At 43.9% G+C, this 72,089-nt stretch overlaps 2 protein-coding genes across 3 annotated transcripts; both read right to left on the bottom strand.

The window, feature by feature from the left end:
* Window positions 1–9,858: 9,858 nt before the first annotated feature.
* On the bottom strand, window positions 9,859–14,174 carry LOC145875892 (deoxynucleoside triphosphate triphosphohydrolase SAMHD1-like). 2 transcript variants are annotated; one of them, XM_082971708.1, is made up of 5 exons: window positions 11,587–14,174; window positions 11,173–11,312; window positions 10,951–11,046; window positions 10,445–10,784; window positions 9,859–10,249 (listed from the first exon to the last, which is right to left on the bottom strand). In XM_082971708.1, the coding sequence occupies exons 1-4, from the start codon at window positions 11,639–11,641 to the stop codon at window positions 10,608–10,610; spliced, it is 468 nt and encodes a 155-aa protein (XP_082827834.1). In that variant the 5' UTR covers window positions 11,642–14,174; the 3' UTR covers window positions 9,859–10,249; window positions 10,445–10,607. The 2 variants fall into 2 exon arrangements, with proteins under 2 accessions (XP_082827834.1, XP_082827833.1); XM_082971707.1 differs by having other exon boundaries at window positions 9,860–10,249; window positions 11,173–14,173.
* An 8,425-nt stretch (window positions 14,175–22,599) lies between these two features.
* LOC145875891 (deoxynucleoside triphosphate triphosphohydrolase SAMHD1) lies at window positions 22,600–43,910 on the bottom strand. Its single transcript, XM_082971706.1, has 16 exons — window positions 43,586–43,910; window positions 36,229–36,295; window positions 35,982–36,051; window positions 34,117–34,277; window positions 33,370–33,485; window positions 33,160–33,230; window positions 32,844–33,023; window positions 32,289–32,389; window positions 29,466–29,574; window positions 29,232–29,323; window positions 24,843–24,958; window positions 24,429–24,568; window positions 24,213–24,308; window positions 23,946–24,050; window positions 23,711–23,848; window positions 22,600–23,515 (listed from the first exon to the last, which is right to left on the bottom strand). The coding sequence occupies exons 1-16, from the start codon at window positions 43,767–43,769 to the stop codon at window positions 23,483–23,485; spliced, it is 1,779 nt and encodes a 592-aa protein (XP_082827832.1). The 5' UTR covers window positions 43,770–43,910; the 3' UTR covers window positions 22,600–23,482.
* Window positions 43,911–72,089: the final 28,179 nt, after the last annotated feature.

The raw sequence follows: 72,089 nt of genomic DNA, 5'->3' as shown, positions 1-72,089 counted from the left end.
ACAAAGCAAAACATAACCTCAGGACACACTCATGGAGAGGCAAACCCAAAGAAAACAACAAAATCATACCAATCATCATTACCTACAACTCACCAAGCTGTCAGGTGGCGACTAAACTTAAGAAGAGGCTACTCTCAAAGCAACTACTCCCTCTCCACACACCCATTCTGGCATTCAAAAGAAATACCAACCTGAGGGATATCTTGGTACGCAGCCGTCTCTAAAGCTCCCGCAAAGAACCAAAGAATCTCACCGGGACCTACAGCCTTAGGATGGATCTCGAACCTCCCTTTGGATATTAATACCACTACCACAAGCTGGATCATCACCCAAACTTTAACAACAAGGCACTCCCGGACATATACTACACATACACAACCCAAACCCCACATCCCACAAAAAAAGGGGGTCATTAGGACCATAAAAATAGATCTTTAATAACATTTCAGAGTTACCGTGACCACGGACCCACCAAAAATATCCTCTCACCAACCTACCATCTTCCTTTTGTGTATATATATATATTTTTTTTTATATATATACCCACCTACACCCCCAATGGACGAGAAATATTTTTTCTCCAACTACTCTGGGGACCCTGACCCAGGGGACTCCCCCGCAGCGATTGCTTCCTAAGCAACATAGGCCCTTCCACGCCCTGAATGAGACTGCCGGTTAAGGTGGAAAGACCGGTCTCCTTCGGGACCTCTCCAGGTCCTGTTGTGCAGACCAATAGGCCAACATCTCCGCCCCGTCCAATGAAGACTCACGTACCGCGCTGGACGACTACCTACCCCAATTTAGAATTGGATTGGTAGTATGTCCAGTAGCGCGTGTTTTCTCTGAGTGTGGTGGGAGTTTTTTTTAAATAAAGTAAAAAGGTGCTTTGGGAGGTGGGCGGTGCCGCTGGAATTATCCCCGGGCCGGGAGATCCCTGGGGTGCTCAGATGATGTCTGGCGGAGCATTGGATCCCACAAAGCAACTTTTCACTGGGGGACCCCTCCTTCTGCCGTACTCAGCCTGGACAGCCAAACCACTTTTTGACCTTTTGACTATGAAATAAATTCACTGTCTAGGGATGACATACAACTGGAACGCTACGATCCTGGAAGGGAGTAGCCCCATGGGTCACTGCCACCCGAACCACTGGATTGACCAAGGACTACACTTGGGGCGGATGCATGACAGCCGTATAGGCGGTTTCCTCCTTGGGGTTTTTGTCTGCCAAAACTCGCAAGCGTGACAGACTGACATGGCTGGTATGGACACATGGCAACCAACCGAGAAACCGGACCCTCATACGGTACGCAACTCGAGGAGTTTGCCTGATCCTGAACCCACCATGTATCTACAAGGATGCGGGACGGAACTCCAAGGGCGGATGCATGACAACCGTAGAGAGGGTTGTGAGTTCGATTCCCACGGGGGGCCAGTACAACAACAAAAAAATGCATGAAATGAAATGTATGCGTTCACTACTGTAAATCGCTCTGGATAAAGGCGTCTGCTAAATGACTAAAATGTAAAAATGTAATAAAATGATCCTACGTCGAGTTTACCCAAAACAGACCAGCTGGATTTGACTAGACATGGGATAATTCCTGGATCCTGGACGGGAATAACTCTCAAATTTTACTTATGAATGAAAACATCCAGGACTAGAGACAGATGGACATGGAGTAAATACATAGACAACGTGGAGATAAAAAGAAGGATCCGATGGGGAGTAACTCCTAGATTGAACTATGCTTTCCACTTCCGTTGACAAACAGACCCTTGAAAAGACTCACCTAAACCTAACTCTAACCCCAACCTTAACCCTAACCTTAACCTCTCTAACCCTAACCCTAACCTATGCTTTCCACTTCCGTTGACAAACAGACCTTGAAAGACCTACCTAAACCTAACTCTAACCCTAACCCCAACCTTAACCCTAACCTTAACCACTCCAACCCTAACCTTAACCATCTCTAACCCTAACCCTAACCTTAACCATTCTAACCCTAACCCCAACCCTAACCTTAACCATCCCTTAACCATACGGACGGACGGTTTTAAGCCCAACCAACAAACCCTAGGGCATTTCTACAAGTGGGCAACAATGGGGTCTACAACTTTGGCCGGGTGCTCCCGGACCCCCCCTGGCCCGCGCGTCAATGCTATGTTGTGCACCCATTCCCCTTCCCCCTTCGGCTTCCATGTGTCAGAGATGGAAGTGGATCAACCGACTCAAAACTAGAAACCTAACCCTACCCTAACCCTGACCCTAACCCTAACCCTCTAACCCTACCCTTGACCCTAACCCCTGACCCTAACCCCTGACCCTAACCCCTAACCCTAACCCCTAACTGGACTTAAAATGGATGAAAGCCCAAGGATGAAGACACCTAAAACCAACGCACCCCAAAACCAACTCTACTAAAGTCGGAAACTATAGGGTTCTACAACCTGGGCGGATCTGTGCCCGGACCCCTCGACTCCTCGGCAAGCAGAGTGCAACCCTCCCCCTGGTCTCTGCTTGAAGGAATCAGATCGACCTTGTGGATTCCTTACAAACACAACCCTAACCCCTAACCCTAACCCCAACCCCTAACCCCTAACCCCAACCCTCCCCCTGGTCTCGAAATTAGCTTGAAGGAATCAGATCGACCTTGTGGATTCCTTAACAAACCTAACCCTAAAACCCTAACCCCCTAACCCTAAACACTAACCCTACCACCTAACCCCTAAACCCTAAACCTAACCCTAAACCCTAGTAGGATTAACCCTAACCCTACCCTAACCCTGACCCTAACCCTACCACCTAACCCCTAAACCCTAAACCTAACCCTAAACCCTAGTAGGATTGAGGTTAAGGTTAGGAGAGGTGGATGATTGTATGTGGTCTGTGAGTGTTGGGTGAATGGGAGGGAGGGCAACCAATGTGTTTTTAACCTGTTAGGGCTAGGGGGCAGTATTTGCACGGCTGGATAAAAAAAATGTACCCGATTTAATCTGGTTACTAATCCTACCCAGTAACTAGAATATGCATATACTTATTACATATGGATAGAAAACACTCTAAATTTTCTAAAACTGTTTGAATGGTGTCTGTGAGTATAACAGAACTCATTTGGCAGGCAAAACCCTGAGACATTTGACAGGAAGTGGATACCTGATGTGTTGTATTACCTTTAAACCTATCCCATTGAAAAACACAGGGGCTGAGGAATATTTTGGCACTTCCTATTGCTTCCACTAGATGTCACCAGCCTTTACAAAGTGTTTTGAGTCTTCTGGAGGGAGATCTGACCGAACAAGAGCCATGGAACGATGATGGCCCATTAGACACCTGGCGCGCGAGTTCATGTTGGGTACCCTCGTTCCAATACGTTATAAAAGAGTATGCATTCGTCCACCTTGAATATTATTCATGTTCTGGTTAAAAAAGGCCCTAATGATTTATGCTACACAACGTTTGACATGTTTGAACGAACGTAAATATATTTTTTCCCCTCGTTCATGACGAGAAGTCCGGCTGGCTTAGATCATGTGCTAACAAGACGGAGATTTTTGGACATAAATGATGAGCTTTTTTGAACAAAACTACATTCGTTATGGACCTGTGATACCTGGAAGTGACATCTGATGAAGAGAATCAAAGGTAATGGATTATTTACATAGTATTTTCGATTTTAGATCTCCCCAACATGACGTCTAGTCTGTATCGCAACGCGTATTTTTCTGGGCGCAGTGCTCAGATTATTGCAAAGTGTGATTTCCCAGTAAGGTTATTTTTAAATCTGGCAAGTTGATTGCGTTCAAGAGATGTAAATATATAATTCTTTAAATGACAATATAATATTTTACCAATGTTTTCTAATTTTAATTATTTAATTTGTGGTGTTGACTTGACTGCCGGTTATTGGAGGGAAACGATTTCCTCAACATCAATGCCATAGTAAAACGCTGTTTTTGGTTAACCTCTTGGGGCTAGGTGGGACGCTAGCGTGCCACCTGTGGTGCACTCCATCAACAGCAGGTGCATTTCAAGAGCGGCAAATTTGAATCCAAATAAATGTCAAAATTCAAATTTTTCAAAAATACAACTATGTTACACCATTTGAAAGATAAACATCTCCTTAATCTAACCACGTTTTACGATTTCAAAAAGGTTTTACGGCGAAAGCATAAATTTAGAGTATGTTAGGACAGTACATTTACAAGAGTTGTGTGTAATGTTTTGTCAAGTCAAAGACAGGGTCACCAAAACCATAAAACCAGCTAAAATGATACACTAACCTTTTACAATCTCCATCAGATGACACTCCTAGGACATTATGTTAGACAATGCATGCATTTTTAGTTCTATCAAGTTCATATTTATATACAAAAACAGCGTTTTACTATGGCATTGATGTTGAGGAAATCGTTTCCCTCCAATAACCGGCAGTCAAGTCAGCGTCACAAATTAAATAATTAAAATTAGAAAACATTGGTAAAATATTATATTGTCATTTAAAGAATTATAGATTTACATCTTTTGAACGCAATCAACTTGCCAGATTTAAAAATAACCTTACTGGGAAATCACACTTTGCAATAATCTGAGCACTGTGCCCAGAAAAATACGCGTTGCGATACAGACTAGACGTCATGTTGGGGAGATCTAAAATCGAAAATACTATGTAAATAATCCATTACCTTTGATTCTCTTCATCAGATGTCACTTCCAGGTATCACAGGTCCATAACGAATGTAGTTTTGTTCAAAAAAGCTCATCATTTATGTCCAAAAATCTCCGTCTCGTTAGCACATGATGTAAGCCAGCCGGACTTCTCGTCATGAACGAGGGGAAAAAATATATTTCCGTTCGTTCAAACATGTCAAACGTTGTATAGCATAAATCATTAGGGCCTTTTTTAACCAGAACATGAATAATATTCAAGGTGGACGAATGCATAGCCTTTTATAACGTATTGGAACGAGGGTAACCAACATGAAGTAGCGCGCCAGGTGTCTAATGGGACATCACCGTTCCATGGCTCTTGTTCGGTCAGATCTCCCTCCAGAAGACTCAAAACACTTTGTAAAGGCTGGTGACATCTAGTGGAAGCAATAGGAAGTGCCAAAATATTCCTAAACCCCTGTGTTTTTCAATGGGATAGGTTTAAAATCAATACAACACATCAGGTATCCACTTCCTGTCAGAAAATGTCTCAGGGTTTTGCCTGCCAAATGAGTTCTGTTATACTCACAGACACCATTCAAACAGTTTTGGAAACTTTAGAGTGTTTTCTATCCATATATAATAAGTATATGCATATTCTAGTTACTGGGTAGGATTAGTAACCAGATTAAATCGGGTACATTTTTTTTATCCAGACGTGCAAATGCTGCCCCCTAGACCCAACAGGTTAAGAGAAGTGGTTCTTTGCTGCCCTTCTTGACACCAGGCCATCCTCCAAAAGTCTTCACCTCACTGTGCATGCAGATGCACTCACACCTGCCTGCTGCCATTCCTGAGCAAGCTCTGTATTGGTGGTGCCCTGATCCCGCAGCTGAATCAACTTTAGGTGATGGTCCTGGCACTTGCTGGACTTTCTTGGGCACCTTGAAGCCTTCTTCACAACAATTGAACCGCTCTCCTTGAAAGTCTTGATGATCCAATAAATGGTTGATTTAGGTGCAATCTTACTGGCAGCAATATCCTTGCCTGTGAAGCCCTTTTTGTGCAAAGCAATGATGACGGCACATGTTTCCTTGCAGTTAACCATAGTTGACAGAGGAAGAACAATGATTCCAAGCACCACCCTCCTTTTGAAGCTTCCAGTCTGTTATTCGAACTCAATCAGCATGAGAGAGTGATCTCCAGCCTTGTCATCGTCAACACTCACACCTGTGTTAACGAGAGAATCACTGACATGATGTCAGCTGGTCCTTTTGTGGCAGGGCTGAAATGCAGTGGAATTTTGGGGGGGGAATTCAGTTCATTTGCATGGCAAAGAGGGACTTTGCAATTAATTGCAATTCATCTGATCACTCTTCATAACATTCTGGAGTATATGCAAATTGCCATCATACAAACTGAGGCAGCAGACTTTATGAAAATTAATATTTGTGTCATTCTCAAAAGTTTTGGCCACAACTTTATATAGACCAACGAGTGGCCATTGCTGTGGTGAGAGAACTAGGAGATTCAGTTTCTATAATCTCCCTCACTCTCTGTGTTCTGACACAAACGAGCCTGCAACTCTTCTCTCCAGCAGTTGCACTTAATCATTTATTTCCTTATAGAATCATAGCCCCGCAGGAAGGGTTAGGGTTAGGGGTTAGGGGTTATGGTTAGGGGCTAGGGTTAGGGGTTAGGGGTTATGGTTAGGGGTTATGGTTAGGGGTTGGGGTTAGGGTTATGGTCTAACCCTAATCATTTATTTCCTTATAGAATCATAGCCCCGCAGGAAGGGTTAGGGTTATGGTTAGGGTTATGGTTAGGGTTATGGTCTAACCCTAACCCTAATCATTTATTTCCTTATAGAATCATCGGCCCGCAGGAAGGGTGCTTGAGTTGGTGCAGCACCCGATACATTAAAATACATTTGCCAAAGTGATAGAATTACTTCTGTCTGTTCAGAAAGAAATGAAATCATTCAGATTACTACACCAGGAGTAGGCCTGTAATTTAGCCACAGAGGAGCAATAGCTTATATTTTTAAAATAGCTGTGGATTGTGTGTAGCCCAATCACAAGGCATGCCTACAAGTTGGGAACATGCGGCAAATCTGTCAGTGATGCAGCTACAACAGGGCTTTCGCAATATTTCAAATACAATCGCAGGTTGTTAAGCAAATGGATCCTGCTGAAAAGAGAAGATTATTCTGTCTGTAGGCTACCAAGTTATGAACTTCCAAATAGGCCTATTGAGCGAGCAGCATTGTTAAGGTAAGGGTTAAGGTTTAGGGTAGGAATGTGACTTCCGGGTTTGGAGCGAGTAGTCGTGCTGCACTTCGCTCCGCAGGTAATATTACATTTCATTACATTACATTGATCTGAGCAATTGTTTTTTAGCTAGCTACATAGGCGTCTTTGTATCAAAGATAATTGTGTAGTTTAGAGTAATTATCGAGGTTAGCTAGCCAGCTATTTTCGTAAGGTAAGGGTTAAGGTTAGGGGTTAAGGTTAGGGGTTAAGGTTAGGGGTTAAGGTTTAGGGTAGGGATGTCCCAAGGAACCCAGACAGCACTGACCCTCTCACAACGGGATGGAATGCATAGTATAACCTAAGATGAACGACTCAAGCAATTTACCATAGACCATGGGTTAACCGAGATTTGTTTTGTTTTCACCCCTATAATTAAATTGAGGATTCAGGATGCTAGAGCTGTCTTCTACACAAAGTTCTAAGGAAACAGAACTCAGATAGCTAGGCAGAGAAGAGGGTCGTATTTCGCAGATGATGTGGCCGGTTACATTCTGTATTACAAAACCCTTCAAATGGTGAGACTCTCCACCCCATTAGTCTTTCATTCAAAATTATATTATTTATTTAAAACAAAGTGCATAACTTAAATCAACAAACATATCTGATCAACAGCTGTGGGCTCATCGAGGCAGACTTTAGGGTAAACATTGTGTTCATGTTGTTTAAATGAAGATAACGAGACTCCCAAATGATACCAAACACTAGACAGATAGCTGCTTGCCTCAGTAGGGTACATGGATGAAGATAATATGATAACTTAACATTGTTTGTCAGTTAAAGTGGTGGCTTTTCTGAAGATAATTAAGCTACATTGTACCCTGATCTTTGATCTGTATGTGCTTAGCCAACTCCTACTTTAGCCTACATACTGTAGATATGCATGACCAGGCTAACTATGGTAGCTGGGTATATAACAACTAAAACAGCGTAGAAACCATGCATAAAAGAAAGACAATGCCCTGAAACACAAACAACGGTTACCTGTTTGTTTGCATGTTGATCAAATATAACACTAAGGATAAGTTCACATTCAGCTTTGGGAGTATTACGAGGTAAAGCATGATTGTCCAAAGAGTAACTTCCACCAGGATGGATAAATATGTAAAAGTCGTTGCTTGGCTATCTGAAAGAGCCATGTGTGAGAGTGGCACGTCAACATGCATAGCCTGGGAGTACAGGTATGTATACTCACATACTCCTACACTTATCTTATCATGAAATAGCATAACGTTAAGATAACCAAACCTAAAATGTACGCTTGAAATAAAACATCAAAAGTAAATAAAAGAAAGACTACATGATCTAATCCCTGGAAAACTGAATCAGAGTGAACAGAACCCTGAGTAAAGTGACTTCTTTCGAAAGCCTGACTCACATTTTCTTGAGGTGGTGGTCACCAACCCCTGGTCCTAGGGAGCAACAGGGTGTGCAGGCTTTTGTTCCAACCCATCGTGAACACACCTGATTCAGCTAGTCAGTTCATCTTAACCTCTTGGGGCTAGGTGGGACGCTAGCGTGCCACCTGTGGTGCACTCCATCAACAGCAGGTGCATTTCAAGAGCGGCAAATTTGAATCCAAATAAATGTCAAAATTCAAATTTTTCAAAAATACAACTATGTTACACCATTTGAAAGATAAACATCTCCTTAATCTAACCACGTTTTACGATTTCAAAAAGGTTTTACGGCGAAAGCATAAATTTAGAGTATGTTAGGACAGTACATTTACAAGAGTTGTGTGTAATGTTTTGTCAAGTCAACGACAGGGTCACCAAAACCATAAAACCAGCTAAAATGATACACTAACCTTTTACAATCTCCATCAGATGACACTCCTAGGACATTATGTTAGACAATGCATGCATTTTTAGTTCTATCAAGTTCATATTTATATACAAAAACAGCGTTTTACTATGGCATTGATGTTGAGGAAATCGTTTCCCTCCAATAACCGGCAGTCAAGTCAGCGTCACAAATTAAATAATTAAAATTAGAAAACATTGGTAAAATATTATATTGTCATTTAAAGAATTATAGATTTACATCTTTTGAACGCAATCAACTTGCCAGATTTAAAAATAACCTTACTGGGAAATCACACTTTGCAATAATCTGAGCACTGTGCCCAGAAAAATACGCGTTGCGATACAGACTAGACGTCATGTTGGGGAGATCTAAAATCGAAAATACTATGTAAATAATCCATTACCTTTGATTCTCTTCATCAGATGTCACTTCCAGGTATCACAGGTCCATAACGAATGTAGTTTTGTTCAAAAAAGCTCATCATTTATGTCCAAAAATCTCCGTCTCGTTAGCACATGATGTAAGCCAGCCGGACTTCTCGTCATGAACGAGGGGAAAAAATATATTTCCGTTCGTTCAAACATGTCAAACGTTGTATAGCATAAATCATTAGGGCCTTTTTTAACCAGAACATGAATAATATTCAAGGTGGACGAATGCATAGCCTTTTATAACGTATTGGAACGAGGGTACCCAACATGAAGTAGCGCGCCAGGTGTCTAATGGGACATCACCGTTCCATGGCTCTTGTTCGGTCAGATCTCCCTCCAGAAGACTCAAAACACTTTGTAAAGGCTGGTGACATCTAGTGGAAGCAATAGGAAGTGCCAAAATATTCCTAAACCCCTGTGTTTTTCAATGGGATAGGTTTAAAATCAATACAACACATCAGGTATCCACTTCCTGTCAGAAAATGTCTCAGGGTTTTGCCTGCCAAATGAGTTCTGTTATACTCACAGACACCATTCAAACAGTTTTGGAAACTTTAGAGTGTTTTCTATCCATATATAATAAGTATATGCATATTCTAGTTACTGGGTAGGATTAGTAACCAGATTAAATCGGGTACATTTTTTTTATCCAGACGTGCAAATGCTGCCCCCTAGACCCAACAGGTTAATGACCTAGATTAGCTGAACCAAGTGTGTTAGTGCTGGGTTGGAACAAAACCTTGCATACCCTGTGGCCCTCAAAGACCATGATTGGTAACCACTGCCGTAAACAGAAGGATTCTCTGTTGTTTCTCATCTTCCTCTTAAAAGAGTCTGGTCATCATTGATTGCAGCCCAGCCTCTTCCTCCCCTCATTATCCTCAGTGGCCCAGCCTCTTCCTCCCCTCATTATCCTCAGTGGCCCAGCCTCTTCCTCCCCTCATTATCCTCAGTGGCCCAGCCTCTTCCTCCCCTCATTATCCTCAGTGTCATTGTTGTGTGCCCAGCTTGCCTTAAGAGGGGTGAGCTCTGGTGCAATCACATCTCCATCCTAAACAAATGTGAACACAAACACACAGGGATACCAGTGTAAATTTTAAACATTGGGAAAATACTCTGTGTGGTGCAGGTAAGATGGTGATAGCTAGCTGGCTTGGCCTTGCACTGTCATCTTCCCCACACAATGTAAAAACGCTAAAAGCTTGAGGTAAAATGATATATAAAGGAAAGAGCGAGGCCTCCTGACCTGAGGTTTGGAGAAGTTCATATCCATACACCACTGGACAAAGTTCTTCTTAGCTGCCTCCATGGTCCTCTCATCAGTCTTCTTACAGTAGACCCTGATAAGCTGCTCAGCAAACCTTTCTGGCAGCAGCTTGGACACCTACAGGAACAACAATTGCCTTATATCATGTTTCCAAGCTCCAAAAATGATTGGATAATTCTAAAATAGGTATACGTAAGTGCATTGAAGTAGTGACCTGGTCCTTGCTGATCTGGTAAGCTTTGGTTGGGTCGTTCTTACAGTAGAAACGCATGTTGTTGATGGGGTTCTTCTCCTTCATACCCCAGTCCATGTTGATGATCTGATGGAGAGAAAGATAGGGAGGAGAGATGGACATGCAAAGAGATACCCATTTTCAACAGAGCAACTGGTAACAAAGGGTTACCTATAGAGAAGGCGGGGGGGGATGGTATGGTAAAATGTATTCAATCAGTTCCCTGATTGAGGTGAAAAGACTGGACACTCACATGGACAACAAAGTCCTCTGGCTGCAGAGTAACATGTTTAAGGTCATTCCGAGGCCTGGACCTCGCCACACAGCCTGCCCACTCCAGGAGCTTTTTCTGGGGGAAGAGAAGACGAGGATGAGAGGCACATAATATGAATCTCGTAGAAAGCTCTGCTAGTAAGCCCTGGAAGGATATCCTCTCTCCAAACACACGCACACACACGCACACGCACACACACACCTGTGAAACCTCCACGCGCACCTCAGTCTGGGTCTGTCCCACACACTTGTAGAGGCGTCTGCAGGTGATGTTTTGAAGGATCTCTCTGGCCTCAGCCAGCTTAGAGGACGACGAGTACAGAATCTGCTCAAACATATTGTCTACAGGGGAAGGGAGGAGAAAGGGAGAGAGACAGGTGAGAGGGAGAGACAAGGTGATAAGGAGCGTGGGAAGATGAGAGGTAATCATGCAAACCAAACCCAGCAGTAATTGTATGGACAGGAATGTACCACACAAAAAAAACAGGTATGGCAAACCCAGCCTGTTTGGACAGCCTTGACACCTGGCATAAAACTCTCAAAGCTCTGGTTGTCTGGGTAAGTAGAACAGACCAGAGCCATTGTACACTTTATATTTCTATGGGGTTGAACGGACCAGTGAGTTTAGTGTAGGCCTCCATGTCGTCTATTGCTGCGGAGATGGTGAACATCTTTCCCCCTGAACCTTGAATCTGGATGTGGGGGTTCGCCTTGATAAAGGCCTCTGTGATCCTGAAAAAAGACAATATAACATCTCATTTTCAACATATAACATACAGCAGAAAAAAAACTCAATTTCTGAGAACCTGTATGAATGAATAAAAGATAGGAAATAAAACAGATACACAGTACCAGTCAAAAGTTTGGACAAACCTACTCATTCCAGGGTTTTTCCCTTTGTTTTCTACTTTGTAGAATGATAATGAAGACATCAAAATTAAGAAATGTTAAACAAATCAAAATATATTTTATATTTGAGATTCTTCAAAGTAGCCGCCCTTTGCCTTGATGACAGCTTTGCACACTCTTGGATCCTGGGGTAAACGTTGAACATTGTTATACTCAGAGTATAGGAACATTAGTTACAAAGGAGACATGAGGGATGCCATAATGAAGCTTGGGAGGGACTGAGTGCAGGGAAACCAACCGTGACAGTACTGACAAGGGTAGAAACCGCTGAAGGTTCATATGACTTAGTTCCCTGCTTAGCGAGAATGACGCAATGTTTAGAGATGAGGAGGAGACTCCACCCAAAGTGGGGTCTGAATACCACCACGGGGGAAGCCATGTCTGTGTCTGAATTACAGCTGTAACGACCCTTTGGGGAGAATTCAACTTGGTTAAGCTTCTCTAGTGTCCGTGAGTTACTTACTCTGAAAAATTAGAACCTAACAGTAGTCACCTAGACTGCATTTCAAATAAAAAAGGTGTGCCTTGTTAAAAGTTCATTTGTGGAATTTCTTTCCTTAATGCGTTTGAGCCAATCAGTTGTGTTGTGACAAGGTAGGGGTGGTATACAGAAGATAGCCCTTTTTGGTAAAATACCAAGTCCATATTATGGCAAGAACAGCTCAAATAAGCAAAGAGAAACGACAGTCCATCATTACTTTAAGACATGAAGGTCAGTCCATCATTACTTTAAGACATGAAGGTCAGTCCATCATTACTTTAAGACATGAAGGTCAGTCCATCATTACTTTAAGACATGAAGGTCAGTTCATCATTACTTTAAGACATGAAAGTCAGTCAATATGGAAAATGTCAACAACTTCAAAAGTTTAACCGTCAAGCGCTATGATGAAACTGGCTCTCATGAGGACCGCCACAGGAAAGGAAGACCCAGAGTTACCTCTTCTGCAGAGGATAAGTTCATTAGAGTTAACTGCACCTCAGATTGCAGCCCAAATAAATGCTTCACAGAGTTCAACATCAACAGTTCAGAGGAGACAGCGTGAATCAGGTCTTCATGGTCTAAGCGCTGCAAAGAAACCCCTACTAAAGGACACCAATAAGAAGAAGAGACTTGCTTGGGCCAAGAAACACGAGCAATGGACATTAGACCGGTGGAAATCTGTCCTTTGGTCTGATGAGTCCAAATTTAAGATTTTTGGTTCCAACTGCCATGTCTTTGTGAGACGCAGAGTAGGTGAATGGATGATCTCCTCATGTGTATTTCCCACCATGAAGCATGGAGGAGGAGGTGTGATGGTGCTTTGCTGGTGACACTGTCTGTGATTTATTTAGAATTCAAGGCACACTTAACCAGCATGGCTACCACAGCGATATGCCATCCCATCTGGTTTACGCTTAGTGGGATTATCATTTGATCTTCAGCAGGACAATGATCCAACACACCTCCAGGCTGTGTATGGGCTATTTGACCAAGAAGGAGAGTGATGGAGTGCTGTATCAGATGACCTGGCCTCCACAATCACCCGACCTCAACCCAATTGAGATGGTTTGGGATGAGTTGGACCACAGAGTGATGGAAAAGCAGCTAACAAGTGCTCAGCATATGTGGGAACTTCTTCAAGATAGTTGGAAATGCATTCCAGGTGAAGCTGGTTGAGAGAATGCCAAACGTGTGCAACGCTATTATCAAGGCAAATGGTGACTACTTTGAAGAATCTAAAATATATTTTGATTTGTTTTACCATTGTTTGGTTACTACATGATTCCATATGTGTTATTTCATAGTTTTGATGTCTTCACTATTATTCTACAATGTAGAAATAGTAAAAAACCCTTGAATGAGTTGGTGTGTCCAAACTTTTGACTGGTACTGTAGGGCTCCCGAGTGGCGCAGCAGTCTAATGCACTACATCTCAGTGCTAGAGGCGTCACTACAGACCCTGGTTCGATTCCAGGCTGTATCACAACCGGACGTGATTGGGAGTCCCATAGGGCGTCGGGCAATTGGCCCAGAGTCGTCTGGGTTTGGCCGGGGGTAGGCAGTCATTGTAAATAAGAATTTGTTCTTAACTTAAAAAAACGTACAAAGTTATGGAAACTCGAGTAAAGTGTATTTAACCTCTTAGGGCTAGGGGGCAGTATTTACACCGCCGGATAAAAAACGTACCCGATTTAATCTGGTTACTACTCCTACCCAGTAACTAGAATATGCATATACTTATTAGATATGGATAGAAAACACCCTAAAGTTTCTAAAACTGTTTGAATGGTGTCTGTGAGTATAACAGAACTCATATGGCAGGCAAAAACCTGAGAGATTCCTTTACAGGAAGTGGCCTGTCTGACCATTTATTGGCTTTCTTTGACATCTCTTTCCAAAACAAAGGATCTCTGCGGTAACGTGACACTTCCCACGGCTCCCATAGGCTCTCAGAGCCCGGGAAAAAGCTGAATGTCGTCATTCCAGCCCCAGGCTGAAACACATTATCGCCTTTGTCAAGTGGCCGATCAGGGGACAGTGGGCTTAGGGGCGTGCACTGGTCGCCCCCATCTTTCTTTTTTTTCCTCTGTTTACCGAAACGCAGATTCCCGGTCGGAATATTATCGCTTTTTTACGAGATAAATTGCATAAAAATTGATTTTAAACAGCGGTTGACATGCTTCGAAGTACGGTAATGGAATATTTAGAATTCTTTTGTCACGAAATGCGCCATGCTCGTAACCCTGATTTACCATTTCGGATAGTGTCTTGAACGCACGAACAAAACGCCGCTGTTTGGATATAACGATGGATTATTTGGGACCAAACCAACATTTGTCATTGAAGTAGAAGTCCTGGGAGTGCATTCTGACGAAGAACAGGAAAGGTAATAACATTTTTGTTATAGTAAATCTGATTTTGGTGAAGGCTAAACTTGCTGGGTGTCTAAATAGCTAGCCCGTGATGGCTGGGCTATGTACTTAGAATATTGCAAAATGTGCTTTCACCAAAAAGCTATTTTAAAATCGAACATATCGAGTGCATAGAGGAGTTCTGTATCTATAATTCTTAAAATAATTGTTATGCTTTTTGTGAACGTTTATTGTGAGTAATTTAGTAAATTGTTAGTAAATTCCCCGGAAGTTTGCGGGGGGTATGCTAGTTCTGAACGTCACATGCTAATGTAAAAAAGCTGTTTTTTGATATAAATATGAACTTGATTGAACAAAACATGCATGTATTGTATAACATAATGTCCTAGGGTTGTCATCTGATGAAGATCATCAAAGGTTAGTGCTGCATTTAGCTGTGGTTTGGGTTTATGTGACATTATATGCTAGCTTGAAAAATGGGTGTCTGATTATTTCTGGCTGGGTACTCTGCAAACATAATCTAATGTTTTTCTTTCGTTGTAAAGCCTTTTTGAAATCGGACAGTGTGGTTAGATAAAGGAGAGTCCTGTCTTTAAAATGGTGTAAAATAGTTATATGTTTGAGAAATTGAAGTAATAGCATTTTTAAGGTATTTGAATATCGCGCCACGGGATTAGACTGGCTGTTGCGTAGGTGGGACGATTTGGTGCCACCTACCCTAGAGAGGTTAAAGCAGGTGCTTCCACACAGGTGTGGTTTCTGAGTTAATTAAGCAACAAACATGCTGGGCAGGCCATTATTTTGGCTACCATGACTATGTCCCTTTAGGATAACAATGCCTACTCGGCTCCATCATTCATTGAATCAGATGACTAATTTATCACAAAACCCACTGATATTGACAACTACTTTCATTTATTTTTCATTGGCAAGATGAACAAACTTAGGGGTGACATGCCAGCAACAAACGCTGACACTACACATCCAAGTATATGTGACAAATTATGAAAGACAAGAATTATACTTTTGAATTCCTTAAAGTGAGTGTGGAAGAGGTGAACAAATTATTGTTGTCTATCAACAATGACAAGCCACTGAGGTCTGACAACTTGGATGGAAGATTACTGTGGATAACAGCGGATGATGTTGCCACATCTTCAATTTAAGCCTACTAGAAAGTGTGTGCCCTTAGGCCTGGAGGGAAGTTAAAGTCCTTCCGCTTCCTAAGAATAGTAAAGCCCCCTTTACTGGCTAAAATAGCCGACCAATCAGCCTGTTACCAACCCTTAGTAAACTTCTGTAAAAATAGTGTTTGACCTGATACGTCCCACCTAGCCCATAGAGGTTAACGTCTCTATCTTAGTACATACATTTCACACTTACTTCAGTAACCAGTTAGGGTATAAAGAAATAAAGACAGGTGTTCATATTTAATATAAGCAATATTTAGTATACTTATCGATGTTATGGATGAGCGCGGTTGTTTGTTCTGTTCCTCTCTCTCTCCATCTCTGTAGCTTCCAGGTATGCTGGATAAGGACCCGAGCTAAGGGAATTGGGCTTACTTTGTAGTGCCTGTCCGGAATGGCTCATTAATGTAAACGGGCATATTGGAAGACACTGTCAGTAGTGATGTAATTTTGTAAATGTTATATTGTGATGTTGTTTCATAAACGTGTTGCAATGTATATATTTTGGTATGTTTAGATAAATGGAAACTGTATGTTGAATAGGTAATTGCTTAATTAATTAGTGTTAATTGTTCTGAGGGGAGGGGCTACCCCTACAAAAGGAGCCTCTCTTTCAGTTCATGGGGAGGCATTTTGGATTGAGCTGTGGGTGGGGCAGCTTTGTTTTTAAGCTGTCCCATAAGGTATATGTTTGATGGCAGTACTGTTGTTTTGTTCCGGAATCACTATGTAAATAAACACCTTTGCACAGAAGAACTTTTGCGGCTCCGCCATCTTTTTATTTTTTATAGAGGTTAGGTTTTCCAGTTTAGCCTTCTGGCCTACTCTACGTGACATATGGTGGCAGCAGTGGGATGGCGCACCGCAAATCAGTGAATTCCAACAAGAGAGGTAAAGGAATGCGTACAGGATTGCGTTCACAGCAGCAGCATCAACTGTCATAAAAGGTAATTGAAGTTGAAACTGGGTGGAATACCATGGAATCTTCTGGTGAAGAGGTTAATTATGAGAAACTAGGAGCCCGACCAAGGGGCCAAACACAACCAGAACTGTTTGAACTACCGGTTGAGAAGAGGGACGAAGACCTCAAGCAGGAGTTTCGGGGCCTACGCCAATCTATCCTCACAGCTCCTCACCAAGCGGAACTCGTCAGTGAGAGCCCAAGATTGGGTCTGCCAACACCAGGACGACAAAGGCTCGACGCAGCAGGGACTTCAACTCCACAGCAGGATCCCCAAGCAGTAATGAGGCCAGCCCCAGCACCAGGAGACCAGTCCAGCAGTGTTAACGTTCATCTTCCAGCATTCCTGAGGAAGGAGCCAAAGATGCCCTCATACCAGCAGGGGGAGGACATTGAAAACTACTTGCTGAGGTTTGAGCGAATGGCCAAGACGTGGCAGTGGCCGGAGGTAGAGTGGGCCTGCAGGCTTGTCCCATTGCTCACGGGCAAGGCCTTAGAGGCTTACACAGCAATGGATGAGGGGCTGTCCAACGTCTACAAGGGCTTGAAGGAAGCGCTGCTGGTGAAGTTCGACATCTCCTCGGAGACCTACCGTCAACGCTTTAGAGCTGCATCGACGCCATCGGGTGAGTCACCGACAGAGACGTACCACCGCCTCAAGGGTCTCTACCGATGATGGGTTCAACCAGAGGAGAAGACACAGGACGAGATCGGTGAGGTCATCATCCTCGAGCAACTTCTACAAGTTCTACCACACGACATTCGAACCTGGGTTCGAGAGCACGAGCCCAAGGACGGGCTTATGGCGGCCAAGCTTGCGCTGCAGTACCATAATGCACGTAAAGGGGGCCCACCACGACCTGCAGCACCCGCTCCAAGGAGTCTCCGAGACACAAGGGACATCAGAGATACCCGAGATGGTGGAGGTAACTCTGGGGGTTATGTGTCTGGGAGGAGGGAGGTAAGGGATTATGCAGTTCGCTCTGATGGGAGGGGTCTGACCTGTTTTTACTGCCGACAGCAGGGGCACAAGGCTTCAATGTGTCCGCTACGTAAATCCAAGCTCTCAGGTTACTGTTATGTGCCCAGAGAGGGGGATGGTGTTCAGAATAGACAGACTGGGGAAGGGTCAGTCTTGGTACCTGTAAAAGTGAATGGTAAAAGTCTTACTGCAATGATTGACACCGGCAGTTCCCTGTCGTTGATCAGAAAATGTAATGTACCTGTTAATGACATTGATTACGGTCACCAGACACTGATCCAATGTGTCCATGGTGACCAGTCACAGCAGCCCACAGCTGAACTCACAGTGGAGATTCAGGGTCAGAAATACCTCCTCAAAGTTGGGGTAATGGAGAAGCTACCTTTTGAGATGATTTTGGGGAGGGATGTGCCTGTACTCTCTGATCTGTTGGGAAGTGTGGGGGGTCAGCTATATGAGCAGTCAGTTTGCCAGTCTGATGTTCAGGTGTCATGTTCAGTTGTCACTCGTGCACAGGCCAAAGCTGGTTTACAACCTCTGCCTGACTTGTGTGATAGTCTGTGTGAGGGGGGAACCAAAGGGCCCAGAAAGTCACGCCGCCAGCGGCGTCTTGAGAAGTATGTGGGAACCCCTGTACCTGTTGCTGATGTGTCTGGGTTAGAAGTGCAATGGGAAGTTCCACAAAATTTTGCTACACTGCAGAAGTCTGATGCAACCTTGAAAGGTTTATTTGATAAGGCCTTAGCTGGGGACAGCCAATCTTCATGTGGGGGAATATACACAGTAGACAACCACATACTCTACCTTGGGTCAGAAGCAGATAGCAGGAAGTTAGTGGTGCCATCTACATGTAGACCACTTGTTCTCAACCTTGCACATACAGTTCCATGGGCAGGCCATCTAGGGCAACATAAGACCTATCTTAGGCTAGGCTCCCGTTTCTTTTGGCCCTCCATGTATACTGATGTACAAACATACTGCAAAACATGCCCCACGTGACAGAAAACCAGTGCTGTCCGTAGGTCTGACCGGGCTCCTCTATGTTCACTGCCAGTTATCTCTACCCCATTCAAGAGAATTGCAATGGACATTGTTGGACCCTTGGAGAAGAGTAGTGCAGGTTACCAGTATATATTGGTGATCTGTGACTATGCCACCCGGTTCCCAGAAGCCTTCCCACTCCGTTCCATAACCACTCCAAAAATAATCAGTGCTCTTGTTCAGCTCTTTTCTCGTGTAGGAATCCCAGATGAAATCCTGACGGACCAAGGCACAAACTTCACTTCACGACTGATGGTTCAACTCCACCGACAGCTGGGCATTAAAGGCTTGAGGACCACTCCCTACCATCCCCAAACGGATGGGCTTGTAGAGAGATTCAATCAAACGCTCAAGAATATGCTGAGGAAGTTTGTGGCTGACACTGGTAAAGACTGGGATAAGTGGTTACCCTTTCTGCTTTTTGCTTACAGGGAGGTGCCTCAGGCATCGACAGGTTTCTCACCATTCGAACTCCTCTATGGATGGCCAGTGCAGGGACCACTGGACCTGCTGAAGAAGTGCTGGGAAGGTTCCCCAGTAGCTACCTCAGGACAGGGGATTGTCCAGTACGTTCTCCAGATGCGGGACAGGCTGGAGCGGTACCGAGAGGAGGCTAGGGCAAACCACCAGAGGGGGACCGCAATGATGATACACAACCAGGACATCCCGTGGTCATTTTTATGGTGGGTTGCAACTTGCAGAATCCTTCCAAGGTTGAACCCACCAGATGGGGACTGTCATGACTCTCCTGACAGTGGAACATTATGACTGCTGAATATTTTTTGAAGGTAAGATGGACCCCTAAGCTCCACTCTACGTTTAATTCAAAATGCCTATTTCTTTCTAAATCAATTTTTTCAAGTATACATTCTTTCCATTGCAGGACAAGGATTGTCCTCACTTTCAAAAATTCCCAAATTGCTTCAACTTGCATTTCTGATTGACTGGCAAGTTTCACCATCCAATTATTTTAGATCTATAGGAGTGCAAGTTTCACCATCCAATTATTTCAGATCTACAGGAGTGCAAGTTTCACCATCCAATTATTTCAGATCTATAGGAGTGCTAGTTTCACCATGGGGTGAACTAGCCTAGGCAGCCGATAGCAGTGCTTCATTTTTGCTGGATCCTGCCAGCACAGGATCCAGCAGCACAGGATCTTGTCAGCACAGGATCTTGTCAGCACAGGATCTTGTCAGCACAGGATCCAGCAGCACAGGATCCAGCAGCACAGGATCCAGCAGCACAGGATCCAGCAGCACAGGATCCAGCAGCACAGGATCCTGCCAGCACAGGATCCAGCACCTCTCAGTTTTGGACTGATTCGTTCCGGAAACCATTTGCCAGGATTTGCCTCTTGAGCATTGACCACAAGTTCTCAATGGGATTAAGGTCTGGGGAGTTTCCGTGCCATGGACCCAAAATATCGATGTTTTGTTCTCCGAGACACTTAGTTATCACTTATGCCTTATGGCAAGGTGCTCCATCATGCTGGAAAAGGCATTGTTCGTCACCAAACTGTTCCTGGATGGTTGGGAGAAGTTGCTCTCGGAGGATGTGTTGGTATCATTCTTTATTCATGGCTGTGTTCTTAGGAAAAATTGTGAGTGAGCCCACTCCCTTGGCTGAGAAACAACCCCACACATGAATGGTCTCAGGATGCTTTACTGTTGGCATGACACAGGACTGATGGTAGCGCTCACCTTGTCTTCTCCAGACAAGCTTTTTTCCGGATGCCCCAAACAATCGGAAAGGAGATTCATCAGAGAAAATGACTTTACCTCAGTTCTCAGCAGTCCAATCCCTGTACCTTTTGCAGAATATCAGTCTGTCCCTGATGTTTTTCCATGAGAGAAGTGGTTCTTTGCTGCCCTTCGCCTTCTTCACAACAATTGAACCGCTCTCCTTGAAGTTCTTGATGATCCGATAAATGGTTGATTTAGGTGCAATCTTACTGGCAACAATATCCTTGCCTGTGAAGCCCTTTTTGTGCAAAGCAATGATGACGGCACGTGTTTCCTTGCAGTTAACCCTAGTTGACAAAGGAAGAACAATGATTCCAAGCACCAGCCTCCTTTTGAAGCTTCCAGTCTGTTATTCAAACTCAATCAGCATGAGAGAGTGATCTCCAGCCTTGTCCTCGTCAACACTCACACCTGTGTTAACGAGAGCATCACTGACATGATGTCAGCTGGTCCTTTTGTGGCAGGGCTGAAATGCAGTGGAATTTTGGGGGGGGAATTCAGTTCATTTGCATGGCAAAGAGGGACTTTGCAATTAATTGCAATTCATCTGATCACTCTTCATAACATTCTAGAGTACATGCAAATTGCCATCATACAAACTGAGGCATTAGACTTTATGAAAATTTATATTTATGTCATTCTCAAAAGTTTTGGCCACAACTTTATATAGACCAAGGAGTGGCCATTGCTGTGGTGGGAGAACTAGGAGATTCAGTTTCTATAATCTCCCTCTCTCTCTCTGCTCTGATAGAAACGAGCCTGCAACTCTTATCTCTCCAGCAGTTGCACTTAATCATTTATTTCCTTATAGAATCATAGCCCCGCAGGAAGGGTGCTTGAGTTGGTGCAGCACCCGATACATTAAAATACATTTGCCTAAGTGATAGATTACTTCTGTCTGTTCAGAAAGAAATGAAATCATTCAGATTACTACACCAGGAGTAGGCCTGTAATTTAGCCAGAGAGGATCAATAGCTTATTTAAAAAAATAGCTGTGGATTGTGTGTAGCCCAATCACAAGGCATGCCTACAAGTTGGGAACATGTGGCAAATCTGTCAGTGATGCAGCTACAACAGGGCTTTCGCAATATTTCAAATACAATTGCAGGTTGGAAAGCAAATGGATCCTGCTGAAAAGAGAAGATTATTCTGTCTGTAGGCTACCAAGTTATCAACTTCCAAATAGGCCTATTGAGCGAGCAGCATTGTTAAGGTAAGGGTTAAGGTTAGGGGTTAAGGTTTAGGGTAGGAATGTCCCAAGGAACCCAGACAGCACTGACCCTCTCACAACGGGATGGAATGCATAGTATAACCTAAGATGAACAACTCAAGCCGTTTACCATAGACCCCCCCCCAAGGTCTCGGTCTGTGTAAGTGTTAGCACACAGGGATACCTCTGCGGGTCAGCGGCAATAAGCAGACCAGAGTGGCCCCGCCCCGATCAGAAAACATTGAGTCGGATGTCTCAGCTTCCTCTTCCGTCTCTGGTATAAGGAGCAGCAGTAATTCCACTGAGGAATAATAACTGGAAACTGCGTCCAAGATGCCTGACCATTGTTTTCAAGGTAATCTACTCACTTTCGCATGCCGATTTATGGAACGTCTATATCCAGGTTACATCTGGTTTACGGCTGAGAGTTTCCTTTTGTGAGGTGGAGACTTCGCAAACCGGAACTCCCAATTTCTAATAGGTATGGACCCAGAACTAAATCACGCAGCTGATCAAATAACGCAAGATTTTTGTTCTGGGTTAACCGAGATTTGTTTTCTGTTCACCCCTATAATGGTTAAATTGAGGATTCAGGATGCTAGAGCTGTCTTCTACACAAAGTTCTAACGAAACAGAACTCAGATAGCCAGGCAGAGAAGAGGGTTGTATTTCGCAGATGTGGCCGGTTACATTCTGTATTACAAAACCCTTCAAAAAGTGAGACTCTCCACCTCATTAGTCTTTCATTCAAAATTATATTATTTATTTAAAACAAAGTGCATAACTTAAATCAACAAACATGTCTGTCTGATCAACAGCTGTGGGCTCATCGAGGCAGACTTTAGGGTAAACATTGTGTTCATGTTGTTTAAATGAAGATAACGAGACTCCCAAATGATACCAAACACTAGACAGATAGCTGCTTGCCTCAGTAGGGTACATGGATGAAAACAAAGATAATATGATAACTTAACATTGTTTGTCAGTTAAAGTGGTGTCTTTTCGGAAGATAATTAAGCTACATTGTACCCTGATCTTTGATCTGTATGTGCTTAGCCAACTCCTACTTTAGTCTAGATACTGTAGATATGCATGACCAGGCTAACTATGGTAGCTGGGTATATAACAACTAAAACAGCGTAGAAACCATGCATAAAAGAAAGACAATGCCCTGAAACACAAACAACGGTTACCTGTTTGTTTGCATGTTGATCAATATAACACCAAGGATAAGTTCCCATTCAGCTTTGGGAGTATTACAAGGTAAAGCATGATTGTCCAAAGAGTAACTTCCACCAGGATGGATAAATATGTAAAAGTCGTTGCTTGGCTATCTGAAAGAGCCATGTGTGATAGTGGCACGTCAACATGCATAGCCTGGGAGAACAGGTATGTATACTCACATACTCCTACACTTCTCTTACCATGAAATAGCATAACGTTAAGATAACCAAACCTAAAATGTACGCTTGAAATAAAACATCAAAAGTAAATAAAAGAAAGACTACATGATCTAATCCCTGGAAAACTGAATCAGAGTGAACAGAACCCTGAGTAAAGAGACTTCTTCTGAAAGCCTGACTCATTTTCTTGAGGTGGTGGTCACCAACCCCTGGTCCTAGGTGACCTCTGGTGTAATCACATCTCCATCCTAAACAAATGTGAACACAAACACACAGGGATACCAGTGTCAATTTTAAACATAGGAAAAATACTCTGTGTGGTGCAGGTAAGATAGTGATAGCTAGCTGGCTTGGCCTTGCACTGTCATCTTCCCCACACAATGTAAAAACGCTAAAAGCTTGAGATAAAATGATATATAAAGGAAAGAGCGAGGCCTCCTGACCTGAGGTTTGGAGAAGTTCATATCCATACACCACTGGGCAAAGTTCTTCTTAGCTGCCTCCATGGTCCTCTCATCAGTCTTCTTACAGTAGACCCTGATAAGCTGCTCAGCAAACCTTTCTGGCAGCAGCTTGGACACCTACCGGAACAACAATTGCCTTATATCATGTTTCCAAGCTCCAAAAATGATTGGATAATTCTAAAATAGGTATACGTAAGTGCATTGAAGTAGTGACCTGGTCCTTGCTGATCTGGTAAGCTTTGGTTGGGTCGTTCTTACAGTAGAAACGCATGTTGTTGATGGGGTTCTTCTCCTTCATACCCCAGTCCATGTTGATGATCTGATGGAGAGAAAGATAGGGGGGAGAGATGGACATGCAAAGAGATACCTATTTTCAACAGAGCAACTGGTAACAAAGGGTTACCTATAGAGAAGGCGGGGGGGCTATGGTAAAATGTATTCAATCAGTTCCCTGATTGAGGTGAAAAGACTGGACACTCACATGGACAACAAAGTCCTCTGGCTGCAGAGTAACATGTTTAAGGTCATTCCGAGGCCTGGACCTCGCCACACAGCCTGCCCACTCCAGGAGCTTTTTCTGGGGGAAGAGAAGACGAGGATGAGAGGCACATAATATGAATCTCGTAGAAAGCTCTGCTAGTAAGCCCTGGAAGGATATCCTCTCTCCAAACACACGCACACACACGCACACACACACCTGTGAAACCTCCACGCGCACCTCAGTCTGGGTCTGTCCCACACACTTGTAGAGGCGTCTGCAGGTGATGTTTTGAAGGATCTCTCTGGCCTCAGCCAGCTTAGAGGACGACGAGTACAGAATCTGCTCAAACATATTGTCTACAGGGGAAGGGAGGAGAAAGGGAGAGAGACAGGTGAGAGGGAGAGACAAGGTGATAAGGAGCGTGGGAAGATGAGAGGTAATCATGCAAACCAAACCCAGCAGTAATTGTATGGACAGGAATGTACCACACAAAGAAAACAGGTATGGCAAACCCAGCCTGTTTGGACAGCCTTGACGCCTGGCATAAAACTCTCAAAGCTCTGGTTGTCTGGGTAAGTAGAACAGACCAGAGCCATTGTACACTTTATATTTCTATGGGGTTGAACGGACCAGTGAGTTTAGTGTAGGCCTCCATGTCGTCTATTGCTGCGGAGATGGTGAACATCTTTCCCCCTGAACCTTGAATCTGGATGTGGGGGTTCGCCTTGATAAAGGCCTCTGTGATCCTGAAAAAAGACAATATAACATCTCATTTTCAACATATAACATACAGCAGAAAAAAAACTCAATTTCTGAGAACCTGTATGAATGTATAAAAGATAGGAAATAAAACAGATATACAGTACCAGTCCAAAGTTTGGACACACCTACTCATTCCAGGGTTTTTCCCTTTGTTTTCTACTTTGTAGAATGATAATGAAGACATCAAAATTAAGAAATGTTAAACAAATCAAAATATATTTTATATTTGAGATTCTTCAAAGTAGCCGCCCTTTGCCTTGATGACAGCTTTGCACACTCTTGGATCCTGGGGTAAACGTTGAACATTGTTATACTCAGAGTATAGGAACATTAGTTACAAAGGAGACATGAGGGGTCCATAATGAAGCTTGGGAGGGATATCATGTCTCTCAGGATTGGGTTAGAGGTTAGTTTAACATGGATCCAGATATCATGTCTCTCAGGGTTGGGTTAGAGGTTAGTTTAACATGGATCCAGATATCATGTCTCTCAGGGTTGGGTTAGAGGTTAGTTTAACATGGATCCAGATATCATGTCTCTCAGGGTTGGGTTAGAGGTTAGTTTAACATGGATCCAGATATCATGTCTCTCAGGATTGGGTTAGAGGTTAGTTTAACATGGATCCAGATATCATGTCTCTCAGGATTGGGTTAGGGAGCGGTCCGTACGTCTCTCAGGAGGGGCATGGATCCAGATATCATGTCTCTCAGGATTGGGTTAGAGGTTAGTTTAACATGGATCCAGATATCATGTCTCTCAGGATTGGGTTAGAGGTTAGTTTAACATGGATCCAGATATCATGTCTCTCAGGGTTGAGTTAGAGGTTAGTTTAACATGGATCCAGATATCATGTCTCTCAGGATTGGGTTAGAGGTTAGTTTAACATGGATCCAGATATCATGTCTCTCAGGGTTGGGTTAGAGGTTAGTTTAACATGGATCCAGATATCATGTCTCTCAGGATTGGGTTAGAGGTTAGTTTAACATGGATCCAGATATCATGTCTCTCAGGATTGGGTTAGAGGTTAGTTTAACATGGATCCAGATATCATGTCTCTCAGGATTGGGTTAGAGGTTAGTTTAACATGGATCCAGATATCATGTCTCTCAGGATTGGGTTAGAGGTTAGTTTAACATGGATCCAGATATCATGTCTCTCAGGATTGAGTTAGAGGTTAGTTTAACATGGATCCAGATATCATGTCTCTCAGGGTTGGGTTAGAGGTTAGTTTAACATGGATCCAGATATCATGTCTCTCAGGATTGGGTTAGAGGTTAGTTTAACATGGATCCAGATATCATGTCTCTCAGGATTGGGTTAGAGGTTAGTTTAACATGGATCCAGATATCATGTCTCTCAGGATTGGGTTAGAGGTTAGTTTAACATGGATCCAGATATCATGTCTCTCAGGATTGAGTTAGAGGTTAGTTTAACATGGATCCAGATATCATGTCTCTCAGGTTAGACGTTAGTTTAACATGGATCCAGATATCATGTCTCTCAGGATTGGGTTAGAGGTTAGTTTAACATGGATCCAGATATCATGTCTCTCAGGTTAGACGTTAGTTTAACATGGATCCAGATATCATGTCTCTCAGGATTGGGTTAGAGGTTAGTTTAACATGGATCCAGATATCATGTCTCTCAGGGTTTGGTTAGAAGAAACCACACTTTGAAACCAAGATAAATAAAATAAAAGAATGATAGTAAAAAGCTTTGGAGCACATTGAATTAAATTCTGGGAAAAAGGCAAACTCAGCACCATAATTCATTGAAACAGATGGCTCATTCATCACACAACCAACTGATATTGCCAACTACATTAATGATTTTTTTCCATTGGCAAGATTAGCAAATTTAGGCATAACATGCCAGCAACAAACGCTGACACTACACATCCAAGTATATCTGACAAATTATGAAACAACAATAATTATTCTTTTGAATTCCTTAAAGTGAGTGTGGAAGAGGTGAACAAATTATTGTTGTCTATCAACAATGACAAGCCACTGAGGTCTGACAACTTGGATGGAAGTACTGTGGATAACAGGGGATGATGTTGACACATCTTCAATTTGACCCTACTAGAAAGTGTGTGCCCTTAGGCCTGGAGGGAAGTTAAAGTCATTCCGCTACCTAAGAATAGTAAAGCCCCCTTTACTTTTTAAAATAGCCGACCAATCAGCCCGTTACCAACCCTTAGTAAACTTCTGTAAAAATAGTGTTTGACCAGATACAATGCTATTTCACAGTAAACAAATTGACAGACTTTCAGCACGCTCATAGGGACACTCAACAAGCACAGCACTTACACAAATGACTGATGATTGGCTGAGAGAAATTGATGAGGAAATGATTGTGTTGTGAGACTTCAGTGCAGATTTTGACATTATCGATCATAGTCTGCTGATGGAAAAACGTATGTGTTATGGCTTTACACCCCCTGCTATAATGTGGATAAAGAGTTACCTGTCTAACAGAACACAGAGGGGGTTCTTTAATGGAAGCCTCTCCAACATAATCCAGGTAGAAGCAGGAATTCCCCAGGGCAGCTGTTTTTTCGATCTTTACTAATGACATGTCACTGGCTTTGAGTAAAGGGTTAGGGTTAGGCTTTGAGTAAAGGCAGTGGCATGCTGTCAACCTGTTGGGGCTAGGGGGCAGTATTTTCACGGCTGGATAAAAAAACGTACCCGATTTAATCTGGTTACTAATCCTACCCAGTAACTAGAATATGCATATACTTATTATATATGGATAGAAAACACCCTAAAGTTTCTAAAAGTGTTTGAATGGTGTCTGTGAGTATAACAGAACTCATTTGGCAGGCAAAAACCTGAGACATTTTCTTCCCCTGGTTTTGTCGCACCTGGACTACTGTTCAGTCGTGTGGTCAGGTGCCACAAAGAGGGACTTGGGAAAATTGCAGTTGGCTCAGAACAGGGCAGCACGGCTGGCCCTTGGATGTACACAGAGAGCTAAAATTAATAATATGCATGTCAATCTCATGGAAGAGAGATTGACTTCCTCATTACTTGTTTTTGTAAGAGGTGTTGACAAGCTGAAGGTACCGAGAAGTATTGACATGTTGAATGCACCGAGCTGTCTGTCTAAACTGCTGGCACACAGCTCAGACACCCATACATACCCCACAAGACATGCCACCAGAGGTCTGTCTAAACTACTGGCACACAGCTCAGACACCCATACATACCCCACCAGAGGTCTGTTTAAACTACTGGCACACAGCTCAGACACCCATACATACCCCACAAGACATGCCACCAGAGGTCTGTTTAAACTACTGGCACACAGCTCAGACACCCATACATACCCCACAAGACATGCCACCAGAGGTCTGTTTAAACTACTGGCACACAGCTCAGACACCCATACATACCCCACAAGACATGCCACCAGAGGTCTCTTCACAGTGCCCAAGTCCAGAACAGACTATGGGAGGAGCACAGTACTACATAGAGCCATGACTACATGGAACTCTATTCCACATCAGGTAACTGATGCAGCAGTAGAATCAGATTTAAACAGCTGATAAAAACACACCTTATGGAACAGCGGGGAGTGTGAAATAGGCACATACACAAGATAACAGATTTTTCGTTGTAGATGTGTAGTAGTGGAGTAAAGGCCTGAACACTCAGTGTGTTGTAGATGTGTAGTAGTGGAGTAAAGGCCTGAACACTCAGTGTGTTGTAGATGTGTAGTAGTGGAGTAAAGGCCTGAACACTCAGTGTGTTGTAGATGTGTAGTAGTGGAGTAAAGGCCTGAACACTCGGTGTGAATTCTGTAACGAATGTATTGTAATGTTTTTAAAATTGTATAACTGCCTTCATTTTGCCAGACCCCAGGAAGAGTAGCCGCCGCCTTGGATCCATAATAAATACAAGATACAAATACCCCCACACACAGGGCATGAGTGGTCACTGAATGGTTTGATGAGCATGAACATGATGTAAACCATATGCCATGGCTGTCTCAGTCACCAGATCTCAACCCAATTGAACACTTATGGGATATTCCACCACAATCAACAAAACAACAAATGATAGAATTTATTGTGGAAGAATGGTGTCGCATCCCTCCAATTGACTTCCAGACACTTAGAAACTATGCCGAGGTGCATTGAAGCTGTTCTGGCTCGTAGTGGCCCAACAGCCTATTAAGATACTGTGTTGGTGTTTACTCTATTTTGGCAGTTACCTATATTAAAACACCTGCTGAGGTGAGAGTACTTACATTGTCTCTATGATGTTGCCCACCTTGTGCTGGTAGGCTCTTCTATGCAGGCAGTTGCGTGTGTGGAACATGTCATACAGATTACCCACTTCCTGTATGTGGACAACACACATGGATATCACCACTAAACTAGGTTAATCCCTAACTACTTTACCAATAATGAAAAGTTGAAGGAAAACATAAATGAAGGGAATGAATGGGAGGTGTAATCGAGGGCCAAGCTGAAGCATTTACCTTGTCTCGGGTGCAGATGTGCTTCTTCCCGTCCACCTCACACACACGGGCAAACTTGAGAAAGCGACGGTAGTCAAAGTTATTTTGGATACCCAGGTGGAAGCAGTCCCTGTGGGGTGAGAAAGTGAGGGAGTCTCTGTTGGTTTTGTCTGGGTTTTCCTTTACCTGTCAAACTGTTTTTGATGTATCCATTATGTTAAAATGTTGTTTAAAAATAAAAATAAATAATAATTTCAATGTTCTTGTTGTCATTTATGTAAAAAAAAGATCTCACTAAACAAAATGTAAATGTTTATGCATTTCCTCGAGACTAGGGTTGCAAAGGGTCGGAAACTTTCCCGGAATTTTTCCATGGGAAGTTAAGCCCGGGAATTTTGCTTAAATTCATTAAAAAAAAGTTATTTTATAACAGTGAACCTTTTTTATGGGATACACATTAGGCAATTCTAGGTCTTGTGGCATATTTTGGTTAAACTATCCCCAATTCAATGGAATTGCAACCCTCTGCATGCACAGTGCATTCTTCCATCACATGTACAGCTGATTCTCAAGATCTGGTACTCTAATGAGATGCTATTGAGCCCACACTACTACACTGTCTGAGCCAAGGACTACATGCTTTCTGGTAAGTTTTGATTACAATACTGGGTGGGGTGAATATATTTTATGACAGATTATTTTTGGTTAACTAGTAAATAGTAGCCTACATCAAAGTGTGTTTAAATCATTTCTAACTTGTTAACAATTTCTGCTAGTTATTGCTACTATGTGGGTTTTAGCTTGAGCCTGTTAATTCAGCTGTTTTCATACATGTTTCATTTTAAAACATTTATCTGACAAATGAGTTGTTTAATCTAACTACTTAATTATTTATCTGTATATGGAATTGTATTTGTTGTTCTTTTACTCATGTTTTTCTAATCTTCACAGGAAAAGGCCACAGGCACTATCTGATGTGTGGAGACATTTCACTGCAGCTAATGTAGAAGGACAAGCTGTGTACATTTGCAAATACTGTTCCAAATCATATGTGAGACAGAATAGCAACAACAAAAAAACCAGAAAAACACATGTCAAAAATGTTATAAATTGATTAGCATTTTAATGAGGGAAATAAGTATTTGACCCCCTCTGCAAAACATGACTTAGTACTTGGTGGCAAAACCCTTGTTGGCAATCACGGAGGTCAGATGTTTCTTGTAGTTGGCCACCAGGTTTGCACACATCTCAGGAGGGATTTTGTCCCACTCCTCTTTGCAGATCTTCTCCAAGTCATTAAGGTTTCGAGGCTGACGTTTGGCAACTCGAACCTTCAGCTCCCTCCACAGATTTTCTATTGGATTAAGGTCTGGAGACTGGCTAGGCCACTCCAGGACCTTAATGTGCTTCTTCTTGAGCCACTCCTTTGTTGCCTTGGCCGTGTGTTTTGGGTCATTGTCATGCTGGAATACCCATCCACGACCCATTTTCAATGCCCTGGCTGAGGGAAGGAGGTTCTCACCCAAGATTTGACGGTACATGGCCCCGTCCATCGTCCCTTTGATGCGGTGAAGTTGTCCTGTCCCTTAGCAGAAAAACGCCCCCAAAGCATAATGTTTCCACCTCCATGTTTGACGGTGGGGATGGTGTTCTTGGGGTCATAGGCAGCATTCCTCCTCCTCCAAACACGGCGAGTTGAGTTGATGCCAAAGAGCTCCATTTTGGTCTCATCTGACCACAACACTTTCACCCAGTTGTCCTTTGAATCATTCAGATGTTCATTGGCAAACTTCAGACGGGCATGTATATGTGCTTTCTTGAGCAGGGGGACCGTGCGGGCGCTGCAGGATTTCAGTCCTTCACGGCGTAGTGTGTTACCAATTGTTTTCTTGGTGACTATAGTCCCAGCTGCCTTGAAATCATTGAAAAGATCCTCCCGTGTAGTTCTGAGCTGATTCCTCACCGTTCTCATGATCATTGCAACTCCACGAGGTGAGATCTTGCATGGAGCCCCAGGCCGAGGGAGATTGACAGTTCTTTTGTGTTTCTTCCATTTGCGAATAATCACACCAACTGTTGTCACCTTCTCACCAAGCTGCTTGGCGATGGTCATGTAGCCCATTCCAGCCTTGTGTAGGTCTACAATCTTGTCCCTGACATCCTTGGAGAGCTCTTTGGTCTTGGCCATGGTGGAGAGTTTGGAATCTGATTGATTGATTGCTTCTGTGGACAGGTGTCTTTTATACAGGTAACAAGCTGAGGAGCACTCCCTTTAAGAGTGTGCTCCTAATCTCAGCTTGTTACCTGTATAAAAGACACCTGGGAGACAGAAATCTTTCTGATTGAGAGGGGGTCAAATACTTATTTCCCTCATTAAAATGCCAATCAATTTATAACATTTTGACATGCGTTTTTCTGGATTTTTTTGTTGTTATTCTGTCTCTCACTGTTCAAATAAACCTACCATTAAAATTATAGATTGATCCTTTCTTTGTCAGTGGGCAAACGTACAAAATCAGCAGGGGATCAAATACTTTTTCCCCTCACTGTAAATGTGATCATACTTTTTATTCACAAATGCGAGTGAAATGCTCGCACTGTGGAGCCCTGACCACCCACCAACATGGCTGGTGAAATAGACATCTTACCTGCCAATGCCAAAATCTACCCGCATTTGGCAGGTGTTCATTTTAGGCCCTGAAGATAATTTAAGAAAAGTTGCCCATAGTGCACTATTTTCCTAATATACTCCAATGGTCCTATGTATTGTTACATCTCTAATATAGCTTACTCCAGAAATGATCATAGTTTCTAAAAGGGATAAACTCCAACTGGGGGACTCACCTGGCAAAGTAGTCCCACTTGTCCACGTCGATGCCGTTCCTTTTGTTGGCCACAATCTCATAGAGGAAGGACTTCTTCTCTGGTCGGCCCTTATATGGCCACTGTGAAGAGAAAAAGAACAGACTCAGAATCCTGTGAGAACCGAGCATGAAACTCCAAATTAAATTCAACCCGTAGACAATTAACTGCTAGAAAGCATAAATAAATCATATTCATGAAGTAATATTGATTGATGTTTGTTGACTGATTGATGCTGATAGATGATTGTAACGTTTACCGCCCCAGCGGTGAAGGTTTCAGTGAGGAGGCAACAAGGGTCAGAATGGCATGCTGCCGGATTTCAGGCGTTGATTGAGGTCTGGTTTCATTTGAGAGCTCTACTATGATTTGATTTATTCAGTTTACCCCCAATTTATATTTTCTGTTTTGTTATCGTCATCTTTGGGCCTCTTCACCGAAACTTCTACCGCTCGGGCGGTCTCTGTTACCATCGGTGTCAGAAGTGGGGAAACGAACCCACGCCTACATGATTCTTAAATTGATTGATTGACTAACCGGCTCACTGGCTGGCTGATTTACTCCCTGGCTGAGAAGGACAGTGTTCTGTGGTCCAGCAATCTGCTCCTTGATGAAGACCAGGTCATCAGGAAGGACCAGGCCATGCTCCTTCATCACCGGCTCTAAGGCGTTCTCACGCACCAGGTGGTCAAACATTGCCAGGGACGCCTCCTCGTGCTGCAACACACACAAGGTGAGCGTACACACAAATACAGGTGACCTGCACATTTTTGAGCAAACACAGGAAGATATAGACACAAACATCAGACATGGAGAGCGAAAAAGAAACAGAATGAGGAAAGAAAGGTCTTACCTTCCACTTAGATTCTGGACGCACTTTAGGGATGAACATCCCATCAAACATATGGGAGAAAGGACCATGACCTGGAGAGTGAGAGATATCACATTTATGAGACAGTAAGATTGAAAAAAGTGTGTATATATATATATATATATATATATATATATATGTGTGTGTGTGTGTGTGTGTGTGTGTGTGTGTGTGTGTGTGTGTGAGACTCACCCAGGTCGTGACAGAGACCGGCGATCTGGACACACAATATGTCTCTATGGGAGATGAAGAGCTCTGGTTGTCTCTCATTCAACTCCTGGACCAGCAGACCTGCCAGGTAACCCACCCTGAAACACACAACCACAACAACCATAACAACCATTTTCCAACTCATGAAACCTGCTAGGTAACCACTGGGAACTGAGAGCTTAAGGAAGAGGCTGAAAAGGATTTTTCTGTTGTGCCTGTTCAAATCAATGACAAGACAAATTTCTTCAGCCTCCTGAGGTTGAATATTGCGCCTTCTTCACCACGCTGTCTGTGTGGGTGGACCATTTCAGTTTGTCCGTGATGTGTACGCCGAGGAACTTAAAACTTTACACCTTCTCCACTACTGTCCCGTCGATGTGGATAGGGGGGTGCTCCCTCAAGTCCACGATCATCTCCTTTGTTTTGCTGACGTTGAGTGTGAGGTTATTTTCCTGACACCACACAAACACTTTGAATGCAGGGTAGCGCCTCTAAAACCACATAGACTAAATCCCAATTTGCGCATTACACTCTGCATCATGGATTTAAAAAGGTGTACACACCCTCTATAGGTCAAGCCCACACACCTTTAAACTATGAAGTGCTCAGGCACCCACACTTGTACTCTATGCTAGTGCAAACTTACACACACTCCTACATACCCTATGGAGTGTTCAGGCACCCACACTTGTACTCTACGCTAGTGCATACTCACACACTCCTACATACCCTATGGAGTGTTCGAAGCGGTTGTGGGAGGCTCCAGGGAAGACGAAGTATGTTCCTCCCAGCTGCTTAATGTGGCGGAGCCTCTGGAACTGAGGGGTGTCGATGATACAGACCAACAGAGGATGCATCTCTATATGTCCATGGATGGGGTCATTAAACACCTACAGGAGACAATAATACATCTTAGTGCTGATACTACTATTCCTCTATTGTTCCCTCTCTGGAATAGAAAAGGGTGCATCTCTAGTTATGTGGCCGTGGGTAGAGTAGGGTCATTACACTTGCAATAGAATTGAAAAACATTATAAAACAGGGAATAGAGAACATGATGGAATAGAAAAACAGCTATTACTCAGGGTGTTTTACTTCTTTCACCATAATAAATAAATAAATTAAATGAAGTACAATGTGGTTGAGGTGATTTTCTCTCCCATGGATTATTCTCTCTCTCTCCCTGTCCGTCAGTCTCTCTATGTGGGCTCAAAGTCAATGTTTCCCCTTTTGCTAATCATTTTCAGGATGGTCAAACGTTTTCAGTGTAAACTTAAATGACTAAAACCAGATATAAAGTATGTAGAAAAGACAGTGGAGCAATATTGTTTTTTAATAAGATCATATTTAAGAACTAACAATCACCAAAATAAAAAATAGACAAATCAGGGAGAATCTGAAATGTTGGGGCCTCCATGTATTTTGTTATAATGTTTGAGTCACTCAGATAGCATAAGAACAAGGCATAATGTTAACTCAGCCCCATGGCAAAGTGTGTAGAATTGCAGGATATTAACTTTGAAACTGCAACTTTTCTCTCAGCACAATGACAAATATGTAGAACAGCAGGAAACTAGCTTTAAACTTTAAAATGGTATTTCTGACCCATAGTAAAATGTGTAGAATTTCAGAAAATTCAGATTAAAAGAGCAACACTTGGGCTCTGCAGCCAAAAGGGCCTCTAAATCCTCTATTGTGTCCCCTGTGCTCTGCAGCCAAGAGGGCCTCTAAAACCTCTATTGTGTTACCTTGGGCTCTGCAGCCAAGAGGGCCTCTAAAACCTCTATTGTGTTACCTTGGCCTCTGCAGCCAAGAGGGCCTCTAAAACCTCTATTGTGTTACCTTGGGCTCTGCAGCCAAGAGGGCCTCTAAAACCTCTATTGTGTTACCTTGGGCTCTGCAGCCAAGAGGGCCTCTAAAACCTCTATTGTGTTACGTTGGCCTCTGCAGCCAAGAGGGCCTCTAAAACCTCTATTGTGTTACCTTGGGCTCTGCAGCCAAGAGGGCCTCTAAAACCTCTATTGTGTTACCTTGGACTCTGCAGCCAAGAGGGCCTCTAAAACCTCTATTGTGTTTTCTTGGGCTCTGCAGCCAAGAGGGTCTCTAAAACCTCTATTGTGTTACCTTGGTCTCTGCAGCCAAGAGGTCCTCTAAAACCTATATTGTGTTACCTTGGGCTCTGCAGCCAAGAGGGCCTCTAAAACCTCTATTGTGTTACCTTGGTCTCTGCAGCCAAGAGGGCCTCTAAAACCTCTATTGTGTTACCTTGGGCTCTGCAGCCAAGAGGGCCTCTAAAACCTCTATTGTGTTACCTTGGGCTCTGCAGCCAAGTGGGCCTCTAAAACCTCTATTGTGTTACCTTGGCCTCTGCAGCCAAGAGGGCCTCTAAAAACTCTATTGTGTTACCTGGGTCTCTGCAGCCAAGAGGGCCTCTAAAAACTCTATTGTGTTACCTGGGTCTCTGCAGCCAAGAGGGCCTCTAAAACCTCTATTGTGTTACCTTGGCCTCTGCAGCCAAGAGGGCCTCTAAAACCTCTATTGTGTTACCTTGGTCTCTGCAGCCAAGAGGGCCTCTAAAACCTCTATTGTGTTACCTTGGCCTCTGCTGCAATCTGCCACAGCTTCTTCAGGCAGTGCAGAATCTGCAGCCGTGTGCCAAGAGGCCTGAGGAGAGAGAGAGAGAGTCAGTTCATAATCATGACACCAAAATCAGAACATCACAATCCTCAAGAAATTGACTAAGAGAAATATGTCACAACAAATCAACCAAAATTAGAAGGTGCACATTAGATTGGAACACGGAAATGACCCCACCCCATACTGAAACCACACCACACATACCTTATGCCCATATTCTCCAGATGTGTCTCTGTGAGGTATCGTAACCCCACTCCTGTTATCTGTTGCTCTGTGTGGGGGAAAACCAAACAAAAAGGACAGATCATCTTTCCTGTGTGCAAGTCTACCAACCTTCTTCTTCATCAGATGAATTCAGTTATTTGGCTGGAACAACCTTGATGCTGGGCACTAACAGATACCATAGAGAAAGTAAGGAGGGTAGATTGTGATGGGGGATGGATGGGTGGTTACTTAGCCCAATAATGGATTAAAGAAGCCTTATGGTCGGGGTGGGAAATGTACTTTTTGGTCTACCAACAGTAGTGGCTGGTGGATGCCCAAATTTTACCAGACACATTTTGGGGGGCAAAATTCATAAAGAAATCACAGAAAATGCATGCACATGTTTTGTAATGTTAAAACACTTACTGAATGGTTGTGAAATTGATTGAAAGTGATTTCAAAGAAAAGAGCGCAACAGATCGAGACAGACAGTAGTGGATATCAGTGTGTGTTCCAGCCGGCAAGGTCTCCATATTTCACTCTCTTGTTTGAACCTATGCTGCACCCCACCCCATTTTCACCACCGTAATGTTGAAAATATTCTCTTACAGAGCTGACACACACACACACACACACACACACACACAATGGGCTTTGGATCCCAAAAATATTCTCAGAAATGCGCTGTGTGACCACCTGCCAATGTGGATGGAAATATTAGACCTTCTACCTGCCAATGCCAAAATGTACTAACATTTAGCTGGTGGCTGGTGTTAATTTCCCACCCTGCTTATAGTCCAAGGACCTTATATGTTCAGTTTAAAAGGTTGAATTGGCTCTGGAACCCAAAACAGCCAAATACTCCATCTAAACGTAAATCGATTCTCGATTGCGATACGGTTCTAGAAACATAAATCACATCAAAATAATTTCACAACTGAAAAATACAGACTTACTGTACACTGTTTTAACAGAGTTGCAGCAGGCAGTACTTTCATATCACATCAAAATACAGAGTTACTGGACACTGTTTAATACAGACTTACTGGACACTGTTTAATACAGACCTACTGGACACTGTTTAATACAGACCTACTGGACACTGTTTAATACAGACTTACTGGACACTGTTTAATACAGACTTACTGGACACTGTTTAATACAGACCTACTGGACACTGTTTAATACAGACTTACTGGACACTGTTTAACACAGACTTACTGGACACTGTTTAACACAGACTTACTGTACACTGTTTAATACAGACTTACTGGACACTGTTTAATACAGACTTACTGGACACTGTTTAACAGAGTTGCAGCAGTATTTTTCAGTAACAAGATGTTTGTGGTGTCCGTCTTCCGGTTACACACAGGTGTTTCGAGACACAGCTAGCTAATTAGCACAGGTAGACTATTCTGTTGTAGTCTGATGGCTGATGGGGAAAATGGTGGAAGTGAATGCTGAGTTTGAATCAAGCAGCACGTCGAGCAAAGGTTGATGAAGATTAATGTTCTGAATGGACAACAGTAGTGTCAAACTGGAACAAAAAAAGAAATTGTCAAAAATTGGAGTGAAGGATACGTCTATGAATGGTAACGAATCGCTTCCTGTTGGGATGCGTTTGTTGAGTAAGGATGCATACAGTATTTGGGAAACCCACTTGAGGTGTTGAAAATAGTGAAGTGTGTGCTGGGAAAAGTCAAGACTGTCAGAGTGACCAAGAGTGGTCTTATTTTGATTCATTGCAGTGGGCCTTAATAAAATAATCCGGACAACAAAAGTTTTGTACTTTGAACTTCGGAGTAGAGAGCCCGTCAAAGGAGTCATCTCAGGGGTGACGACAGATGTTCAGATTTAATACCTGAAGAGAATTCCTGGTGTGGTTGGTGCCTGGAGTCTGACTAACTGGGTGAATGGAGAAAGAGGAAAGACACAGGAGCTCCCCAGAGCTGAGTACCGGCACCTCAAATGTTCTATTGCTTGAGCTCCTCTTCCTCTTATAGAATATCAGCTCAAAAGTATAGTGGAGCTCCTGCACCTCAATATAAACAGTCCCAGCACCCAAAATGAGTACCAGAACCTATTTCAGTCCAAGTCAAGCACTGATAAGAAGTAATCTGGTAGGCATATTTTATAATGAAAGGAAGAGAGCTGGAAAGATTTTTAAAATACATTGAGGAACTATTGTAATTCTCAATGGATGTAAAAACAGACGTTTGTTTGCTTGCTATTTGAGGTGAAGAAAACATTACTTTGAGAAGCTCCACAGGTGGTGGTGCGATAAGCAAATCAGAAATACTATCAGTTCCCCAAATGTGCACATGTATATGGGTTAGGGTTAACCCACATGTATATGGGTTAGGGTTAACCCACATGTATATGGGTTAACCCACATGTATATGGGTTAGGGTTAACCCACATGTATATGGGTTAGGGTTATCCCACATGTATATGGGTTAGGGTTATCCCACATGTATATGGGTTAGGGTTATCCCACATGTATATGGGTTAGGGTTATCCCACATGTATATGGGTTAGGGTTAACCCACATGTATATGGGTTAGGGTTAACCCACATGTATATGGGTTAGGGTTATCCCACATGTATATGGGTTAGGGTTAACCCACATGTATACGGGTTAACCCACATGTATATGGGTTAGGGTTAACCCACATGTATACGGGTTAACCCACATGTATACGGGTTAGCCCACATGTATACGGGTTAGCCCACATGTATACGGGTTAACCCACATGTATACGGGTTATCCCACATGTATACGGGTTAGGGTTATCCCACATGTATACGGGTTAGGGTTATCCCACATGTATACGGGTTAGAGTTATCCCACATGTATACGGGTTAGGGTTATCCCACATGTATACGGGTTAGGGTTAACCCACATGTATACGGGTTAGGGTTAACCCACATGTATACGGGTTAGGGTTAACCCACATGTATACGGGTTAGGGTTAACCCACATGTATACGGGTTAGGGTTAACCCACATGTATACGGGTTAGGGTTAACCCACATGTATACGGGTTAGGGTTAACCCACATGTATACGGGTTAGGGTTAACCCACATGTATACGGGTTAGGGTTAACCCACATGTATACGGTTAGGGTTAACCCACATGTATACGGGTTAGGGTTAACCCACATGTATACGGGTTAGGGTTAACCCACATGTATACGGGTTAGGGTTAACCCACATGTATACGGGTTAGGGTTAACCCACATGTATACGGGTTAGGGTTAACCCACATGTATACGAAATATGGCCGTGTGGGAACCCTATCCACAACCCTTTTTTTTTTAAACAATTATTTCTCCCTGCTATGCTTCCAAAACCGTACCGCAAGCGATGCATGTTAATGTTCAGACCAGTAGTATACTGGAGGTGATGGATTTGTTACTGTGTAGTTAAATGTTTTTGCACCAAAGAAAACAACAATACAGATAAAAATGAATAAATAAACGGTGTGCAGGTGTAGTTAGAAGCTCAGGGGCTTGTATAAAAACCACACCACCAAAAACTATATACAATACGTACAGTTGAAGTCGGAAGTTTACATACACCTTAGCCAAATACATTTAAACTCAGTTTTTCACCATTCCTGCCATTTAATCCTAGTAAAAATTCAGTTAGGATCACCACTTTATTTAAAGAATGTAAAATGTCAGAATAATAGTAGAGAGAATGATTTATTTCAGCTTTTTTTCTTTCATCACATTCCCAGAAGGTCAGAAGTTTACATAAACTCAATTAGTATTTGGTAGCATTGCCTGTAAATTGTTTAACTTGGGTCAAACGTTTCAGGTAGCCTTCCACAAGCTTCCCACAATACGTTGGGTGAATTTTGGCCCATTCCTGACAGAGCTGGTGTAACTGAGTCAGGTTTGTAGGCCTCCTTGCTTGCACACGCCTTTTCAGTTCTGCCAACAAATGTTAATTAGGAATGAGGTCAGGGCTTTGTGATGGCCACTCCAATATCTTGAATTTGTTGTCCTTAAGCCTTTCTGCCACAACTTTGGAAGTATTCTTTGGATCATTGTCCATTTGGAAGACCAATTTGCGACCAAGCTTTAACTTCCTGACTGATGTCTTGAGATGTTGCTTCAATACATCCACATTTTCCTACCTCATGACGCCATCTATTTTGTGAAGTGCACCAGTCCCTCCTGCAGCAAAGCACCCCCCACAAAATGATGCTGCCACCCCCGTGCTTCACGGTTGGGATGGTGTTCTTCGGCTTGCAAGCCTCCCCCTTTTTCCTCCAAACATAACGATGCTCATTATGACCAAACAGTTCTATTTTTGTTTCATCAGACCAGAGGACATTTCTCCAAAAAGTATGATCTTTGTCCCCATGTGCAGTTGCAAACTGTAGTCTGGCTTTTTTTATGGCGATTTTGGAGCAGTGGCTTCTTCCTTGCTAAGCGGCCTTTCAGGTTATGTCGTTTCCCCCAGCATCTTCACAAGGTCCTTTGCTGTTGTTCTGGGATTGATTTGCACTTTTTTCGCACCAGAGTACATTCATCTCTAGGAGACAGAACGCGTCTCCTTCCTGAGCGGTATGATGGCTGCGTGATCCCATGGTGTTTATACTTGCGTACTATTGTTTGCACAGGTGGTACCTTCAGGCGTTTGGAAATTGCTCCCAAGGATGAACCAGACTTGTGGAGGTCAACAATTTTTTTCTGAGGTCTTGGCTGATTTCTTTTGATTTTTCCCATGATGTCAAGCAAAGAGGCGCTGAGTTTGAAGGTAGGCATTGAAATACATCCACAAGTACACCTCCAATTGAGTCAAATGATGTCAATTAGCCTATCAGAAGCTTCTAAAGCCATGACATCATTTTCTGGAATTTTCCAAGCTGTTTAAAGGCACAGTCAACTTAGTGTATGTAAACTTCTGACCCACTGGAATTGTGATACAGTGAAATATAAGTGAAATAATCTGTCTGTTAACAATTGTTGGGAAAATTACTTGTGTCATGCACAAGGTAGATGTCCTAACCGACTTGCCAAAACTATAGATTGTTAACAAGAAATTTGTGGAGTGGTTGAAAAACGAGTTTTAATGACTCCAATCTAAGTGTATGTCAACTTCCGACTTCAACTGTAGTTGGCCTAGCTAGGGTACTATAGTTCAAAGGACAATGTAAATTAGTCTTTAGGGTAGTGCGAACGGCCCAGTACATCACTGGGGCCAAGCTTCCTGCCATCTAGGACCTCTATACCAGGCGGTGTCAGAGGAAGGCCCTAAAAATGGTCAAAGACTCCAGCCACTCAAGTCATAGACTGTTCTCTCTGCAACCACATGGTACCGGAGCGCCAAGTCTAGGTCCAAGAGGCTTCTAAACTGCTTCTACCCCCAAGACATAAGACTCCTGAACATCTAATCAAATGGCTACCCAGACTATTTGCATTGCCCCCCCCTCCCCTCTCCACACCACTGCTACTCTCTGTTGTCATCTATGCATAGTCACTTTAATTAACTCTACCTACATGTACATACTACCTCAACTAACCGGTACTGTTATTTTTTTACTGCTCCTCTTTATTACTTTTATCTCTTATTCTTATCCGTATTTTTTTAAACCGCATTGTCGGTTAGGGGCTCGTATGTAAGCATTTCACTGTGAGGTCTACTACACCTGTTGTATTCAGCATTTCACTGTGAGGTCTACTACACCTGTTGTATTCAGCATTTCACTGTGAGGTCTACTACACCTGTTGTATTCAGCATTTCACTGTAAGGTCTACTACACCTGTTGTATTCAGCATTTCACTGTGAGGTCTACTACACCTGTTGTATTCTGCATTTCACTGTGAGGTCTACTACACCTGTTGTATTCAGCATTTCACTATGAGGTCTACTACACCTGTTGTATTCAGCATTTCACTGTGAGGTCTACTACACCTGTTGTATTCAGCATTTCACTGTAAGGTCTACTACACCTGTTGTATTCAGCATTTCACTGTGAGGTATACTACACCTGTTGTATTCAGCATTTCACTGTGAGGTCTACTACACCTGTTGTATTCAGCATTTCACTATGAGGTCTACTGCACCTGTTGTAATCAGCATTTCACTGTAAGGTCTACTACACCTGTTGTATTCTGCATTTCACTGTGAGGTCTACTACACCTGTTGTATTCAGCATTTCACTGTAAGGTCTACTACACCTGTTGTATTCAGCATTTCACTGTAAGGTCTACTACACCTGTTGTATTCTGCATTTCACTGTAAGGTCTACTACACCTGTTGTATTCAGCATTTCACTGTAAGGTCTACTACACCTGTTGTATTCAGCATTTCACTGTAAGGTCTACTACACCTGTTGTATTCTGCATTTCACTGTAAGGTCTACTACACCTGTTGTATTCAGCATTTCACTGTAAGGTCTACTACACCTGTTGTATTCAGCATTTCACTGTGAGGTCTACTACACCTGTTGTATTCAGCATTTCACTGTGAGGTCTACTACACCTGTTGTATTCAGCATTTCACTGTAAGGTCTACTACACCTGTTGTATTCTGCATTTCACTGTGAGGTCTACCTACACCTGTTGTATTCAGCATTTCACTGTAAGGTCTACTACACCTGTTGTATTCAGCATTTCACTGTGAGGTCTACTACACCTGTTGTAATCAGCATTTCACTGTAAGGTCTACTACACCTGTTGTATTCAGCATTTCACTGTAAGGTCTACTACACCTGTTGTATTCAGCATTTCACTGTAAGGTCTACTACACCTGTTGTATTCAGCATTTCACTGTAGGTCTACTACACCTGTTGTATTCAGCATTTCACTGTAGGTCTACTACACCTGTTGTATTCAGCATTTCACTGTTTTTTTTTCAATTTGATTTGATTTTAGCAATTACTCTGCTGCTGGGTCAGCAGCATCATGTGTATGTAGCTAGTTAGAGAAGACATGCAAAACAGTGATCAGTCAAATATCATGTGTATGTAGCTAGTTAGAGAAGACATGCAAAACAGTGATCTGTCAAATATCATGTGTATGTAGCTAGTTAGAGAAGACATGCAAAACAGTGATCAGTCAAATATCATGTGTATGTAGCTAGTTAGAGAAGACATGCAAAACAGTGTTCTGTCAAATATCATGTGTATGTAGCTAGTTAGAGAAGACATGCAAAACAGTGATCTGTCAAATATCATGTGTATGTAGCTAGTTAGAGAAGACATGCAAAACAGTGTTCTGTCAAATATCATGTGTATGTAGCTAGTTAGAGAAGACATGCAAAACAGTGATCTGTCAAATATCATGTGTATGTAGCTAGTTAGAGAAGACATGCAAAACAGTGATCACAACAATCGAACCTGTGAATTTCTCCTCCCATGCCCCGAGACCTGCCTGACGCAGGTATCTGCAAGTGTCCTCGACATCGCACTGCCTTAAGTCCCCGTCCCGCGACAACCCGGTATAAACGCTCTGCTCCGGGGTTTTGAAATGGTCACTGTCAGCGGTCGGTAAATCTTCTCTGGAACGCTTTCGCTTATCCATATTGATCGGTAATAGAAAAGCGCCGGTAACACAATAAAGCAGTACTCTCGATCACTACTGTAAGTCGCTCTGTCTGCTAAATGACTAAAATGTAAATGTCAAAAATGGTAAACCACACCTTCTTCTTTGGGATTGGGTTGGCGGATCGTAGCCAACTTTTAGGCGCATACACTGCCACCTAATGTATTGGAGTGTGGAGCCAGTCACAGCCTACCGACATGAACGTCCGGTAATACAAAATTGGGAAAAAGGAAAATGACCCTGCCAACTATTAGCCCTCATGAAACTCTCCACATTTCACTATTTAAAATATTCTGCAGTAAAACCTTGCAATACCAAGTATTTCTCTACAGCTGCCACCACAACCTCTATTTCTGTGACCTACATTCTATTTCAGCAGTTAACAACTATGAATACTAAGAAACCCACTTTACTGAAGCACATATTATTCCTATCCCACTCTATTGGTCTCTGCCTACTCATCCTATCAGGATCCCTCACCCTGTACCCATCTTCCTCTACCACTCTCTTCACATTGTTACTCAATTTGAGTCATTTGTGACTCACAACCTGGATTCGGACTTATGTAGCAAATTTAGAAATTGTGTTTTTTATATTGGATCATTTATATTGGATCATTTATATTGGATCATTTATATTGGATCATTTTATATTGGATCATTTATATTGGATCATTTATATTGGATCATTTATATTGGATCATTTTATATTGGATAATTCCGACGATACCCCCGGACAGGGCCGGGGGTATCGTCGGATGGGGCCACAGTGTCTCCTGATCCCTCCTGTATGCCTCCAGTATTTAGGCTGCAGTAGTTTATGTGTCGGGGGGCTAGGGTCAGTCTGTTATATCTGGAGTATTTCTCCTGTCTTATCCGGTGTCCTGTGTGAATTTAAGTATGCTCTTTCTAATTCTCTCTTTCTCTCTTCATGGTCCTAGGACCTGAGCCCTAGGACCATGCCTCAGGACTACCTGACATGATGACTCCTTCCTGTCCCCAGTCCACCTGGCCGTGCTGCTGCTCCAGTTCCAACTGTTCTGCCTGCGGCTATGGAACCCTGACCTGTTCACCGGACGTGCTACCTGTCCCAGACATGCTGGAACCCTGACCTATTCACCTGACGTGCTACCTGTCCCAGACCTGCTGTTTTCAACTCTCTAGAGACAGCAGGAGCGATAGAGATACTCTCAATGATCGGCTATGAAAAGCCAACTGACATTTACTCCTGAGGTGCTGACTTGTTGCACCCTCTATAACCACTGCGATTATTATTATTTGACCCTGCTGCTCATTTATGAACATTTGAACATCTAGGCCATGTTCTGTTATAATCTCCACCCGGCACAGCCAGAAGAGGACTGGCCACCCCTCATAGCCTGGTTCCTCTCTAGGTTTCTTCCTAGGTTCCTGCCTTTCTAGGGAGTTTTTCCTAGCCACCGTGCTTCTACACCTGCATTGCTTGTTGTTTGGGGTTTTAGGCTGGGTTTTTGTACAGCACTTTGAGATATCAGCTGATGTAAGAAGGGCTATATAAATACATTTGATATGATTTGCTTTGAAAGTTGATAAACTCGTTTTGCTCTCTGAGCGCACACTTGATGCTCTGACTGATGATTTATTTACCTCTGGATAACATGAAAACAGCCTAACCAGCTCTGCTGGCAACAACTTCATTACGCTTTTTTGCAGATGTTTACTGACACCGGCCATATTCAATGGGTATATTCAATGGGTAAACAATGAACCTAGCTAGGTAAACAACGTGTAAGATCACACACGTCACATAACGAGCCAGCCAGCTAGTTAAGGGAAACTGACCTGACCTCAACCCCCTTGAGGCATAATCCAAAGATCTCCACCCGCTTCCCCTAACACATTCCACAGCCATCTGTCTCCTACAGATACCATTAACTTCTGATGTAAAAACCAGTCTCTTTCACTCTTTTATATCAAATCAAATCAAATTTATTTGTCCCATACACATTAGCAGGTGTTAATGCAAGTGTAGCGAAATGCTTGTGCTTCTAGTTTTCGACCGTGCAGTAATATCTAACAAGTAATATAACCTAACAATTCCACAACAACTACCTTATTATACACACAAGTGTAAAGGAATGAATAAGAATATGTACATAAAAATATATCAATGAGTGATGGCCGAACGGCATAGGCAAGATGTAATAGATGGTATGGAGTACAGTATATACATATGAGATGAGTATTGTATGAAAACATATAAAGTAGCATTGTTTAAAGTGGCTAGTGATACATCTAATTACATCAAGATGGCAAGATGCAGTAGATGGTATAGCATACAGTATATACATATGAGATGAATAATGTAGGTTATGTAAACATTATCTAATATAAATAATATAAAGTGGCAAGTGATAAATTGATTACATCAATTTTCCCATTATTAAAGTGGCTTGAGTTGAGTCAGTATGTTGGCAGCAGCCACTCAATGTTAGTGATGGCTAACACACCTCTCTATCGCTCCTGCTGTCTCTAGAGAGTTGAAAACAGCAGTCTGATGGCCTTGAGATAGAAGCTGTTTTTCAGTCTCTCGGTCCCAGCTTTGATGCACCTGTACTGACCTCGCCTTCTGGATGATAGCAGGGTGAACAGGCAGTGGCTCGGGAGGTTGCTGTCCTTGATTATCTTGAACTTATAAATCCATTTGAAGATAGAATTCTCCCCCTTCCCTCCATCTAGGAAGTCTATTGTCCATCTACCTGCTAGAACAGCGGGAACGTTTCCCTAGTCAGAGCCATTATAAATGCAATGCCCCTTAGTGTTGCTAGGTGCTACCCAGTGTGGCGGGGGTCAACCCCCTCTCCCTCCTCCCTTCCCCATGGGCTAGGTCTGTCTTCTGTGCGCGGAGCCCATCCCGTGCCCCCTGCTCTCGTGCCTTGAACCTCGCTCGCTTTCAGTGGATACAGCTGGAGAACTGAAATCCCATTGTGCTATCTCAGTGGATACAGCTGGAGAACTGAAATCCCATTGTGCTATCTCAGTGGATACAGCTGGAGAACTGAAATCCCATTGTGCTATCTCAGTGGATACAGCTGGAGAACTGAAATCCCATTGTGCTATCTCAGTGGATACAGCTGGAGAACTGAAATCCCATTGTGCTATCTCAGTAGATACAGCTGCAGAACTGAAATCCCATTGTGCTATCTCAGTGGATACAGCTGGAGAACTGAAATCCCATTGTGCTATCTCAGTGGATACAGCTGGAGAACTGAAATCCCATTGTGCTATCTCAGTGGATACAGAACTGAAATCCCATTGTGCTATCTCAGTGGATACAGCTGGAGAACTGCCAGCCACTCGGGAGCCATGACCAATATGACCAATATATATTGTCATGCTAATAACAGCGTTAATAATATATCTGTGGGATTATCCAACAGGCTTTTATATCATTCTAAATTAATAATAATAATCGCTTTGTTTTAAATAATAACAATACTTTGGAGATTTCGTTTTTCAAATAATGTAAAATGAGCGAGGAAAAAAGCCAGTCTTGAACATGGGGTGAGACATTGTTACTAATTTGTAAATAAAGGCAGTTTGTTATTTAGAATGATTTATTTCTGTTTTTAGAAGGAGAGAAACCAAACACCAACATTCATCTCATGGGTCTCCCAGTCGAGGCCGGCACAGGTATTGAACCAGCATCTGTAGCAACACTGCAGTGTCTTAGACAGTTGAGCCACTCAGGCGCTGTACAACGCGACCGGTCGGGAGTGGGCTACAGTACTACAGGAAGAGCAAAACTATCCTAACAAAATAAAATAATAAAAACCTTAGTGTAACAACAGGTTTAGTAAGTAATACTGAAGTGCTGCACATTTATCAGTTTCTATTTAGGGTTATGTTGCCCATTCATTGTCAGTTAGAGACACAGTAGGACCCAAAAGCATAATCAGGTCTCTAACTCCCCCTTGTGGTGGTCTGGAGCAATGAAGTGGTGACGCAGGGTACCGTACTAAACCACAAATTAACTCCAAGTCCGGCAGCATAATTGCAACATTTTTAGTGGAGCAACCACTGTATGCTCACTTACACCAACAGATGTACACACAGACATGTTGTTGAGCTGTGTATTTACTGTCACTTTGTGCATCTCTCTTTCAGATCTGCCATGTACTCCACCACTACCTGACAGCCTTACCCAGAAGACACTGGGCCTATCAAGACTGACACAGCAGAGATGGATGGCTGACAAGGAGAAATAAAACATGCACACACACACATTATCCACAATGTAAATACATTGAAATGACTTGTTTATTTAATGTTTGCTCTGTTTTATTTTAGGATTGTAGATATCTACTCCTTCATATCCATTCTCAATATCAACATAATTACCCTAAATATCTATCAAATCAAAGTGTGATTGATAATATTGTAGAAGAATATTGCTTAATGTGTACAGTTTGAGGAAATTCTATGCTTTTTTCTGAGTTGAAAAACATGCCTCCCTCACACACACACACACACACACACACACACACACACATTAGACACAATGTAAATACATTGTTTATTTTATGTATGCTCCATTTTATTTGAGGATTGTGCGCATTAAAGTACCTTCACAGTTAAAGCAACAGTTTGGTTTATTGGATATTTCTCTGATTAAAATGAATGGTTAGCAGTTGGCAGACCTGCAAACCTCTGGGAGTGTGTGCTGGTTTTGTCATCTGGAGCTGAAAGAGGGCCCGATCAGCCCTCACATATGTACAGGGTTCCCAGGAGTTGCAGGAAAAGATGTTTGTCTTGCAAAAGTATTTTTTATGTGCCAAGGCCATTCCCTGGCTACCCATCCACATCACTCAGGCCAAACTGATGTTTGTTCACCACAATAAATGAACACTACCGTTCAAAAGTTTGGAGTCACTTAGAAATGTCCTTGTTTTGAAAGAAAAGCAAATTTTTTTGTCCATTGAAATAACATCAAATTGATCAGAAATACAGCGTAGACATTGTTAATGTCGTAAATGACTATTGTAGCTGGAAACAGCTGATTTTTAATGGAATATCTACATAGGCGTACAGAGGCCCATTATCAGCAACCATCACTCCTGTGTTCCAACGGCACGTTGTGTTAGCTAATCCAAGTTTATCATTTTAAAAGGCTAATTGATCATTAGAAAACCCTTTTGCAATTATGTTAGCACAGCTGAAAACTGTTGTCCTGATTAAAGAAGCAATAAAACTGGCCTTCTTTAGACTAGTTTAATACATACAGTTGAAGTCGGAAGTTTACATAAACTAGTTTTAATGACTCCAACCTAAGTGTTTCAACCACTCCACAAATTTCTTGTTAACAAACTATAGTTTTGGCAAGTCGGTTAGGACATCTACTTTGTGCATGACACAAGTAATTTTTCCAACAATTGTTTACAGACATATTATTTCACTTATAATTCACTTTATCACAATTCCAGTGGGTCAGAAGTTTACATACAATAAATTGACTGTGCCTTTAAACAGCTTGGAAATTCCAGAAAATTATGTCATGGCTTTAGAAGCTTCTGATAGGCTAATTGACATCATTTGAGTCAATTGGAGGTGTAGCTGTATTTCAAGGCCTACCTTCAAACTCAATGCCTCTTTGCTTGACATTATGGAAAAAAATCTAAAGAAATCAGCCAAGACCTCAGAAAAAAATGTGTAGACCTCCACAAGTCTGGTTCATCCTTGGGTCAATTTCCAAACACCTGAAGGTACCACGTTCATCTGTACAAACAATAGTACGCAAGTATAAACACCATGGGACCATGCAGCCATCATACCGCTCAGGAAGGAGACGTGTTCTGTCTCCTAGAGATGAACGTTCTTTGGTGCGAAAAGTGCAAGTCAATCCCAGAACAGCAGCAAAGGACCTTGTGAAGATGCTGGAGGAAACAGGTACAAAATTATCTATATCCACAGTAAAACTAGTCCTATATCGACATAACCTGAAAGGCCGCTCAGCAAGGAAGAAGCCAACACTGCCATAAAAAAAGCCAGACTACAGTTTGCAACTGCACATGGGGACAAAGACTGTACTTTTTCGAGAAATGTCCTCTGGTCTGATGAAACAAAAATAGAACTGTTTGGCCATAATGACCATCGTTATGTTTGGAGGGAAAAGGGGAGGCTTGCAAGCCGAAGAACACCATCCCAACCGTGAAGCACGGGGGTGGCAGCATCATGTTGTGGGGGTGCTTTGCTGCAGGAGGGACTGGTACACTTCTCAAAAAATATGGCATCATGAGAGAGGAAAATTACGTGGATATATTGAAGCAACATCTCAAGACATCTGTCAGGAAGTTAAAGCTTGGTTGCAAGTATGTCTTCCAAATGGACAATGATCCCAAGCATACTTCCAAAGTTGTGGCAAAATGGCTTCAGGACAACAAAGTCAAGGTATTGGAGTGGCCATCACAAAGCCCTGACCTCAATCTTATAGAACATTTGTGGGCGGAACTGAAAAAGCGTGTGCGAGCAAGGAGGCCTACAAACCTGACTCAGTTACACCAGCTCTGTCTAAGGAATGGGCCAGAATTCACCCAACTTATTGTGGGAAGCTAGTGGAAGGCTACCCGAAACGTTTGACCCAAGTTAAAAAATTTAAAGGCAATGCTACCATATAGTAATTGAGTGTTTGTAAACTTCTGACCCACTGGGAATGTGATGAAATAAATCATTCTCTCTACTATTATTCTGGCATTTCACATTCTTAAAATAAAGTGGTGATCCTAACTGACCTAAGACAGGGAATTTTTACTAGGATTACATGTCAGGAATTGTGAAAAACTGAGTTTAAATGTATTTGGCTAAGGAGTACGTAAACTTCCAACTTCAACTGTATGTGTGGGTGCCTCTCTCTCCCCCCCTCTCTCTTTCTCCCTCTTCCCCCTCTCTTTCCCTCTCTTACTCTCTCTCTCTCCCTGTGTGTATGTGTCTCTGTATATATGTGTGTGACCTTATATTCCCAAGTCTTGTCTTCTTTTCACAATGTATTGTGATTTCAACTCTCTTACCCTTTGTATGTTTATCTGTGTCCAATAATGTTTCTAGTCCTTGTGCTATTACAGTGTTGGGCTTTTGTCTTGTTGTGTCACTATTATGTTATTGTCATGTGTACCTACCCCTAACTCTAACCCTTCATCACTTTAAGTCCATCCCACTCAACCCCTCACCTTTACCTGAACCCCTCACCCCAAAACCAGTTTCCTGCCACACGGCATAGCAACACAACGGACCAATCAGAATGGCCCGCACCACCTGGGCTACGCCCACCTAGCACTAGGGGAGCAGTACACCTCTCCACTCTTCTCATAACTTCACAGAGGCACAACAGACAACACATCTCTCCACAAATTCAACGAGGACTGTGACGGGGGCAAAGAGCACCACACTACACCTTCTCACATACAGACACACATTTTTACAGTCAGGAACGGTTAAACCCCCAGTAACGACTTTTTGCACTTTTTTGCATTTTTCTTTTCTATCTCCCTGCTACCTGATGAAACCGAGTTAAGGCAGAAATGCGTCGTGGACCCTCTTAGTTCCGTTGTGCAGCTGTAAGGAAGGCAGGATCCGCAATGGACTTCAGGAGGGCCTCTTTTTGGCTACTTTTTTCTTAATTAGAAATGTATTATCTCCTTAATTTGAGTTTTACATAGCTCCACACACAACGGCGAAGGACGAGACGCGGCGGAGCTGGGCCCCCAGCACCTCAACACTCCACGCTGAACAGGTTCCACGAGGGATAACACACAAGATCAACAGCACTACCACTCCATCACATCAATTCAACCGACTCTACACTTCACTCAACAAGCTGTACGACAAGGGGCGGACGTAACGGCAGGACCCCATCGTCATTAGCCACCGTGGGAGCAACAAACGCACATGCTGAGGCGGCAACCCTCCTGTGTCTCAACACCATATCGACCAACACCCTCCCACCTACCCACTCACCAATCTACCAATGAACCCCACCACGTGGACACCCCCAACACCTCAAGAAATCCACTCTACAACCCACCAACAAACCCTACGACCGTTAGGACCTAAACACTCCTCCAACCTTCGGTCCCTTGACACCTGCCAACGGGCCGACTGCGTGCTGAGCCTCCCTAGCAAATCAGGCCCATCCAAATCTTAGCACTAAAGGTTGCAAACTATGTTAAAGAGGTGGCCTTCCAAATATGCCTATGGGACTGGATGGAGGGTCTTCCCCTCTCCAAATCTACCCTTCAACCACATCTTTAAGGCCTTCACGCGACCCTCACCCCCGCTGCTCCGAGGGGCCCAGAGTTGAAGTGCACCTTGGATTCATGCATGGGATAAGACGCTCTATCAAAGAGATGCTGCCCTACGCAAATCCGTACTACCAGACACTCTCACCGAAGAGTATGCAGGGCTTGACTAGCGGCCAATGACACGCATTCGCTCCCGGCAGAGCTACCCTGTAAGCCACTGGCCTGCTGATTCAGTACCTTGACAGAGTGAGTCGGGAAGTTCAGCCAGGCGAACCGCCAGCACCGGCTGGTGCTGCTTGATGTCTCCGATGGAGTGTTGGTGAAATGGACTCAGCGCCTCGAAACCTGGTTGGGGCCTCGGAACCTGGAAGGGAGACCAGGTGCAGTGTGACGGGGAAGAGGATCCGTCAGATATAAAAAAAAAAACTGCTTCGTCGGACACTCTGCGGACACCCGGCCCCGTCTCACTCATACTGATCCTACAAGACTTGAACAACATAGCGACAATAACTCACTGGCTAAGAATGACACCCTATGGGGACCCACAATCCTGGAAGGGAGTGGCCTCACTAGTTCTTGCCATCTGAACCACTGAGTACGAAGGACTGACACTTGGGGTGGATGCATGACAACCGTAGAGGAGGTTATACTTCCTGGGTTTTTGTCTGCTCAAACTCTCAAGGCCAACTGACTGACATGCTTGGGATGGACACATGGCAACCGACTGGGAAGCTGGGTTCCTGGAAGGGAGCAGCCCTCTATGGATTTTGCCTGGCCCTAAACCAAGTATGTATCTACAAGGACAATGGACGGAGCTCAAAGAGTGAATGTATGACAACCGTAGAGAAGGTTCACCTTCTGGGTTTTTGTCTGCTCAAACCACCTGAACTCAATGACGGATCATATCGGTATGGACACATGGCAAGCAACTGAGACACTAGACCCGCACAGGGTACGCAACTCAACCATGTTGCCTGATCCTACACCAAGCACGCCGCGACAGCACCAGCTAGATGTGAATACATGGCAATCGCTTTATAGTAAGGATCCTGGAAGGGAATTACTCTTAAACGAATTGACGAACGAAAACATCCAGGACCTAACGACAGACGAACACGGGGTGGACACTTGGCTAATCAGCAGGAGAAGATGGTTCCGAGGGCGAATTTCTCTCTGATGGCCTTTTTTTCACCACCGTCGACACTTAGACACATAGGAGGACTTCCCTAACCTATCCTAACCCTAACCCCACCCTTATCCTAACCTCAACTTTACCCCAACCCTAACCTTATCCCTAACCCCAACCTTAACCCTAACCTTAACCCCAACCTTAACCCCAACCCTAACCTTAACTCCAACCTTAACCTTAACCCCAACCTTAACCTTAACCCTAACCTTAACCTTAACCCCAACCTTAACCCTAACCTTAACCCCAACCTTAACCTTAACCCCAACCTTAACCTTAACCCCAACCTTAACCTTAACCCCAACCTTAACCATAACCCCAACCTTAACCCCAACCTTATCCCTAACCCCAACCTTATCCCTAACCTTAACACTCTCTGCAGAACTCTGGACCAGGCACTGACTCCTGACCTGGGCGAACAGCCCACACCTATTCTTAACCCTTTCCTGATTCTGGGTCCGTGTCCCTATACCCCCCATCCTATCCCTGTCCTCCACCCTCAGACCTTTCCCAGACCCCCTGTTCCTATTCCCCCAACAGACACAGAACCCCAGATTATACCCATCATCAGCACCTTCTCTGACGTAAACAGACTCCTTCAATCCAGACTCAAAGCCGCTTTCACCCAAACACAACGTACATTGCCCCCACTCCAGGAATTTAGACCCATATCAGCTTTCCGCAGAAACCCCAACCTAAGGGATCTCTTAATTTTTGCACAATTTTCCAATAAACCCACTCCTAATCTACCCATTGAACAACAGTATTATAGACAACTTTCACACATTCAAAATCCACATGCACAAACCTCCAGTCCTATCTCACAACTCATGACCATTCAAAGCACCAATATTGTCTACGCCATAACATGCACACTATGCCATAACATTTATATAGGAGAAACCGGTCACACAGTTTTGACAACCCTCAAACAGCACCTCTACACAATTGGAAAAAACATATTACAAACACACCTGGTCCAACATTTTCAAACCCACCCGGTCCAACATTTTCAAACCCACCCAACCACCTCCCTCCGTATTACCGGTCTGGAGATGAAATCCACCTGGACCACAGGCCAGAGGAAAGCGGCCGAATGCAGGTGGATTTCCAAACTTAATACTTTGGCTCCACTTGGAATGAATATCAAGGAATCAAGGAATGTATTCAAGCTACATTGAATGACATGTTGATGCATGTAATATCCATCATAAAACAATATATAGACATATACTATATAGGCAATGTATCTATAGACCCATTTTTTGTTTACAAACAGACGTCATGTTCAAGTGATGTGTGGCATCCCTGTACCAAAAAGCTCTGTAGCAGGACAGATGACGCTAGACGGGACCTTGACAATATTAACAGTGAGTGAGAGATGACCATGAAATCATGCAAAACTGACTGCTATAGCTATGTTGAACACAGCTATTATTCTTCTGGCTTTATCAAGCTCTAATTGGGATGTTTTACCTTGCCTCGCTGGCTTACTAGCTAGGTAGGCTAATGAATCCTCTGATGACATCTGCGATGTTGTAGATGATTACCATCTGATTACTTGTTTGTTAACTTGACGAGATGCATTTGAAATTGCATGTGATTGTATCCACTGCTAGGTTAACAAAGATTCTTCTGAGTCCAACTGTGCACACAACTTTGAGTACATGTCAACAAAACTAAAACAAGTCATAATGGATCCAGTAGTCAAAACTATGAACCAAGTGAGAACATTACACAGTAGTTAAATCTATGAACCAAGTGAGAACATGACGCAGTAGTCAAAGCTATGAATCATGTCAGAACATTACACAGTAGTCAAAGCTCTAGAACTGATCCAGTAGTCAAAGCTCTAAAACTGATCCAGTAGTCAAAGCTCTAGAACTGATCCAGTAGTCAAAGCTTGAGAATTGATCCAGTAGTCAAAGCTCTAGAACTGATCCAGTAGTCAAAGCTCTAGAACTGATCCAGTAGTCAAAGCTCTAGAACTGATCCAGTAGTCAAAGTTCTAGAACTGATCCAGTAGTCAAAGCTCTAGAACTGATCCAGTAGTCAAAGTTCTAGAACTGATCCAGTAGTCAAAGCTCTAGAACTGATCCAGTAGTCAAAAGCTAATTACCAAGTCAGAATGCTACAACTCTTCATAATAAAAGTATGAAGTTGAGGAAGACTATATTTTAAATATTTTAATGTTATGTTCTGTGCCTTTTCAGAATGGAGGGCGTATAAAATAGCATTGTCCCTTTATAGTTAAAGAGATAATCATATCAATTAAATTGTGAACAAGATCAGTTCTAAATGAACAGTTTCAGTAGGGTTAAGGTTTAGGGCTGGGGCGGGCAAACTATGGCCCTCGCTCCGGCAGAAAATTATTATTTTGGATTAGAAAACCCCTCCAGGGCCTCCCGAGTGGTGCAGAGATCTAAGGCACTGCATCACAGTGTTGCAGTGTCACTACAGCCTGGGGTTTATCGCGCTCTAGCATCTCTCTGTGGCGGGCCGGGCACCTGCAGGCTGACTTCGGTCATCAGTTGAACAGTGTTTCCTCCGACACATTGGTGCAGCTGGCTTCCAGGTTAAGCAAGCAGGTGTTAAGAAGCGAGGTTTGGAGGACTCATGACTCGGACTTCACCTCTCCCGAGCACGTTGGGGAGTTGCAGCGATGAGACTAGATCGTAATCACGAAAAAGGGAGCTATAAATTACGAACATATATAAAAACAATCCAGAACACTTGAATGTCGAAAACTAGATTGAAACTATGTAGAAATTATAATGGACCTATATATTTTCAAATAACTGCACTTTTTCTGGCCCACAAATTGATTTTGATGAACAAATTGGTAAAAAAAAATCTGTGCTGCCCTCCGTTGAATTTCTAAATCCTGATGTGGCCCTCGAGCCAAAAGGTTTGCCCACCCCTGGTTTAGGGTTCGGCAGATGATTAGGTTTTCGGTAATACCAGAGTGATATTGTGTACTGAGAGGTTTCTGTCTTGCTGTTAGTGCATAGCAACAGGAGCAGCATAGTCATTTTGGGGTTGGTGTGGTGATGGTGTTGTGGTTTGGGTGGTGGTTTGGGTGGGTGGGGGGGGTTGGTGTGGTGATGGTGGTGTGGTTTGGGTGGGGGGGGTTGGTGTGGTGATGGTGGTGTGGTTTGGGTGGGGGGGGTTGGTGTGGTGATGGTGGTGTGGTTTGGGTGGGGGGGGTTGGTGTGGTGATGGTGGTGTGGTTTGGGTGGGGGGGGTTGGTGTGGTGATGGTGTTGTGGTTTGGGTGGGGGGGGTTGGTGTGGTGATGGTGTTGTGGTTTGGGTGGGGGGGGTTGGTGTGGTGATGGTGTTGTGGTTTGGGTGGGGGGGGTTGGTGTGGTGATGGTGTTGTGGTTTGGGTGGGGGGGGTTGGTGTGGTGATGGTGGTGTGGTTTGGGTGGGGGGGGTTGGTGTGGTGATGGTGTTGTGGTTTGGGTGGGGGTGGTGATGGTGGTGTGGTCTCTGTGAGACATTGTCTTGGTCTGTAGTGCTCCTCCTCCCGCTCCTCTTCAACTGGCAGTGATCTTTGTCCAGGATGGGGATATTCTCTTTCCACTGGGGCTGGGTGTGGGGCTCTGTCCTGCAGTTGTGGTGGTGGTTAGGGTGTTTAGGAGGGGGGTTTGTAGGGTGGTGGTGGGTATGTGATGGTCTGAGAGGTGTTTCTTTCTCCTCTCTGCTCTGCGGGCTGGGGGTGCTCGTCAGCCTGGTTGTCATGGGAACCCTTCCTCTTCATCGCAGATGGTTTATTAATTCTCTCTCCATCCTGGGATTAAAAAACATAATAACAATCATACTCATCGTCATCATTATCATCATCATACACGGACAAATGAAAATCATTGTAATGGGCAGTAATTTTTGATATGTGTATATTATAAACGCATTACCTACGACTCGTAAGAAGACTATGCACTTAGCCTGTTAAAATGTTTATCTAACTCAATTAAGATAATTAGCAATATGCATGGTTGAGTTACAGCAATATAACACTATAGTTACAGCAATATAACACTATAGTTACAGTAATAGAACACTATAGTTACAGTAATAGAACACAATAGTTACAGCAATATAACACTATAGTTACAGCAATATAACACTATAGTTACAGCAATATAACACTATAGTTACAGTAATATAACACTATAGTTACAGTAATATAACACTATAGTTACAGTAATAGAACACTATAGTTACAGTAATAGAACACTATAGTTGAGTTACAGTAATAGAACACTAAGGTTGGAGTCATTAAAACTTGTTTTTCAACCACTCCACAAATTCATTGTGAACAAACTATAATTTTGGCAAGTCGGTTAGAACATCTACTTTGTGCATGACACAAGTAATTTTTTCAACAATTGTTTACAGACAGATTATTTCACTTATATTTCACTGTATCACAATTCCAGTGGGTCAGAAGTTTACATACACTAAGTTGACTGTGCCTTTAAACAGCTTGGAAAATTCCAGTGTAACGCCCTGACCATAGAGAGGGTTTTTTGTTCTCTATTTTTGGTTAGGCCAGGGTGTGACATGGGTGGGCGTTCTAGGTTTCTTTTTCTATGTTGGTGGTTTTCTTTGTTTCGGCCGTGTATGGCTCTCAATCAGGAACAGGTGTAGGTCGTTGTTGCTGATTGAGAGCCATACATAGGCAGCCTGTTTTTCCTTTGGGGTTTGTGGTTGAATAATTTCTGTTTAGTGTTTGCACCTGACATTACTGTTTGGCTGTCGGTTTCTTGTTTTTTGTCTAACGTGTTCTTTCTTGAATAAATTCATTTAAGATGAACACATCCTCCGCTGCACCAGCGGAGGAAGGAGCAGCACCAAGAGAGGAGCATTATGAACTCCTGGACTTGGGAGGAAATTTTGGACGGGGCAGGACCATGGGCTCAAGCTGGGGAGTATCGCCGCCTGCAGTGGGAGATCGAGGCAGCGAGAGCGGAGAGGCGATGGTATGAGGCAAGAGAGCGCAACAGGCACGAGAGGCAGCCCCAAAAGGGGCATATGGAGAGTGTGGCAGAGCCAGGATGGAATTCTGGGCCAACTCCCCGTGCTTACCGGAAGCAGCGTGGTACTGGTCAGGCACCGTGTTATGCTGTGAAGCGCACGGTGTCTCCAGTGCGCGGTCATAGTCCGGTGCGCTATAGGCCAGCCCCCCGCAAGTGCCATGCGAATGTGGGCATCGAGCCAGGGCGGATTGTCTCCACTGCGCCGTTTCGGTCCAGGCTATCCTGCGCCGGCTCTGCGCACTTTGTCTCCGGGGCGCTGGGAGGGCTCAGTTCGTCCTATGCCTGCGCCCGCCCGTGCCGGGCAAGAGTGGGCATTCAGCCTGGAGTAGGGGTGGCAAGCCTACGCACCAGAACTCCAGTGCTCCCCCACAGCCCGGTCTATCCTGTGCATCCTCCTTGGACCAGGTCTCCAGTGGGTCTCCCCATCCTGGTCTATCCTGTGCCTCCTCCTCGGGCCAGGCCTCCAGTGGGTCTCCCCAGCCTGGTGAATCCTGGGCCAGAGCCGCCAGAGCCGCCAGAGCCGCCCGCCAGTCCGGAGCCGCCAGAGCCGCCCGCCTGTCCGCAGCCGCCAGAGCCGCCCGCCAGCCGGGCGCAGCCTGGGTCACCCGCCAGCCGGGCGCAGCCTGGGTCGCCTGCCAGCCGGGCGCAGCCAGGGTCGCCCACCAGCGGGGCGCAGCCAGGGTCGCCCACCAGCCGGGCAGGCGACCCTATATAGATGTCATCTATAAAATAGCCTCAAACACTCTACTCAGGAAACTGGATGCAGTCTATCACAGTGCCATCCATTTTGTCACCAAAGCACCATACTCTACCCACCATTGTGACCTGTATGCTCTCGTTGGCTGGCCCTCGCTTCATACTCGTCGCCAAACCCACTGGCTACAGGTTATCTACAAGTCTCTGCTAGGTAAAGCCCCGCCTTATCTCAGCTTACTGGTCACCATAGCAGCACCCACTAGTAGCATGCGCTCCAGCAGGTATATCTCACTGGTCACCCCCAAAGCCAATTCCTTCTTTGGTCGTCTTTCTTTCCAGTTCTCTGCTGCCAATGACTGGAACGAACTGCAAAAATTTCTGAAGCTGGAGACTCATATCTCCCTCACTAGCTTTAAGCACCAGCTGTCAGAGCAGCTCACAGATCACTGCACCTGTACATAGCCCATCTTTAAACAGCCCATCTATCTACCTACCTCATCCCCATACTGTATTTATTTATTTATCTTGCTCCTTTGCACCCCAGTATTCCTACTTACACATTCATCTTCTGCACATCTACCATTCCAGTGTTTAATTGCTATATTGTAATTACTTCACCACCATGGCCTATTTATTGCCTTAACTTACTTATCTTACCTCATTTGCACACACTGTATGTAGACTTTTTGTTTTCTTTTGTTCTACTGTATTATTGAGTATGTTTTGTTTATTCCATGTGTAACTCTGTGTTGTTGTATGTGTCAAACTGCTTTGCTTTATCTTAGTCAGGTCGCAGTTGTAAATGGGAACTTGTTCTCAACTAGCCTACCTGGTTAAATAAAGGTGAAAAAAAAAAAATATATATATATATATATATATATATATATATATATATAAAAAATACCTCTGCTGACCTGCCTACAGTTCCATTTTGTGGTTGTGCAGGAAGCCCTTACTGATTTCATACGGTCAAAACTAAATAAATGTTGTTTTCAAGTTCTCGGAAGATTGTGACAATTTTTACTAACGACATGCCACTGGCTTTGAGTAAAGCCAGAGTGTCTATGTGTACGGATGACTCAACACTATACATGTCAGCTACTACAGCGACTGAAAAGACTGCAACACTTAACAAAGAGCTGTAGTTAGTTTCAGAGTGGGTGGCAAGAATAAGTTAGCCCTAAACATTTCTAAAACTAAAAGCATTGTATTTGGTACAAATCATTCACTAAACCCTAAACCTCAACTAAATCTTGTAATAAATAATGTGGAAATTGAGTAAGTTGAGATGACTAAACTGCTTGGAGTAACCTTGGATTGGAAACTGTCATGGTCAAAACATATTGATGCAGTAGTAGCTAAGATGGGGAAAAGTCTGTCCATAATAAAGCGATGCTCTGCCTTCTTAACAACACTATCAACAAGGCAGGTCCTACAGGTCCTAGTTTTGTCGCACCTTGACTACTGTTCCGTCGTATGGTCAGGTGCCGCAAAAAAGGACTTAGGAAAATTGCATTTGGCTCAGAACAGGGCAGCACGGCTGACCCTTGGATGTACACAGAGAGCTAATATTAAAAATATGCATGTCAATCTCTCCTGGCTCAAAGTGGAGGAAAACTTGACTTCATCACTACTTGAATTTCTGAGAGGTATTGGACATGTTGAATGCACCGAGCTGTCTATCTAAACTACTGGCACACAGCTCAGACACCCATGCATACCTCACAAAACATGCCACAAGAGGTCGCTTCACAGTCCCCAAGTCCAGAACAGACTATGGGAGGAGCACAGTACTACATAGAGTGAAGACTACATGTAACTCTATTCCACATCAAGTCACTGATGCAGCAGTAGAATCAGATTTAAAAACAGATAAAAAAACACCTTATGGAACAGCGGGGACTGTGAAGCAACTCAATCATAGGCACAGACACATAGTCATGGCCAAAAGTTTTGAGAATGACACAAATATTAATTTTCACAAAGTCTGCTGCCTCAGTTTGTATGATGGCAATTTGCATATACTCCAGAATGTTATGAAGAGTGATCAGATGAATTGCAATTAATTGCAAAGCCCGTCTTTGCCATGCAAATGAACTGAATCCCCCCCAAAAAATTCCACTGCATTTCAGCCCTGCCACAAAAGGACCAGCTGACATCATGTCAGTGATGCTCTCGTTATCACAGGTGTGAGTGTTGACGAGGACAAGGCTGGAGATCACTCTCTCATGCTGATTGAGTTCGAATAACAGACTGGAAGCTTCAAAAGGAGGGATGGTGCTTGGAATCATTGTTCTTCCTCTGTCAACTATGGTTAACTGCAAGGAAACACGTGCCATCATCATTGCTTTGCACAAAAAGGGCTTCACAGGCAAGGATATTGTTGCCAGTAAGATTGCACCTAAATCAACCATTTATCGGATCATCAAGAACTTCAAGGAGAGCGGTTCAATTGTTGTGAAGAAGGCTTCAGAGTGCCCAAGAAAGTCCAGCAAGTGCCAGGACCGTCTCCTAAAGCGGATTCAGCTGCGGGATCGGGGCACCACCAGAACAGAGCTTGCTCAGGAATGGCAGCAGGCAGGTGTGAGTGCATCTGCACACACAGTGATGCGAAGACTTTTGGAGGATGGCCTGGTGTCAAGAAGGGCAGCAAAGAAGCCACTTCTCTCCAGGAAAAACATCAGGGACAGACTGATATTCTGCAAAAGGTACAGGGATTGGACTGCTGAGGACTTGGGTAAAGTCATTTTCTCTGATGAATCCCCTTTCTGATTGTTTGGGGCATCCGGAAAAAAGCTTGTCCGGAGAAGACAAGGTGAGCGCTACCATCAGTCCTGTGTCATTGTCACATCCTGACCATAGTAAGATGTTATTTTCTATGGTAGAGTAGTTCAGGGCGTGACAGGGGGTGTTTTGTGGTTTTCTATGTTTTGTATATCTATGTTTAGGTTCTAGTTTTTCTATTTCTATGTTTTTTGGGGGGATGATCTCCAATTAGAGGCAGCTGGTCCTCGTTGTCTCTAATTGGAGATCATACTTAAGTAGGGTTTTTTTCCACCTGTGTTTGTGGGTAGTTGTCTTCTGTTTAGTTTTCTGTACCTGACAGAACTGTGCGCTTTCGTTTTCTCTTTGTTAATTTTTCTTCAGTGTTCTGACTTGTAATAAATATTCATCATGAGCAATCAACACGCTACGCTTTGGTCCCCTCTCTACGACAGCCGTTACAGTCATGCCAACAGTGAAGCATCCTGAGACCATTCATGTGTGGGGTTGCTTCTCAGCCAATGGAGTTGGCTCACTCATCATTTTTCCTAAGAACACAGCCATGAATAAAAATGGTACCAACACATCCTCCGAGAGCAACTTCTCCCAACCATCCAGGAACAGTTTGGTGACGAACAATGCCTTTTCCAGCATGATGGAGCACCTTGCCATAAGGCATAAGTGATAACTAAATGGCTCGGGGAACAAAACATAGATATTTTGGGTCCATGGCCAGGAAACTCCCCAGACCTTAATCCCATTGAGAACTTGTGGTCAATCCTCAAGAGGCGGGTGGACAAACAAAAACCCACAAATTCTGACAAACTCCAAGCATTGATTATGCAAGAATGGGCTTCCATCTGTCAGAATGTGGCCCAGAAGATAATTGGCAGCATGCCAGGGCGGATTGCATTACTTTTGGCCACACATAGATAACATACTCACTATACACACACATACACATGGATTTAGTACTGTAGGTATGTGGTAGTGGTGGAGTAGGGGCCTGAGGGCAGACAATGTGTTGTGAAATCTGTGAATGTATTTCAATGTTTTTAAAATTGTATAAACTGCCTTAATTTTGCTGGATCCCAGGAAGAGTAACTGCTGCCTAGGCAGGAACTAATGGGGATCCATAATAAATACAAATACAATTACACATTACATCTTCACTCATCGTCTGCTCCTGCTCCTCCACTCCGGGCGTACGACGTCGCCAGAGTACTAACCACCGGTCCTGGGATTAATCAGTACGCACACCTGTAAATCATTATGACCCACACCTGGACTCCATTACCTTAATCATTTCCTCCCCTTTATATGTCACTCGCCCAGGTTCACTCACCAGTTGGTGTATCGGCGTTCTGCCTTATGTTAGTGACGTGTTCGTGGTTTTATTGTTTTATTAAAATGTTGCACCTGCTTCTGACTCACCGCCCCATCATTACAGTTACATTACATACATTCATTATCATTACCAACTTAAAATATGGAAGCAGCAGGACAACCGGACGATCAATGAACAAGGTGACCTTCTTCGTCAACACTATGATCAGCTGGCTCAACTGGGGATGACCATTGAAGAGGTTCTCCGCAGTCTACAACGTCTCAACAGTGGAGGATATTATAGAGCCAGTCTACCCAACGAGTCAGCACACCAGCCCATTCAGCAACCCGCTCAGGTCAGCGATGCCCATCTATCCCTCCTGGAGAGATATAACTGGACAACATCCAAATGCCGTGGCTTCCTCTTTCAGTGCTCCCTCTATTTCACACATCAGATGGGAGCTCCCACCACCAAGAGGTCTAAGGTGGCCACGGTGATTTCTCTGCTGACTGTGCTGGCATTGGAATGGGCTACAGCCGCCTGGGAGAGAGGAGAGGAGGAGTCTTATTAGGGGTTCATGGCTCTTTTTTAAATGTATTTTTGATCATCCCGCGGATGGCAGAGAGGGAGGTGAGTGTCTGCAGCTCCAGCAGGGGAATCAGACCTTTCGGACAGTAGCAGCTTCCAGTGGATGGAATGAGCCGGCGATCAGCACGTTATTAAGAAGAGGTCTGCGTGAGGAGGTCCAGATGGAACTGGCCTGCCGAGATGACAACCTCACCCTGGATGCACTCATTGCGATGGCCATCCGTCTGGATAACCTCCTCCGGTAGCGTAGGCATCTACATCGCTTCTCTCCCTCCTTTGGCGAGTGTTCGGGATCAGAGCCTGAAGCCATGGAGGTAGGGGTCACACGCCTTCCCACGGCGAAACGTTGCAGACGGATGCAGCTGGGGCTCTGTCTGTACTGTGGCCAAGGAGGGCACAACGCCAGCTGTGTCCGTTACTTCAGAATCCGGGATCCACTAGAGCAGAGGGACGGTCACGTGATGTTACATCTCCTGTACCAGGAGTGAGTATTCCATCTACTGCTCTTCCTGTTAGACTGTTTTTAGTAACCATCACTCTGGCTGACTGTCCCTCATGCCCTGTCTACAGCTTTAGTGGATTCCAGCTCCATAACCCTATCATCTCATGGTTGAGGATGAGAATCATTGACTGGTCACTTGAATGCCGGAAGACCTGTTTTCCTGTCCATTGTGGTTCCACGTCGGTTTAGAGTCCTGTGGTTGCCCAACATCCCGGAGGAATATCAGGATCTAAGGGAGGTATTCTCCAAGACCCGCACTACCTGTCTCCCTCCTCATCGCCCCTGGGACTGTGCCATTGACCTGTCTTCTGGTGCTACACCTCCATGCAGACACATCTACCCTCTGTCAGTGGCAGAGGACTACATTCAAGTGGCGCTCCAACAGGGTTTCATCTGCAGGTCCACGTCCCCTGCGTCGGCTGGTTTCTTCTTCGTGGCCAAGAAGGAGGGAGGTTTACACCCTTGTATCGATTACTGTGGACTCAATGACATCCCCACGAAGTATCGGTACCATCGAGCAGCTCCGCGGGGCCCGGTTCTTCACCAAACTGGACCTGCGTGCCTACAATTTAATTTGCATACGGGAGGGCGATGAGTGGAAGACGCCGTTTATCACGATGTCTGGTCACGACGAGTACTTGGTTATTCCCTTTGGTTTAGCCAATGCTCCGTTAGTGTTCATGGCATTTGTCAACGAGGTGTTCAGGGACATGCTCGGATGTCAAGTGATTGTGTACATCGATGACATCCTGATCTTCTCGACCAACCTGGAGGATCACATCGCTCACGTTTGAGTACTCCTGGAATACCTCTTGGATAACCACCTGTTCATCAAGACGGAGAAGTGCCAATTCCATCAGAGGGCTGTCTCCTTCTTGGGCTACCAAATCAGCCCACAGGGAGTGAGGATGGAGGACAAGAAGTTAGATACGGTAAGGTCATGGCCAGTCCCAACCACCATCAAAGGGGTTACAATGGTTTTTGGGGTTTGCCAACTTTTACCGCCTCTTCATCAGGAACTTCAGTGCCGTCGCCACCCCTCTCACCTCCCTCCTCAAGGGTGGGCCTCGTAGGTTGGTTTGGTCTCCAGCAGCCGACGAGGCCTTTCATCTCCTCAAGGGGCGTTTCACCTCTGCCCCCCTGATAAAACACCCAGATCCCACGCTACCTTTTGCGGTTGAGGTAGGTGCATTGGAGGTGGGTGTGGGTGCAGTTTTGTCACAAAGACAGGGGGACCCACTAAAATTGTATCCTTGTGCTCTCTTCTCCAAGAAACTGTCGCCAGCAATGAGGAATTACGACGGAGTCGAGGAGTCACTGTCAGGACCGGCAGGGTGAGTGGGCATGTTTCCTTCCTTGGGCAGAGTACGCCCAGAACTCTCTCTACATCACTCCTCCACTGGGTTGACCCCCTTCCAGTGTGTTGGGTTTCCAGTCGGCCCTGGCCCTGTGAACCCCGGCCCAGACCGCGACTCCTGCAGTAGATGAGTGGTTCCGGCGCGCAGAGGAGGTGTGGAACAATGCGCACTTGACTCCAGCGTGCCGTCCATCAGAAGGAGCAGGCAGACCGTCACCGCAGTGAGACCCCTGTGTTCCATCCTGGGATTGCGTATGGCTCTCTACCAGGAACCTCCCACTCAGCCTGCCCTGCAAGAAACTGAGCCCCCGGTTTGTGGGGCCATTCAAGGTTTTCCGGAGGGTCAATGAGGTGACATACAGGTTACAATTACCCTGTCACTACCATATCTCACCCTCTTCATGTCTCCCTTCTCAGGCCGGTGGTTCCTTGTCCCCTAGCTGATGCTGTCCCCCACAACACACCTCCACCCCCCCTGGACATCGAGGGGGGCCCGGCGTATGCTGTCAGATCCCTACTGGACTCCCGACGTCATGGGGGCCGGGTCCAGTATCTGGTGGACTGAGAGGGGTGTTGGGTTCTGGTGCAGTACATTCTGGACTCCAACATCATCCGTGATTTCCACCTTCGCCGCCCGGACCGACATTACCTTATTTACATAACTATTCAGACCCTTTGCTATGAGACTTGAAATTGAGCTCGGGTACATCCTGTTTCCATTGATCATCCTTGATGTTTCTACAACTTGATTGGAGTCCACCTGTGGTAAATTCAATTGATTGGACATGATTTGGGAAGACACACACCTGTCTATATAAGGTCCCACAGTTGACAGTGCATGTCAGAGCAAAAATCAAGCCATGAGGTCGAAGGAATTGTCCATAGAGCTCTGAGGCAGGATTGTGTCAAGGTACAGACCTGGGGAAGGGTACCAAAAATGTTCTGCAGCATTGAAGATCCCCAAGAACTCAGTGGCATCCATTGTTAAATGGAAGAAGTTTGGAACCACCAAGACTCTTCCCAGAGCTGACTGCCCGGCCAAACTGAGCAATCTGGGGAGAAGGGCCTTGGTCAGGGAGGTGATCAAGAACCCGGTGGTTACTTTGACAGAGCTCCAGAGTTCTTTTGTGGAGATGGGAGAACCTTCCAGAAGGAAAACCATCTCTACAACTCTCCACCAATCAGGCCTTTATGGTAGAGTGCCAGATGGAAGCCTCTCCTCAGTAAAAGCCACATGACAACCCACTTGGAGTTTGCCAAAAGGCACCTAAAGGACTCTCGAACCTTAAGAAACAAGATTCTCTGGCCTATTGAAACCAAGCACCACCTCTACGGTCTAGCAGGGTAGTGGCAGCATCATGCTGTGTGGATGTTTGGGAGACTAGTCAGGATGGAGGGAAAGATGAACGGAGCAAAGTACAGAGAGATCTATGATGAAAACCTGCTCCAAAGCGCTCAGGACGGTTCACCTTCAAACGGGACAACGACCCTAAGCACACAGCCAAGATAACGCAGGAGCTCTGGCCCAGCCAGAGCCCGGACTCGAACCTGATCTAAAATCTCTGGAGACACCATAAAAAAAAACTGTGCAGCGATGCTCCCCATCCAACCTAACAGAGCTTGAGAGCATCTGCAGAGAAGAATGGGAGAAACTCCCCAAATACAGGTGTGCCAAGCTTGTAGCATCATACCCAAGCAGACTCGAGGCTGTAATCGCTGCCAAAGGTGCTGAGTAAAGGTTCTGAATACTTATGTAAATGTGACCTTTTATTTTTTTATTTTGAATACATTTGTTTTTGCTTTGTCATTATGGGGTATTGTGTGTAGATTGATGAGGGAAAAAACGATTTAATACATTTTAGAATAAGGCTGTAACGTAACAAAATGTGGAAGAAGTCAAGGGGTCTGAATACATTCCAAATGCACTGTATATATGGTGTATATTGTATATGGTGTGTAAATGGTGTGTATATGGTGTACATATGGTGTGTAAATGGTGTGTATATAATGTATACTTTATATGGTGTGTCTATGGTGTATACTGTATTTGGTGTACATATGGTGTATATATGGGGTATATATGGTGTTTATATGTGTGTCTATGGTGTAGACGGTAGATGGTGTCTACGTGGTGACTCACCAGAAAAAGATGTCTCACTTCTGGTATTTCCCACAGGATATTAGTAAAGAAGGAGAAGAAATGACACATGATGAAAATGAAAACAGGAGTTTGAGTACAGCTATGGTGACGTTCTAACTTCTATGACATTATAACTATGGTGACATTATTACTATGGTGACATAACTATGGTGACATAACTATGGTGCCATTATTACTATGGTGACATTATTACTATGGTGACATTATTACTATGGTGACATAACTATGGTGACATTATTACTATGGTGCCATTATTACTATGGTGACATAACTATGGTGACATTATAATTATGGTGACATTATAACTATGGTGACATTACCATGTTGACATTACTATGTTGACATTATTACGATGGTGACATTATAACTATGGTGCCATTATTACTATGGTGACATTATTACTATGGTGACATAACTATGGTGACATTATAACTACGGTGACATTGCTATGTTGACATTATAACGATGTTGACATTATAACGATGTCGACATTATAATTATGTTCTTCTTACTATGGTGGCGTTCTAACGTGAAGTTGGGTTGTGGTTAGATTTAGGGTTGAGGTTGGTTATGGTTAGATTTAGGGTTACCTTAGGAGCAGGGCTGGTAGCCAGAGTGTTCTCTGCCAGCTTCTCCAGTAAGGGGTTAACAGGTTCTGTTTCTGGGGGGTGGGTGGCCCTCCAGTAGGCCTCTAGGTAGTCAGCTATGTGCTCACAGGCATCACTCAGCTGGTTCTCATCCAATATTACGTCATACATCTCCTGCAGGCCAGACAGGGTGTTAGTGTCATTCAGACTGAATCCATGTCACTGCTGCTGCTTTACCAGTCCCCTTGGATACCAGTTACTTCAAATAACACTATCTGATAATCAAATCAAGCACATCTCTGATTAGGAGCATGATTTAGGCAGGATGGAAAGAAAGAACGTAATCTCAGATAACAAGGACAGATTCAGCATGGAGAGGCATAGACCAGGGTGATACAGACCGATACAGGGGGATACAGACGGATACTGACTGCTAGTATGATACAGGGTGATACAGACTGGTACAGGGTGATACAGACCGATACAGGGGGATACAGACGGATACTGACTGCTAGTATGATACAGGGTGATACAGACTGGTACAGACTGGTACAGGGTGATACAAGGTGATACAGACTGCTACAGACTGCTAGTATGATACAGGGTGATACAGACTGATACAGGGTGATACAGACTGCTACAGACTGATACAGACTGCTACAGACTGCTACAGACCGATACTGACTGCTAGTATGATACAGGGTGATACAGGCTGGTTCAGGGTGATACAGACTGATACAGACTGATACTGACTGCTAGTATTATGCAGGGTGATACAGACTGATACAGACTGATACAGACTGCTAGTATGATACAGGGTGATACAGACTGATACAGACTGATACTGACTGCTAGTATGATACAAGGTGATACAGGGTGATACAGACTGGTACAGGGTGATACAGACTGATACTGACTGCTAGTATGATACAGGGTGATACAGACTGATACTGACTGCTAGTATGATACAGGGTGATACAGACTGGTAGAGGGTGATACAGACTGATACTGACTGCTAGTATGATACAGGGTGATACAGACTGATACTGACTGCTAGTATGATACAGGGTGATACAGACTGATACTGACTGCTAGTATGGTACAGGGTGATACAGACTGATACTGACTGCTAGTATGGTACAGGGTGATACAGACTGACACAGGGTGATACAGACTGATACAGGGTGATACATATTAATATAGACTGACAGACTTATGCAGACTGATACATACTTATACAGACTGATAGAGACTGATAAAGACTGATACATACTGATACAGGGTGATAGAGACTGATACAGGGGGATAAAGGGTGATACAGGGGGATAAAGGGTGATACAGGGTGATGCAGACTGATAAAGACTTATACAGACTGATGGGCCAATACAGGGTGATACAGACTTATACAGACTGATAGACCAATACAGGGTGATACAGACTTATACAGGGTGATACACACTGCTACAGATGGATACAGGGTGCTACAGGCTGATACGAACTGGTACAGATTGATGTAGGTTGATACAGACTGATACAGTATAACTGATTCTAGAACAGAAACATTCCAAAAAGCGGGTTTCAAAAGCTACTGGCATGACACACCTGTAACTGTAACTCTGTTGCAATCACTTTCATAGATAACTTTGACACCTTCTGGAAACAGAAGATGCTCGACAGGAATGATGGAGTCCATCCAAATCATCTTGGCTCCTGGACTCAGTTAATCCCTACAATTGTGTCGCCGAGTTGTCATAATGCTGCAGATAATGTACATTATCACAGGGGTGTTGGCAGACACAATGCAAGTAACTTAATTTATGTCCCTCTAACTGCCCTGAATGCCTCTGTTGATCCTGCAGCTACTTTATGCAGTAATCATGGGCCTGTGAACCAGTTATACTCATAGCATTGAGGCGGTGTGCCCTAGTAGGATGTCAGCTCAAACACAACAAACATGAGCATGTCTACTTCTGCTAAGCTTCCAAGTAAAGAAATTAAAACAAGCAAGCATCCCAGAAAAGTGCTAAAAATAGCCCACATGAACATATGTATCCTAAGAAACATGGTTCATCAAATCAATAACATGCTAGTAACAGATGACATTCATATTCTGACAACCTCTGAAACTCACTTAGATAATACCTTTAATAATACCTCTCCGTGGCCGACATGAGCAAGACATTTAAGTGTGTTAACCCTCGCAAGGATGCCGGCCCAGACGGCATCCCAAGCCGCATCCTCAGAGCATGTGCCGACCAGCTGGCTGGTGTGCTGTCCTCACATGCTTCAAGATGGCCGCCATTGTCCCTGTAACTGAACTAAATGACTATCGCCCCGTAGCACTCACTTCTGTCGTCATGAAGTGCTTTGAGAGACTAGTCAAGGATCATATCACATATCGTCAAGCTCGAGGCTCTGGGTCGGAACCCTGCCCTGTGCAATTGGACTTCCTGACGGGCCGCCCCCAGGTGATGAAAGTAGGAAACAACACCTCCACTTCACTGATTCTCAACACTGGGGCCCCACAAGGGTGCGTGCTCAACCCCTTCCTGCACTCCCTGTTCACCTATGACTGCATGGCAAAGCACGCATCCAACTCAATCATCAAGTTCGCAGATGACACAACAGTAGTAAGCTTGAATACCAACAACAATGAGATAGCCTACAGGGAGGAGGTGAGGGCTCTGTGAGTGTGGTATCAGGAAAATAACCTCTCACTCAACATCAACAAAGCAATGGAGATGATCGTGGACTTCAGGAAACAGCAGAGGGAGCACCCCCCTATCCACATCGACAGGACTCCGTGGAGGAGGTGGAAAGTTTTAAGTTCCTCGGCGTACACATCACAGACAAACTGAAATGGTCCACCAACACAGACAGTATGGTGAAGAAGGCGCTCTAGCTATCTACTCCGATTTCAGAGCGGCCCGCTAGCTGTCTAGAGCATACCGGACTGTTAGCTGAAGTTGTCCATCAGTCAATTTTCTTGGGCTACTATACCTATTTTGCCAATTGGCCTGGACACTTTTACTACACAGACCCCTGCTGATCCATCATGACTGGTCTGCCGACGTAACCGCATGAGGGGGCTACAACAACAGACTTCTTCCGTCGCGACGTCCCTCTAAGGCTCTTCTGCTAGCCTGCTAGCCCCAGCCCGCTAGCTGTCTGAATTACCATGTCTCCAGCCCATCCAGCTACTCATTGGACCCTATGATTACTCGGCTACGCATGCCTCTCCCTAATGTCAATATGCCTTGTCCATTGCTGTTTTGGTTAGTGATAATTGTCTTATTTTACTGTAGAGCCTCCAGCCCTGCTCAATATGCCTCAGCTAACCCTCTTGTCCCACCTCCCACACATGCGGTGACCTCACCTGGTTTAATTGATGTCTCTAGAGACAAAACCTCTCTTATTGTCACTCTTATCATCACTCAATACCTAGGTTTACCTCAACTGTATTGACATCCTACCATACCTTTGTCTGTACATTATGCATTGAATCTATTCTACCGCGCCGAGAAACCTGCTCCTTTTACTCTCTGTTCCGAACGTACTAGACGACCAGTTCTTATAGCCCTTAGCCGTACCCTTATCCTACTCCTCCGGTGATGTAGAGGTTAATCCAGGCCCTGCAGTGCCTTGCTCCACTCCCATTCCCCAGGCCCTCTCATTTGTTAACTTCTGTAACCGTAAAAGCCTTGGTTTCATGCATGTTTACATTTTAGTCATTTAGCAGACGCTCTTATCCAGAGCGACTTACAGTAGTGAGTGCATACATTTCATAATTAAAAATTTTTTTCCCCCCGTACTGGTCCCC

The sequence above is a fragment of the Salmo salar genome, unplaced genomic scaffold (assembly GCF_965601325.2).
Source record: "Salmo salar unplaced genomic scaffold, fSalSal1 ptg000378l, whole genome shotgun sequence".
NCBI classification, from domain to species: Eukaryota; Metazoa; Chordata; class Actinopteri; order Salmoniformes; family Salmonidae; genus Salmo; species Salmo salar.
This window is presented reverse-complemented; position numbering and strand designations above follow the sequence as displayed.

Excerpts from the sequence above, each read along its gene's own strand:
- LOC145875892 (XM_082971707.1), bottom strand. The coding sequence starts at position 11,400 with ATGATTACCTCTCATCTTCCCACGCTCCTTATCACCTTGTCTCTCCCT. Across the intron at positions 11,047-11,172 it reads TGCGCGTGGAGGTTTCACAG|AAAAAGCTCCTGGAGTGGGC; the intron begins GTGTGTGTGTGC and ends CTCTTCCCCCAG. Across the intron at positions 10,785-10,950 it reads CAGAGGACTTTGTTGTCCAT|ATCATCAACATGGACTGGGG; the intron begins GTGAGTGTCCAG and ends TCTCTCCATCAG.
- LOC145875891 (XM_082971706.1), bottom strand. The coding sequence starts at position 43,769 with ATGGATAAGCGAAAGCGTTCCAGAGAAGATTTACCGACCGCTGACAGT. Across the intron at positions 36,296-43,585 it reads ATGGGAGGAGAAATTCACAG|AGCAACAGATAACAGGAGTG; the intron begins GTTCGATTGTTG and ends TCCCCCACACAG. Across the intron at positions 32,390-32,843 it reads ATCAGCCAGCCAGTGAGCCG|TGGCCATATAAGGGCCGACC; the intron begins GTTAGTCAATCA and ends TTCTCTTCACAG.